This window comes from Coregonus lavaretus (genome assembly GCF_964263955.1).
Source record: "Coregonus lavaretus genome assembly, chromosome: 10".
NCBI lineage: Eukaryota > Metazoa > Chordata > Actinopteri > Salmoniformes > Salmonidae > Coregonus > Coregonus lavaretus.
The window spans coordinates 47,859,279-47,931,195 of NC_139997.1; the positions used below are offsets into that span (position 1 = coordinate 47,859,279).

The 71,917-nt window shown below is 42.5% G+C and overlaps 4 protein-coding genes across 6 annotated transcripts; all 4 read left to right on the forward strand.

Annotated features, from left to right (window-relative positions):
* The first annotated feature begins 1,257 nt into the window (after positions 1-1,257).
* Positions 1,258-4,923, forward strand: LOC311135545 (3'-5' exoribonuclease 1-like). Of its 2 annotated transcripts, none has more exons than XM_084169555.1 (7): positions 1,258-1,503; positions 1,640-1,818; positions 2,230-2,452; positions 2,617-2,700; positions 2,822-2,931; positions 3,047-3,161; positions 3,614-4,923. In XM_084169555.1, the coding sequence occupies exons 1-7, from the start codon at positions 1,426-1,428 to the stop codon at positions 3,854-3,856; spliced, it is 1,032 nt and encodes a 343-aa protein (XP_084025681.1). In that variant the 5' UTR covers positions 1,258-1,425; the 3' UTR covers positions 3,857-4,923. The 2 variants fall into 2 exon arrangements, with proteins under 2 accessions (XP_084025681.1, XP_084025682.1); XM_084169556.1 differs by having other exon boundaries at positions 1,307-1,503; positions 3,510-3,677.
* Positions 4,924-5,744: 821 nt separating this feature from the next.
* On the forward strand, positions 5,745-37,742 carry LOC311135700 (malignant fibrous histiocytoma-amplified sequence 1 homolog). Of its 2 annotated transcripts, XM_084169718.1 has the most exons (3): positions 6,013-9,071; positions 34,067-34,406; positions 35,463-37,742. In XM_084169718.1, the coding sequence occupies exons 1-2, from the start codon at positions 6,179-6,181 to the stop codon at positions 34,195-34,197; spliced, it is 3,024 nt and encodes a 1,007-aa protein (XP_084025844.1). In that variant the 5' UTR covers positions 6,013-6,178; the 3' UTR covers positions 34,198-34,406; positions 35,463-37,742. The 2 variants fall into 2 exon arrangements, with proteins under 2 accessions (XP_084025845.1, XP_084025844.1); XM_084169719.1 differs by lacking the exons at positions 34,067-34,406; positions 35,463-37,742 and adding an exon at positions 9,328-10,137 and having other exon boundaries at positions 5,745-9,071.
* Positions 37,743-43,513: 5,771 nt separating this feature from the next.
* LOC311136594 (large ribosomal subunit protein uL22) lies at positions 43,514-47,152 on the forward strand. Its single transcript, XM_084170783.1, has 6 exons — positions 43,514-44,036; positions 44,463-44,503; positions 44,801-44,935; positions 45,370-45,468; positions 45,914-46,105; positions 46,488-47,152. The coding sequence occupies exons 1-6, from the start codon at positions 43,997-43,999 to the stop codon at positions 46,533-46,535; spliced, it is 555 nt and encodes a 184-aa protein (XP_084026909.1). The 5' UTR covers positions 43,514-43,996; the 3' UTR covers positions 46,536-47,152.
* A 6,574-nt stretch (positions 47,153-53,726) lies between these two features.
* LOC311136130 (homeobox protein Nkx-6.1-like) lies at positions 53,727-55,768 on the forward strand (the record flags this gene model as incomplete). Its single annotated transcript, XM_084170217.1, has 3 exons — positions 53,727-54,273; positions 54,643-54,815; positions 55,523-55,768. 3 exons carry the CDS (start codon positions 53,727-53,729, stop codon positions 55,766-55,768), a joined length of 966 nt encoding a protein of 321 aa, XP_084026343.1.
* Positions 55,769-71,917: the final 16,149 nt, after the last annotated feature.

Genomic DNA, 71,917 nt, shown 5'->3' on the forward strand with positions numbered 1-71,917 from the left:
CCCAACCGTGAAACACGGGGGTGGCAGCATCATGCTGTGGGGGTGCTTTGCTGCAGGACTGGTACAGGACTGGTACACTTCACAAAATAGATGGCATCATGAGGATGGAAAATGATGTGGATATATTGAAGCAACATCTGAAGACATCAGTCAGGAAGTTAAAGCTTGGTCGCAAATGGGTCTTCCAAATGGACAATGACCCCAAGCATACTTCCAAAGTTGTGGCAAAATTGCTTAAGGACAACGAAGTCAAGGTATTGGAGTGGCCATCACAAAGTCCTGACCTCAATCCTATAGAAAATGTGTGGGCAGAACTGAAAAAGCGTGTGCGAGCAAGGAGGCCTACAAACCTGACTCAGTTACACCAGCTCTGTCAGGAGGAATGGGCCAAAATTCACCCAACTTATTGTGGGAAGCTTGTGGAAGGCTACCCGAAACGTTTGACCCAAGTTAAACAATTTAAAGGCAATGCTACCAAATACTAATTGTGTATGTAAACTTCTGACCCACTGGGAATGTGATGAAATAAATAAAAGCTGAAAGAAATAATTATCTCTACTATTATTCTGACATTTCACATTCTTAAAATAAAGTGGGGATCCTAACTGACATAAGACAGGGGATTTTTACTATGATTAAATGTCAGGAATTGTGAAAAACGTATTTAACGAGTTTAAATGTATTTGGTTTAGGTGTATGTAAACTTCCGACTTCAACTGTAGTTAATGGTGAAATGGAGGTGCTCATTCATATAGTTTAGATAGACATGGAATTCCATGAGTCATCCAAATATCTCCGAATTAGGAGAATATTGGAGAGAAAGGGGTTAAGGTCTGGATTCAGCACTACCTGTTGTTCTACCCTTGTGTCTAGATGGAGTAGGCCTACAGCGCCATCTAGTGGTCGCGTCGGGGACAACAGTTGTTGACAACAAGTATTAGCCTAACCCTTTCCCTAACCTTAACCTCATTTTCCGAACCGGCAACGTTAATTCATCTAACCTGCCACGTTAATTATCCTAACCTGCTATGTACACAAACCATCTGTGCCGTCGACAAATCATCATTATCACCACATCGGAACTGCAACCGGAAATGTTTGTTTATTTTTCACACAATATTAAAATGTTGCTTGCTCGTTAGCTATCCAAATATATCTGTAAAAAGGTGTCTTGTTGGAATAAAATTGGAAAAACATGAATAAAAGTGTTTTTTTAATATCATGTAACGTTGATCGGCGACACACTTCGGATATAACATTCAAGCGCGTAGTAGAGCACTGACACGCGGGAAGAAAGCGCGGAAACAGTCAAGAACAGGAGGATTGTCTGCCAACAACACATCCTACCAGTTAGCTAGCAAGTAGCAAGCTAACCTTTCCCCCACCCAGTTTACAGAAAGGATTGATTCAACCAATCTCTGAAGAATGGAGGAATATAAGGAGAATATTCAAGACAAGGGTGGCAATGTGAAATTGTCCTCTAAACCCGAGGAAGATGACAAGGTTAGTAGCTACTGCTAACTAGCTAGCTTGCTGGATTGGAGTAGAAATGGAAGCCAGGGATATTTTAAACTAGCTAGGAAGCTACCTACTGATATGTGACTAACGTTAACTGTATATTCCTTTCTATATGTCAAAGTCTTGCAGCAGAGTCAGAGTTTGTAGTAACATCGATGAACCCGTCCCTCAAGCATCTCCTACTCATGGCGAGTTCAGTGATCCTGTTTACAAAGAGATTGCTCTTGCAAATGGACATATCAATCGCATGAACAAGGATGAGCTTCGGGCCAAACTGGCAGAGTTGAAGCTTGACACAAGGTATGTAGGAACACTTGTTTCAGTAGCTAAGGAATTGTGCTGTATGTAATCACATACCACGTTACAACCCTGTAGCTAGTGTAGTGTTTCAGCAGGAGATGGCTACAATCATAATCCATTGGAGATCAGGGGTGTAATCATTAGTCCAAACTAAATCGAGACTTTCTATTGGACAAATTCAGGTAAGTCCCTCCCCGTTCCGTTTGCTTCCGTTTTAAGAAAAGTTTTGCAACAGAATCGGCTTCATGAATATACCCCAGGATCTCTGTGTTAGGAAATCCCAGAGCTGCTTGACATGCCACTGAAGAAGATCCATTCCACTGAATATGTCCCATGATTCCAATTGTGTGCCTGTCTGTCTGTCTGTCTGTGTCTGTGTGTGTGTGTGTGTGTGTGTGTGTGTGTGTGTAGAGGTGTGAAGGATGTAATGAAGAAGCGGTTGAAGAACTACTACAAGAAACAGAAGCTGTCGCTGATGCAGTCTGTGACAGAGGGTGAAGCCACGGATACCTACTACGACTACATCTGCGTGGTGGACTTTGAGGCAACATGTGAACAGGACAACCCCGCTGACTTCACTCATGAAATCATTGAGTTCCCAATGGTCCTGCTCAACACGCACACTTTAGAGATTGTGAGTGGGCGAGGAGGGGACATTGTTAGAATCAATGCATTTTAAGGCTTGTGTGTACGATCATACAGGTCATAGATGTATGGACCTTTGATTTCACATTAGTTGTTGATGCAAATAATACACACATCTTTTGGTATCATGAATGACACTGGATTTACTTGTAGGAGGACACCTTTCAGGAATATGTCAGACCAGAAGTCAACACACAGCTGTCAGAGTTCTGCATAAAGTTGACAGGGATAACACAGGTGAGACACAGGCATAGACGTTGACTGAACTATCTTGAAGGACTTGAATAGTATGATTCAAAATACTTCACACAATGTAACGTTCATATAAGAGTTTCTAACTGCTTTTTTTTCGGCCCAGAAAATGGTGGATGAAGCAGACACGTTCCCTGATGTCCTTAAGCGGGTGGTGCTTTGGCTTCGGGAGAAAGAGCTTGGCACAAAATACAAATACACCATTCTTACAGACGGGTACGTCAGTGTGCGCAGAGGGTACTAACACTGCTTTGGTATACTAATGATAACGCTAGCAAGATATTAAGTGTTCTCATTAGTATACAACTATGTGCTTTTGTTATATCCACAGATCTTGGGACATGAGCAAGTTCATGAACACCCAGTGCCGTTTAAATCGGCTCAGATATCCACAGTTTGCAAAGAAGTGGATCAACATCAAAAAATTATACGGGAACTTCTATAAGGTTTGTTTTTTTTATGATATGAAATTAGCTGAAATATCTCTCTTAATGTAGAAGCATGTAAGACATTCGTTAGATACAGTATGTTGAGTAGAAAGCAATCGAGAGAGTAGAATAGAATCTTCCCTTTTCCACAGGTCCCTCGCACCCAGACCAAGCTGAGCAGCATTAGAATCTTCCCTTTTCCACAGGTCCCTCGCACCCAGACCAAGCTGAGCAGCATTAGAATCTTCCCTTTTCCACAGGTCCCTCGCACCCAGACCAAGCTGAGCAGCATTAGAATCTTCCCTTTTCCACAGGTCCCTCGCACCCAGACCAAGCTGAGCAGCATTAATCTTCCCTTTTCCACAGGTCCCTCGTACCCAGACCAAGCTGAGCAGCATTAATCTTCCCTTTTCCACAGGTCCCTCGTACCCAGACCAAACTGAGCAGCATTAATCTTCCCTTTTCCACAGGTCCCTCGTACCCAGACCAAGCTGAGCAGCATGCTGGAGAAGCTGGGACTTCAATACGAGGGCCGCCCTCACTCTGGCCTGGATGACTCGCGCAACATCGCCCGCGTTGCGCTGCGCATGCTGCAGGACGGCTGCCAACTGCGCATCAACGAGCGCATGCACGAAGGACATCTGCGGACTGTGCCCAGCTCTGCCCCTTTGGAAGGAGCACCACCCCCACATACCCCCCGCAGCAGAGACTAGCCCTCGGCTCCGCATCCCCTGGCTCTGAGACTTCTGCATTGAGGCCTTCAAGCAGGCATCCCATGTCTGTTTTACCCCCATGGCTTAAAAATCATAGCACTTTTCCCACTCAATCTAAGAGTCCGTTTTTTTTTGTCCCAAATTGTGGGACTGTGTGGATACAGTTGTTTAATTGGACTAGTTGTGCCACTTACCACAATTCTAATTTTGTTGCTGCCTTTTGACAGCCTCTGTAGATTTTTACAGTAGGACTAAGACATTGTCTGCTAAGGATTTTCTTTAACGAATGATTTTTAATTTGGTTCGTCTTTCATATTGTCTGAAAACAAAAACAACCTGCTGCTAACCCTCAGGCTGTGTTTATACAGGCAGCCCACTTTGGATCTTTTGCCACTAATTAACCATTTGACCAATCAGATCAGATCTTTTGCCAATAATTGGGCAAAATATCTGATTTGGGCTGCCTGTGTAAAGCAGCCAAATGTAATTGACTGCCTGTTAGAGGCCTGGCTTGAGTCTTTTATTTATTTTTTTACAGAGCACACAAGGCCTTTAAAACCAGTTCAAGACAATTGAGGATATGTCAGCTTTAAGTTTGGTGTAAGCAATGCATATACTTTGTGATTTACATTTACAGGATACAATTTTGCACAAGTTCACATGCAAACAATGTATGAACTATTTAGCTATTGTCTTAAACCATTTTTTTTAATACTAATAAATATTTCTAAACCCCAGTAATTATACTGCCTTGTTACAAACCATACCAAGTACATTTTTTTTAAACAACTAAAATGTACTTCTATTTTTCTATTAATTTCCTGATACCAGTAATTATGTAAATACCGATTATTATGCTGCTGAACTATTGCCAGTTCTGGTTAATAGGAGTTAGTAGTAGGTGACGTTTATTTTTAAGCCTGCTTTCTTCACTTTCTGGGGGCAGTAGAGTTGAAAGGGCTTGGACAGTCCTAGACATGTATTGTCTGTCCTGTTTTTGTTGTGCTGCAGTTTATAATCCATTTGAACTTGGATGCTGACCGATGAATAAGGACAATTGTAATACACACTAGCGTAACATTTGCATTTAATATTTAAATGTACATATGGTACAACTCCTAACATTTCTAACACGTCTGTGCTTCATGGCGTCAGGTTCAAGAGAAAATATTTTTCCTTTTTGTTATGTACAAAACCAATCAAATTACTACCATAAGCGATAAGTCTATGATTTCAACACACAATACAATATGGTGACGTAATGGTTTTGCCAAACCCTGTGCATTCAAATCATAGCCATTAGATGGAGACAAAGCAGATAACGCGTACAAAGAACACGTACTGTTTCCCATCAAGAGAATACCATGAGAAAGTGGTACGTGTTTTGTTTACACCATCTAAGTTTCAATGTCTGCTACTGAAAATAACCTTTTCGCAGGGGGATCTTTTTATCTTCCGCAATAACATTACATCTGGTGCTTGATCGAAATAGCATTGCTGAAACTAAATTCTATATGCTATTTGGTCTTTATTTCTTATAAAATCATTTTATATCCCATCTGACCAGAATAATTATTGAAAAATGAATGTAATATAGAATAATACATTTTACTTTCTCAACTCATCAATGGGTGGCGAAAATAGCTGTAAAAATCGATTTATCTAATCAAAACAGAAAACACTTCTGTCTCGCTCTAGATAAAACAGACATCATATTCCTTTATTTAATCTTATAAATGTTATTGCCTAGCAATAATAATAGCTTGTCATCATGGGTAGTCAATCGAGAACTAAACCAAGGTGGCTAAAAATCTGACGCAGTGTAATCTAGGCGTTGCTACTGTTTCACTCCCCCTTGAGCAGCAAGGACTGTAGTTTACGAGAGAACACAGGCAGAGAGATGAGCGAGGCACAAGGAGGAGAGACTTTGCCCGCTGTTTGATTTCATTCATTGTTTTTTAGATAATGGGACGCGCTTGGATGCCAACATACTGGAGAATGTGCTGGCGGGGCCAGCCCAACCGCCTGGGTTTTAAAATTGACTTGAAATAGCGGTAGGTTTCACTGTTCCTTGTGCGGTCCGCGGCCGTAGATAAAGATGCGTGAAACACTGCTGGCTAGGTCCAGCCGTCCTGATACGATTGAAAAGCATGATGTTTTGTTGTTCTTGCTCGAAATGGAATTACTGTCGTTTTCTCTGTTTGGATTGTTCATGATAAGAACACTAATCGATTAAACAAGGGCACCCAGACCAACATGTTGCCAGGATAATTGATTATTCCTCCCAATGAAAACAAGGAGGAGGTGTCGGTCTGCAAAACCATGGAGGACAAGGAGAATAATCTCAAAACGGCTAAATTGTGGAGAGATGCTGCTCTCCGCTCTAGGAAGCTGCGAAGCAACCTGCGACAGCTCACCCTCTGCTCCAAAAACAGGGAGAAGATCATTCTACCTGAAAATATAAGCGAGATAGAGGTACTCAATCTGGGCAATAACTCGCTGTATGAGCTACCAGAAGGATTGGGGGCAAGCCTTACAAACCTGCGTAGCCTTATCCTCCGCAGGAACAAATTTATCACAGTTCCTTTTGTGGTGTTTGAACTGGGTCGGCTTGTGGAACTGGACATGAGCCACAACTGCTTGGGCCACTTCTCTGAGGATATAGGCCTGCTGAAGGGGCTGAAAAAACTCTGCATCAGTCACAACAACATCCAGTACCTGCCGTCACAGATTGGGGCACTGCAGTACTTAGAGGAGCTGGACATAAGCTTCAATGACATATGTGATTTCCCCAGGTCCTTCTCACAGCTCAAGAGGCTCCGTACTCTGGATGCCGATCACAACAAGCTGAACCAGTTTCCCCTGGAGATTCTTGCCCTAAGTGACCTGGAGGAGCTCGACTGCTCAGGGAATAAGTTTGCGTGTCTACCAGGGGACATCATTAAGCTGCAGTCCATCAAGATCCTGTGGCTCAGCAGCATTCACATCTCCACGTTACCGGACACGTTCTGTCACCTGCACAACCTAGAGAGCCTGATGCTAGACAGTAACAACCTCGCAGCTCTGCCTCATTCCTTTGGCAACCTGCAGAGACTTAAAATGGTCAATCTATCCTCTAATGAGCTTGAGGAGTTTCCCCAGGTTATCCTAAACATCACAGGACTAGAAGAGCTTTACCTGAGCAGAAATAAACTGTCTTTTGTCCCAGAGGAGATAGGCCAGCTGTGTAGGCTGGCTAACCTCTGGTTAGACAATAATAAGATTACTTATCTGCCCGACTCCATTGTGGAGCTAGATAGATTGGAAGAGCTTGTTTTACAGGGTAACCAAATAGCCATACTTCCAGATAACTTTGGAAAACTCTCCAAGGTAAACATTTGGAAAGTGAAGGATAACCCGCTCATTCAGCCTCCCTATGAGGTCTGTATGAAGGGGATCCCCTACATCGGTGCTTATCAAAAGGAACTCGCACATTCCCAGCTGGCTGTGAAACCCAGGTTAAAACTGGTCCTGATGGGAATGAAAAACGCTGGAAAAACACTGCTCAGGCAGAGTGTGGTGAGTGAGCAGCAGGATGCCAACTCTGCTCAGGGAAACAAAGGGGTTGATGTGACTAACTGGGTAGCGGACGCCGATCGCAGTCTTACATTTTTAGTGTATGACCTGTCAGGGAAGCCAAACTATGACCTCATCAAACCTTTTTTTCTCTCACCCGGTGCTCTGTACATCCTCGTTGTGAATCTGAAAACATACTCACCCAATAACTTTTACGCCCACGTGGGTTACTTCCTCCATCTCCTCAGTGCCAAAGTGCCCCATGCTGTGGTCTGCATGGTGGGCACGCACACAGACCTGTGTGGAGACATAGAGGTGGAGGGGAAGAGCCTGGATATCCACAGACAGATTGCCCTGCAGGAGAAGTGGGACACCCATTGCCTCCGGAGCCTTGCCCAGCAGGTGGACCAGGCCCTGGAGCAGGGCTACAACGTCCGCACCTCCAGCCCTCACATCCTCTTCTACGGCGTCACAGACAAGAACCTGAGACGGAAGAAAGCCCAGCTGCAGTACATGCTAAACCACAGGCTACAGATCCTGTCCCCTGTCCTGTGTGTCAGCTGCATGGAGAGCCAGATAAATATCCAGAGGCTGAAGGAGAAGCTCATGTCAGTGGCTGACCACCGCGACATCTTCCCCAACCTCCACCGCGTGCTGCCCAAGTCCTGGCAGATGCTGGAGGAGCTGCACTTTAAGCCCCAGGACCTGTGGCTCTCGTGGTGGGACTCGGCCCGTTTGGGCCTCCAGGCTGGGCTCACGGAGGACCGCCTGCAGAGTGCCCTGTCGTACCTGCACGAGAGTGGGAAGCTACTCTACTTCGAGGACAGTCTGACACTAAAGGAGTACGTCTTCCACAACCTGCCACGCTTCATCGCCATCCTCAACGTCTTCTTCCAGAGGGATGAGTCCACGTTGCTGGAGAGGCTACTGTCGGACGGTGAGAGGGGGGACAAGAGGAGGGCCAGTGTGGTTATAGATGGGGAGAAGGGAGAAAACCTCAGGGCTACCCATCTACAGCACCATGTGGAGGGCTTCCTCAGCCACGGCCTCCTGCCTTCCAACGTCATCCGGCTGCTCCTGAGACCTCTCATCCAAACCCAGCAGGACCTCCACCTCATCATGGAGCTGCTGGAGAAGATGGGGGTGTGCTACTGCATCAACAAGGCCCGCAGCAAGCCTCTGAACGGGGCCACCGTCTGGTACAAGTTCCCCAGCTATGTCAGCAATGAGGAGCCCCATGCCGAGGCCTGGGTGAACAGCAGCTCAGTGGCTGCTAGTCAGTTCTTCTCTTTAGAGCAGCTGCAGATTGAATACAGCTTCCCCTTTCTCTTCCCTCCTGGACTGTTTGCACGCTACAGTGTGCAGATCAACAGCCATGTGGTTCAGAGGTCAGACGGGAGGCACCAGATCTTTGCCTATCGTGGTAAAGTGCCTGTGGTGGTCAGCTACCGGCCGGCTCGAGGCAGGCTGCAGGCCGAGTCACTGTCCATAGCCAGCCATGCCTCCCTGCCAAATATCTGGACTGCTTGGCAAGCGATAATCCCACTGGTTGAGGAGCTGAATGTCCTTCTGCAGGAGTGGCCCGGACTCTACTACACTGTTCATGTTCTGTGTTCCAAGTGCCTCAAGAGAGGGTCACCCAACCCACACACCTTCCCAGGTAAATATGCTGTCCCTTCTCTTTCCCCGCCACCCCCTCTACCAGTGGTTTAGAATCATCAAGGCATTATGGAAATATCTCATGGAGGGGACATTTTATAGATTTTAATGGCTGAAACTGAATAATTAACCGCTAATAACAACAATAACATGTTCCGTCCTATTATAAATGTCTAAAAACAATCTTTCGAGCTTTAAATGAGAAAGTGAAAACCATACTGTACATTCATGCATTTCCCTTGTTCTATATTCAATAGAAATAGGGGTGTATTGCTGTGGATGAGAAGATGACTCATTAGGTTGAAGATAAGTCAGTCAGTGGGGATGGAGGCTACACAAAGACGACGGTGCGGCTGGTGGTGACATTTGCTCAGCTGAATTGGGGGGGGGGGGGCTCTGTTGGTTCCAAGCCCCACCTCAGAGACACAAATTGGCCTCGTATCTGTCTGTTCTGGGCCTCCTGCTGAGATCATGGACAAGTTCTGACATGGTGGTGTAGACTGAGGGTTGCCATGGCAATGCAACTGCCTTTATTTTCTTTGAATGTGACTAGAGTACAATAGATCATACAGCACGAGCGAGCCCATAGTCAGCTCTTTGTTATGATATAAACAATGCCATCCTGACATCCGTAGGTGTGTGTACGCACATATGGCAAAATCAGTAAAGGTTTCCCTCCTATAGCTCAGTTGGTAGAGCATGGCGCTTGTAACGCCAGGGTTGTGGGTTCGATTCCCACGGGGTGCCAGTATGAAAAATGTATGCACTCACTAACTGTAAGTCGCTCTGGATAAGAGTGTCTGCTAAATGACGTAAATGTAAATGTTTCCCTATTTATGCTTTCACAGGGAACAAGTGTACATTGTCTCATTACTAGTATGAGATAATTTTGCTGTAATGTCATCGTATTACCTTCTCAGTGTGCACTCTTTTGTGTGTGAATAGAGTACCTACTCCTTTACCTGCCCCTATGTTATGACAGAAAGTCTGCCAGACTCTGAGAGAATCTCTTTTTTAAATGTCTTTCCATTTTAAATTGTGTTTTTAAATGGGACTTTTCATGCTGCAGATCTTGTGTTTGTATCTTGTGAGATCTTGTAATTTAGGTGTGGCCCTGAATTGAGCAGGCAAGAGAATGACAGCTGGGTTTCTGCCAGCTGGATGGGTAGCTGTATCTACCCCATTCCCTGGCCCTCGTTTTATTTCTCCCTGTGTCAGCTCCCCACATACTTTTCATGCTCCGCTCCCCTCATCCCCCTCTCGCTCGCTCCCTCTCGTTCTCTCTGACCCAGGGAGTGCTTTGGCGGTCTTGGTGGATTAGTTCACGTCTGCGGTGTTGCTGGTTAGAATCATTAGGCACGAGGCAGTGCTTTTTCAGAGCTCTTCCACTGGCATGCCTGGGCTTCCGGAGCAACCGTCAGTCTGGCTGGCTTGGGAGCCGGGACACAGACCAGCGCCTGCTATACTAATACTCTGGAGCTTAACTAGGCACATACACTGGCCGGTAGATCAAAGTAAGGCAGTTCTCTGGCAGATAGACTAGATGTCATATACTGTAACTAGAAGAGGAGACATGGGAGGAAAATACATACAAACACACTGTGTTGTATGACCTTGTAGTTTGCCACATTTCACAAGTCACAACATATACAAAGTATACAAAACATTAAGAACCCCTGCTCGTTCCATGACATACTGACCAGGTGAATCCAGATGAAAGCTAAGATCCCTTATTGATGTCACCTGTTAAATCCACTTCAATCAGGGGAGGAGACTGGTTAAAGAAGGATTTTTAAGCCTTGACACGGATTGTGTATGTGTGCCAGTCAGAAGGTGAAGGGGCAAGACAAAAGATTTAAGTGCCTTTGAACGGGGTATGGTAGTATATGTTACGTTCCCCAGCAAGAAAACCAAAAATGTCGCTCAAACAGAAGAGGGATCTAACGAAGAGTCACTGACCAACAACCAAAACCAAACAGGTGGGGTTTTAGGAGGGGTTCTCAAAGACACTCATGGGGGTGTCCACTGAAAGTTGACTAGCAACAACAACTGGAACCTAAAAGGCACCCACCATGAGCGCCCACTAAATTTGCCCAAGGAAAGGCAAACAAAAGAAAAACCCACACCAAACTTATAGACAGGAAGCAAACCAAAAAGTTGGAGCAAAATTAAATCAGATAAAGGTTTGTCTAGAAATGAAAATAGGGAGCGCCAACTAAATGTTTTAACCGTCCGTCTCTCAAGACAACTGTAGCACTGGGCCATCACAGGTGAAACACCTTCCCTCTAACCAGATGACTGACTAACGAGGTGACACCAATCGGTGCGCCCCACAACCTGCAAATATAAAATGGAAAAACCAAAGCCGGTAACATAGGTGCCAGGTGCCGGTTTGTGACAAGAACTGCAACGCTGTTTTTCATGCTCAACAGTTTCCTGTGTGTATCAAGAATGGTCCACCACCCAAAGGACATCCAGCTAACTTGACACAACTGTGGGAAGCATTGGAGTCAACATGGGCCAGCATCCCTGTGGAATGCTTTCGACACCTTGTAGAGTCAAAAAGCGGGGGCAACTCAATATTAGGAAGGTGTTCCAAATATTTGATATACTCAGTGTAGACATTAAGTTTAGCAAGGTGATTGTCAACTGTTTTGGTGTACTAAACAGTCGATTTTTAACTGCGTAGTAACTAGATGGTGACGGCTTTGTGCTCATGTAAATGTAGCACATTTCATGGCATGCGTCATTGTAATTTCTGCTAGATAGGAGTGAGTTACTTCACAACAAGCTAGTCTTTCTGCTTGGCTAATGAAGCAAGGCTAGATGTGCTGTCATACGCCGATAGTTTGGCTTGAGATGAAAAGAAAACTGTTTCTTTCGTTTCTGGACCAGAGAAAACAACCCTGCCATTTATTTGGAAGGGTCAAAGCATTTCCTCCTCTTTGTCTGCAACACATTTTTGTGAGGCAGCGATGTAATGGCATCTGATCTCTCATAAAGATGACTGTTTATTCTTGTACAGTACAACTGCAACTTCCCCTACTTCCTATCTGTGTCCACTTCCATCCAGACCAGGGCCTTCTCAGTTTATCATTGCAATTTACTTAGGAACTGTGTCAACTTTCAATCTGGATTCTTGGGAGACTTTGACCCAGTGAATGGGGTGTGAGAAGGAAGGAAGGGAGGTGAATGTTTTGTTGCTGGAGTGGGGGATGTAATGTGTTGCAGGTTAGTGATTGGAATTCAAGGAATGGAACGTTAGCCCTGTGCGCTGTAGCCTACTCCCGACCCTCACCAGCTGTAAGCTTCTTAATTTAGACTAGCCAATATCTGAACTTGGACAACTGGAAGGGTGGACAGAGCTTCAAATATGTGACATTAATTGATTGGAAAAAGGGTATAGATTGTCTTCAAACCTTACAATGTTGGCATTCATTTAGAATGTTGGCATAGGATTCTCATGTCACCCCGCTCCTCCGCACACTCCACTGGCTTCCAGTTGAGGCTCGCATCTACTACAAGACCATGGTGCTTGCCTACGGAGCTGTGAGGGGAACGGCACCTCCTTACCTTCAGGCTCTGATCAGACCCTACACCCAAACGAGGGCACTACGTTCATCCACCTCTGGCCTGCTAGCTCCCCTACCTCTACGGAAGCACAGTTCCTGCTCAGCCCAGTCAAAGCTATTCGCTTCTCTGGCACCCCAATGGTGGAACAAGCTCCCCCACGACGCCAGGACAGCGGAGTCACTGACCACCTTCCGGAGACACTTGAAACCCTACCTGTTTAAGGAATACCTGGAATAGTATAAAGTAAACCTTCTTCCCCCACCCCCCCATTTAAAAAAAAGGGGGGGAAAAAGGTGGTTGTCCCACTGGCTATCATAAGTTGAATGCACCAATTTGTAAATCGCTCTGGATAAGAGCGCCTGCTAAATGATGTAAATGTAAATGTAATCAATGTATCCTGAATGAAGACCGTTCCCTCACGGCTCCTCCCTCGGTTTTACAAGGGAGTTTGTTTTCATTGAGGTCCTAAGCCCTGGTATAGGTGGTAACCATAGAGTTGTCCATTGTAGTATTCTAATTCCTAATTCTATGGTGGTAACATCCTCCTTTGAGTGTTATCCTAGAGCGAGTCAAATGAGGGATTTATCCTGGCCTTGCGTTGCGACAGGATGTGCTCGTCTGTTTGGCAGCTCCTTGAAGCACTTGGAATGCCCCACCCCCACCACCGTTCCCATGGTGTGTGTGTCAAGGCCAGGTTAAGCAGAAGCAAACAGTGACTCAAGTAGTACTTTTGCAGGTGACTGGCTCTCAGCTGCACCTGTCTATCACCATGGACTGTGCCCTGTTTATTGGAGCAACTCAATGGTTGCTGCTATAGATTTCTCTCCTGCATGCTGTCTGGTGATTTCAGTTCCTTTAGAATGTGATGTTTGTCCCTTTGCCCCTGCTTTGTCCCCATAATGAAAATGTACTACCTTTTCCACAACCTGTGTTTGTCCTCCATTTAGCTGCACAGCTTTTCATCTGTCCTAATATAGACATATTTTTGGCTGCTGCTACTTGTTTATTCACTGTTAGGGCTCCTCTCTCTCTGTTTGACTAAACATGGTGGACTCTTGAATACACTCATTCTTCTGTGGGATCTAGAGAGAAGACCTCCATCGCAATAATGTTTTCCTCATATCTGTTTCCTGCTAAAATCTCTGAATCAAACAAAGGCATGCATTCCCATTTCTATTCATGACCTGATCTGCCTCTGTACGGCTGGGAAAATCTGTAAAAAATCTCAGCTATGCAGACCACTTTTCCACCTACACGAAGCAACCTCTCCAACCTTATGGTGTGTGTGTGTCAACATATGTTTGTTGTGTGCCGAGCCGACTAGGTGAAAAATCTGTCGATGTGCCCTTGAGCAAGGCACTTAACCCTAATTGCTCCTGTAAGTCGCTCTGGATAAGAGCGTCTGCTAAATGACTAAAAATGTAAATGTAAATGTAAGCGAGAGAGAGTCTGTTTGTGCTTGTGACTGTGTGAATGCATGTGTTAAATTACAGAATGATGGTCGTGAGTGAGTAGTGGTCTCGTGTAGCTTCGTTGGTAGAGCATGGTGCTTGCAACGCCAGGATTGTGGGTTCGATTCTCACGGGGGACCAGTACGAAAATGTATGCACTCACTACTGTAAGTTGCTCTGGATAAGAGCGTCTGCTAAATGACTTAAATGTAATTAGTAATGTGCTGTTAATTACTTCCACACACATCCAGATTGGTTCATTGCCTTCTGCTGATCTGATAGTTAATGACACTTGGTGTAAACCGAAAGGATGTGATCCTCCACATTCCACAGGGTTTAGTCACAAAGGTTTGTCTTAAACGAGAACTGCCCACTCACTCCTGACCACACAAATATACTTTTCAAATAGCCCTAGTTTTGGTAGAATTGTCATTGACCTCCTCCTAGGGGTTTCCATGGAGGAAAACAGTCCTACTTGTATTCAAAGGTCATTTGGTGAGTTCTTTCAGGTGAGCAACTCCTGTGTAAGACCAGATGTAGATTTGGTCACTGGTGCTATTTATGTTTGTAGGTTATTGGAACAGTGGATATTTAGGTCCCATTGCATACCTTGAGCTCAACACTTTTGCTGTGTTTTGAACTGGGTATCATGTAGGCCTACAGACAGACTGATACGAAAAGGTTCAGCTTCAGACCCAACATTGGGCCAGTTTGTGTATAGGGTCCCCTAGACCTGTTTTGTTAAGTCATCACCCTGTTGCATCATTCAGGGTCATTAATGTGATGCTGGTGTTGAGTACAGAGTCCACATGGGGTTAACCTGAGGACCAGGGTGTCCATTATGAAAATGTGGCGGCTGGACATTTGACCAGCAGCATTTTAATTTACCAGACATTTGAGAAATTTACCGGACCCACATGTGCTGGGTGCGTAACTGATTAGGGCGTCCACCCACGGTGCTCAGAATGACAGAAATCACATTTTAGATTATGGTCATTCATTTTAACAGAACATGCAAGTCGAGGATGCAACAAAGTGCGCCCTTCTTACCGAATTCTGATGCGCACTTTGAAGATGTGAGCATAACTGGCCACATTTACTTTTCCTCAGCCAACAAGACCAGTAATGAACAGCAAAATCACTAGCCTAGGTCAATCTACTATTCCCCCATTGTAGAAAAGTTTACCTATTCTATTGGCCAGCTTGTCGAGAAAGAAATAGCCTATTCCAGACTGACTCTGGGACAGTTGTGGGACGATAGATCCTAAATTCATACAACCAGTAGGCCTAGGCTACATAAAAATAACTTAAAAAGCAATGAGTCTCATGCAACAGATCAGAACGTTTAGCTTAAAATGTTGATAAACTATTAGTTCTTCACATTATAAGCGCAGCAATGCTCACAAGGCCGTAGGCTACGCGCAAAAGTTCGTTTCATAATACAATTAGTAGGAAAACACTGGTGTCAAAGTACATGAGAGAAATAGGTTACTGATGAAGCCTGCCTTTGCATTTGAATGGGAAGCGTGCTTAAGTTATTCTACCGGTTGAGAAATAGGCCTGAAAATAGTAGCTCTTTTTAATCGTGGCCATCAAAACTATGTTTAACACACGATTGCATTTTTAGAATTGTTGCGCAATGATTGGTCTTATAAAAACGCTGTCTGACAGATTTTCCGCTCAAAGGCGCTGTGTCTTTATGCGTGCATGTGTGATAAATAAGATGCATAACGAATATACACGCAGCAATTTAATTCCACTCAATTATGCAAATTAACCCATAGACCGATAAGCAAGACCGGTCAAATGTACGCATTTCCATCAATGAATAGGCAAAAAAAGCATTATTTCGCAATGGGAATTTTTTTATTCTCCCGGACAATTGGCTGGTGGAAGTTTTATTTATCGGCTTTTCAACAACAACAAAATAACGGAAACCCTGCTGAGGACATGCCCTGTGGCTTTGCTGGAGGTACAGTATATGTTTCTGAAAAACCGAGCAGATCAAAGTGTGTGTGTGTGCAGATATCCGAGCTGCCGTCAGTCGACCCTGAGTGGGAGACGTGTGAGAAACCAGAGTCTGATCGCTGGCTGGTCGCCCACGGTCTGCCCTTTTCCAGTACAGTACCACAACCTGCTCACTGCCTGGCCTACTGCTTACTCTGAGAATAGCTGTACAGTAATGGTACAATAAATATATCTGGCCCACCCCCCTATCAGCTTGACAACCTGTGAACTACTTAGCATACATGGTGCAATTACATCCCAAGATTCTAACCAACATAGATGCATTTCATTTGCATACCATGGTGTATTTTCTTACATATCACTTTTGCTTTTCAAAAAAAGGTGCAACTTCAAAGGAGGGTAAGAGGTTGGCCTTTTGGGTAGATCTACTCTTTTTAAATCAGATTTATGTCCATAGAAATACCTTTTTGACTTTTTGGATACCAGGTTGAAGTATAGCCTACAGTTGAGGGGCAGAGATCCAGGGAATCCAGGTGAATCCTTGAGCACTTTCCCTCTCTGGTTGAATCCTCAATCCCAGTTTGACTCACCACCTCTGGGCAAGCCCCCCTAATCCAGTTAGGAGGTCTGATAGGATTAGGCCACTAGTGATAAGGGTCCTGCAGGTGACTGGCCAAGAAGGCAAAGTTGAGATGGTTAGATAATCACAGAAAACACACGCATAGTCACATAGATACAGTCACACACGTACACACACAGAAACAAACACAAAAGCTATTTGATGAATCACCTCATTTACCCTCAAGCTGTTTAGAGTGTACCCTCACAGCCTCCTCCACCCACACCTTTAGAGGTATAATAGTTAGACCGTTTTTCCTGTTTAATTGCAGCACTCTATTGTATTATGAAAGAGATGCGATTGGCTGAAAGACTTGATGCTGCCTGCCCAGTAATGACACTTTCAGTTTAATTTTTTTTTTTTGTTGAAGTAAATATGAAAACTGGAGTCTTTTCACTGTGGAAGAGCTAGCCGTTTTCTGAGTATGAATAGGGCGGAGTCATACATGCCCTTAGGGCTCCCTGCTTGACAGTTATTACAGTCTTAGTCTATCCTCTTCCTTCCATCTAGGAGCATAGATCAGTCATACAATCGTCGTGTATTGTTTTCTCACCACATGGCAGACATTTTAATTGGACTTACAGGTTTCGTACATCCCCTAGGGAATATCCTTTAAAAGTTTAGGCCAACTTAAGATAAGTTGGTGTGCTTTACCCCAGGAGCCAGAGAAGACTGTGGGTGTGTGTTGCCAATATAACCAAAGGCCTCAAAGGGTAACTGAAGAGAAAGTAAGACAAGCCACAACATTTATACCCGTCACAGGAATCACAGAGAAGATATCAGGATCGGCTACGTTTTATTGTTTGTAAATTGAGCAAACCACCTTTAGAAATCTTGAGATGTAGCTGTCAGTACCAGTAGCTTAATTGATTACATGAATTGGCAATACAGAGAGTCTTAATGAGGCAAAAGTTTAAATCCTGTCTGTCAGTCTCTTGCAGCCCTTGAGCTGGGACTTCCCGGCCGGTTATGACGATGAGAGTTTTGCCAATAAAAACATTCTGCTGGTGGAAGTGCTGGGAAATGACACAGCTCAGACACTCTGGCCAAGGACTGATTGCAGGGTCAGAAGGAGACTGAGACTCAAGGCTGGTGATGATTGTTGCCTCACAGTAACTGCCAAGCACAAGGAACTCTGGCAGGATGAGCCAGAATCTCACAACCAAAGTTTAGCTGTTTTCGGGAAAGTTGAATTGACTGGAGATCTGAGAGGCACAGACTAGACTACAAATACACATGAAGTGAAGTGTATTGATTTAATACTAACTTGGTATGGTGCTGAAGGGCCTGCATTACTGTTTAGTGGTAATATCTAACTGTTGAGGCAGGGAGATACAGGTTGCCAAAATAAAGGAAAGGTAAAGGGATACCTAGTCAGTTCTACAACTGAATGCATTCAACTGAAATGTGTCTTCCGCATTTAACCCAACCCCTCTGAATCACCAACATAGTGTCTTTAATAGGGCGTTGGGCCACCACGAGCCAGAACAGCTTCAATGCACCTTGGCATAGATTCTACAAGTGTCTGGAACTCTATTGGAGAGATGCGACACCATTCTTCCACGAGAAATTCCTTCATTTGTTTTTTTGTTGATGATGGTGGAAAACGCTGTCTCAGGCGCCGTTCCAGAATCTCCCATGCGTTCAATTGGGTTGAGATCTGGTAACTGAGAAGGCCATGGCATATGGTTTACATTGTTTTCATGCTCATCAAACTATTCAGGGACCACTCATGCCCTGTGGATGGGGGCATTGTCATCCTATGGGGGCATAGCCATTGTAGCCAAAATAATTGCCAAAATAATGGCCTGCCCAGCATTTTTATACATGACCCTAAGCATGATGGGATGTTAATTGCTTAATTAACTCAGGAACCACACCAGTGTGGAAGCACCTGCTTTCAATATACTTTGTATCCCTCATTTACTTGTGTTTCCATTATTTTGGCAGTTACCTGTAGCCATCATATTAGCGGCAGAAAACCTGGGGGAGGCTCTGTTATAATGGAGAGGTTCAGATGTCTTGAGTTTCCTGGCTCGGGACAAGCCTGGAAGTGAAAATGATAGAGCTCATATTGCCCCTCGTGCTGCTGTGACCTTCTGAGTTGTCTTTGTCTGTTCAGTACAGTTAGTTGTCTTTTTCTCTGTCGTGTTTGTGTATGTCTGTGTGTGACGTGAATGAGCTGTTGACATGAAAGAAGATTAGGCTGTTTTGTTTTGTAGCCATCACATGGGTAATGGTCTTATGGACATCTCGCAGTAAATATGGCCCTCTGATGACCTTACATAGAGTTAAATAAGATGTATAGGTCTACCTACTAAGATTATATCTTCCTGTACAGCTCATGCTGAAATGTTTTTCTTTTCTACCTGTAAAATCTATCTCATTCATGCTATAGCTAGGAGCTAAATATCTGGCTGAGTGCCTGAGGAATTACTCCTGTCCTCTCAACCACACACGAACACTGAATGACACGGCTTAGGTAGATGAGACACCAGTGAGCTAAATTAGTTCTGGGAGTTTGCTGTAGGTCTCTGCGGGCTTTGGATGGTTTGGTCTGCTCTAAATGTTGTTTTTCATATTATCTACTCGTTTTTTTTTTGCTGTATGAAATCTGTCCTCAACGCAGCCTAGTAATCTCTCAAAGAGGATGTCATTCCTGTTATGCTCCCGGTTGGTTGCCCTGGCCTGTAGTTGAGAGCAGTAAGCCTGTCTGCAGCATTATCTCTCAGACGTGACGGAGACAGTGGGGGTGGGATGTGTTCACAGCTTCTATTCTGTCTGTAGGACCATAGAGGCAATGAAGTCAATGGTCACCTGGGAGCCTGACCTCATCACATGGGCAGTACACCAATGGGGTGGGTGGAGACATATGATGTCTGAGGTGAAAGAGGTGAATAAAGGATTCTTCTGAACAAAAGATTGGCATGGACAAAAAAAGGCAATTTTCTATCTACTGTATCAAACTCAATACTGTTGTAAGGATTATACAGTATATTGTAATATTATCTTTCTTTCTATCTTGACTCATGAAATGTTTTGCTATAAAAGTCTAGATTTGTGTTTCTTGACTTAGTCTGTCAAGATTAATTGCTTAAAAAATAAGAATACAAAATAACAACTTAACTTACTTGCTATGTTGCTGTGGTTGCTGAGTATTCCTCCCACTTATGGAATACTCATCTGCTGGGCTGAAAATGGTCTGGAGTGGACTGTTATAGTTTACAGCCAAGAGGTTGGCTGGAGTTGTCAGAACGCTGAGTGTGGATGTGGTGCAGGGAATCAAGCGCAGGCACAAAGGTGTTCGTCAACAGTCTTTAGTAGTCAAAATGAACTCCAAACAGGAGAAATAGCCAACCCAACCGGGAGGCAAGAGCGACTAAACGCACACACACAACAGTGCGTAAAACAAGAAAAGGCGCTCGCAGTGCGGACTCTCAATAAACACAGTATGAGAGAAAAACCCCATCAACATGAAAACAGCTGACAAAACAATCACACATAACACCTGACCCAACATACGAAACTTAAATAGGAAACACAATCAAACACTAACAAGGGACAGGTGTTACAAACAGACAAAACCAAACAAACATGAAACATCGAACGGTGGCAGCTAGTACTCCGGGGACGACGACCGCCGAAGCCTGCCCGAACAAGGAGGAGGGGCAGCCTCGGCCGAAACCGTGACAGGAGTTTGAAACCACGTCTGTACTAAACACTGGCCTTGAACCACAGCGACACCGCTGCTAAATGCTCGTCCTGCCACCGCAGCTACTGAACGCTCGCGTTGTTACCACAGAGGCACTGTCACAGTTTCTAGCTGCTTGTCAATAGATTGTCTAGTGAATCCAGCATTCCTTGCAGAGTTATTTTCATCCACAACCCTGTGCAAAGATAGTGGTGTTGCTGTATTCATAATCTATGGGTTCTGGAAGCCTGGTTGAATTATATCAAATCCGTTTCAACATAGGTTTCCCCCTTTGCCCACTAGCATCAGTCAAAATCCTGAATGTGTTGACTGAATATGAAATGAACAAAGCCTAAAATTTAGCAGGCCATTGTCTACCTTGAAAGGGAAATGGTGTCTGGAAATGAAATTGGGGCACTCCCATTTATAGCTCTGCACGTTCAGGCTTTCCTTCCGTTCAGAGCACACTCGTTTGACGTGGTCAGAGGTCTGGAGCTGATAGCAATAGTGGAAATGGACCGTTGGTCAGACAGTCCCGGATGGAGCATGCGCACTTGACCTGAATTGCTCCTTTTGAATATTATTCAGCTGTATAACTTGTGTTGTTCCTGGTCTGCCAGGCCAATAAGTCAAGTAAAGCAGTGTCACAGTGAAGACTAAAGATTTCAAGATCAGATTGTGTTTTCCTCCATCTTGGCTTGGGTAGGCAGAGCCGCTGAGATCCTCGAGTTTGAGGATGTGGTGTCAAGGATAAGGTTGAGGACGTACAGCTGTAGGGAGGAAGAAGGAGAAGGAAGCTGTACTCAGATCAGTTCCTGGCAGATTGCCTTGCCTGGGGTGCATTTCCCCAAAACGTTCTTCAACATTCTTGAACAGACTTTGAGGTATGTTTGGTGGGTGTGGCTTGAAGCGATGAGTGACATATTTAAAGGGTAGCGGCCATGCTGACAGCGTTCCCTAACCCCTCCCCGTTTTTCAACTGGTCGTTCAGAACAGCACCGTTTCCGTTGAATTGAACGTTCCACTACGTTTTTTTGTACTGAGCGCAGCCCTGCTGTCTATTACTCAGCTCTGCATGAGGAATGATAAATGAATCCACTTTAAACCCAACCAGTGAGTGTACAGTGGGGGAAAAAAGTATTTAGTCAGCCACCAATTGTGCAAGTTCTCCCACTTAAAAAGATGAGAGAGGCCTGTAATTTTCATCATAGGTACACGTCAACTATGACAGACAAAATGAGAAAAAGAAATCCAGAAAATCACATTGTAGGATTTTTTATGAATTTATTTGCAAATTATGGTGGAAAATAAGTATTTGGTCAATAACAAAAGTTTCTCAATACTTTGTTATATACCCTTTGTTGGCAATGACACAGGTCAAACGTTTTCTGTAAGTCTTCACAAGGTTTTCACACACTGTTGCTGGTATTTTGGCCCATTCCTCCATGCAGATCTCCTCTAGAGCAGTGATGTTTTGGGGCTGTCGCTGGGCAACACAGACTTTCAACTCCCTCCAAAGATTTTCTATGGGGTTGAGATCTGGAGACTGGCTAGGCCACTCCAGGACATTGAAATGCTTCTTACGAAGCCACTCCTTCGTTGCCCGGGCGGTGTGTTTGGGATCATTGTCATGCTGAAAGACCCAGCCACGTTTCATCTTCAATGCCTTTGCTGATGGAAGGAGGTTTTCACTCAAAATCTCACGATACATGGCCCCATTCATTCTTTCCTTTACACGGATCAGTCGTCCTGGTCCCTTTGCAGAAAAACAGCCCCAAAGCATGATGTTTCCACCCCCATGCTTCACAGTAGGTATGGTGTTCTTTGGATGCAACTCAGCATTCTTTGTCCTCCAAACACGACGAGTTGAGTTTTTACCAAAAAGTTATATTTTGGTTTCATCTGACCATATGACATTCTCCCAATCCTCTTCTGGATCATCCAAATGCACTCTAGCAAACTTCAGACGGGCCTGGACATGTACTGGCTTAAGCAGGGGGACACGTCTGGCACTGCAGGATTTGAGTCCCTGGCGGCGTAGTGTGTTACTGATGGTAGGCTTTGTTACTTTGGTCCCAGCTCTCTGCAGGTCATTCACTAGATCCCCCTGTGTGGTTCTGGGATTTTTGCTCACCATTCTTGTGATCATTTTGACCCCACGGGGTGAGATCTTGCGTGGAGCCCCAGATCGAGGGAGATTATCAGTGGTCTTGTATGTCTTCCATTTCCTAATAATTGCTCCCACAGTTGATTTCTTCAAACCAAGCTGCTTACCTATTGCAGATTCAGTCTTCCCAGACTGGTGCAGGTCTACAATTTTGTTTCTGGTGTCCTTTGACAGCTCTTTGGTCTTGGCCATAGTGGAGTTTGGAGTGTGACTGTTTGAGGTTGTGGACAGGTGTCTTTTATACTGATAACAAGTTCAAACAGGTTCCATTAATACAGGTAATGAGTGGAGGACAGAGGAGCCTCTTAAAGAAGAAGTTACAGGTCTGTGAGAGCCAGAAATCTTGCTTGTTTGTAGGTGACCAAATACTTATTTTCCACCATAATTTGCAAATAAATTCATAAAAAATCCTACAATGTGATTTTCTGGATTTTTTTTCTCAATTTGTATGTCATAGTTGACGTGTACCTATGATGAAAATTACAGGCCTCTCTCGTCTTTTTAAGTGGGAGAACTTGCACAATTGGTGGCTGACTAAATACTTTTTTTCCCCACTGTATATATTTATAGTATGTGGGTTGTTTATGTGGTAGGGGATGGGCTGCATTGCAGAGATGAGCAGGCTGTCTGTTTTAATGACCATAATAACTTAGCTACTACGGTTAGCTGCTAATTAATACACAGGGCTGTTCAGCAGCATTCCATCCACAGCCTGTTCAAGCCCCCTTCGGACAATGATCCCCTGGAGTGGTAACCCCCCTCCCCCCCCCCCCAAGGAATGGACAGCTATTTTAGGAGCCCTTCTGTTTTATGAGCTCCTCTGTTGTTGGTTCTACTTTGGGTTTATTTTCACAATTGGTGGATATACAGTACATGACCAAAAGTATGTGGACACCTGCTTGTCGAACATCTCATTCCAAAATCATAGGCATTAATATGGAGTTGGTCCCCCCTTTGCTGCTATAACAGCCTCCACTCTTCTGGGAAGGCTTTCCACTAGATGTTGGAACATTGCTGCGGGGACTTGCTTCCATTCAGCCACGAGCATTAGTGAGGTTGGGCGATTAGGCCTGGCTCGCAATCTGCGTTCCAATTCATCCCAAAGGTGTTCGATGGGGTTGAGCTCAGGGCTCTGTGCAGGCCAGTCAAGTTCTTCTACACCGATCTCGACAAACCATTTCTGTATGGACCTCACTTTGTGCACGGGGGCATTGTCATGCTGAAACAGGAAAGGGCCTTTCCCAAACTGTTGGAAGCACAGAATCGTCTAGAATGTCATTGTATGCTGTATTGTTAAGATTTCCCTTCACTGGAACAAAGGGGCCTAGCCCGAACCATGAAAAACAGCCCCAGGCAATTATTCCTCCTCCACCAAACTTTACAGTTGGCACTATGCATTGGGGCAGGTGGCGTTCTCCTGGCATCCGCCAAACCCAGATTCATCTGTCAGAATGTCAGATGGTGAAGCGTGATTCATCACTCTAGAGAACGCGTTTCCACTGCTCCAGAGTCCAATGGTGGCAAGCTTTACACCACTCCAGCCAACGCTTGGCATTGCGCATGGTAATCTTAGGCATGTGTGCAGCTGCTTGGCCATGGAAACCCATTTCATGAAGCTTCCGACGAACAGTTCTTGTGCTGACGTTGCTTCCGGAGTCAGTTTGGAAATCGGTAGTGAGTGTTGCAACCGAGGACAGACCATTTTTACAGACTACGTGTTTCAGCACTTGGCGGTCCCGTTCTGTGAGCTTGTGTGGCCTACCACTTCGCGGCTCAGCCGTTGTTGCTCCTAGACGTTTCCACATCACAATAACAGCACTTACAGTTGACCGGGGCAGCTCTAGCAGGGCAGAAATTTGACGAACTGACTTGTTGGAAAGGGTGGCATCTTATGACGGTGCTACGTTGAAAGTCACTGAGCTCTTCAGTAAGGCCAATCTACTGCCAATGTTTGTCTACGGAGATTGCATGGTTGTGTGCTCGATTTTATACACCTGTCAGCAACGGGTGTGGCTGAAATAGCCGAATCCACTAATTTGAAGGGGTGTCCACATACTTTTGTATATATAGTGTATATATAGTTTCTTTCATGTTTTGCCATATTAACATGTCATTAATGTGTATCCAATGCTCTAGCTGATGTTTTAGAGGATACTGGACTGCGTTCATTTGCAATATTTTGATATAGGCTACATTTGAATGTGAGCATTCATGATATTACCCTGAAGAAGGCACATTGATGCCGAAACGCTGGTGGTTTACTGGGAGCTTATATATAGTGTGCGACTTTATTTTTACAGAGTTTATGCAACACATTTTTAAACACCGGGAAAATGTGCTTTTCTGCTCGAGTGGACAATCATTGCATTAATTTAGGAGAGGGAATCTCTCTCTCTTTCTCTCTCGCTCGTTCTCCCATTTCTCTGGGGCAGACTGAGGCATATTTGATAGTCACGTCACATGGTGTATTTGCCTGCACGATACAGTCACCAGTTGGCAACGTTAAACCCATGTTTAGTCATTTTGTTGTTTGCGGTTCTGACCATGCTACAAGCCGATATACAGCACCCAGTGTTTAAACTGATATCCAAAAGTGCATTACTGTATATTATAAACTGGGTGGTTCGAGCCCTGAATGCTGATTTGGCTGACAGCCGTGGTATATGAGACAGTATACCACAGGTTTGACAAAACATGTATTTTTACTGTTGTAATTACATTGGTAACCAGTTTATAATAGCAATAAGGCACCTTGGGTGTTTGTGGTATATTGGTCATAGGGCTGTATCCAGGCACGCTTTGTGTCGTGCATAAGAACAGCCTTTAGCTGTGGTATATTGGCCACATACTACACCCCCTTGGACCTTATTGCTTAATTAGCATTCCTTTAGAAAAGCCCCAGGATTGTCTCAGTCCAAAATGAACATGATGGTAATTTGGGGGCTTATGTCATCCTTATCAGCCAGACCCATCAGGGTGAGTGGGCTGATTTAATGTGATTGGACAGCTTCAGTGAGAGGAGAGCATTGGGGCTGATCTGCCTGCTGTGCTGCAGCAGGGTGATCATCTCATTATGCAGCAGATGTTAACATCTGGCCCTGCAGCAGATGTGCATGTGTACACGCACCACTGTCCGAGCAGATGAGCAGCAGCTGTCTCTGAGCACATACAAATGCAATGTACAAGGGAAAATATAATGTTCTTCTAGTAGTTCTTCTGTAGCCATCAGATGGATAGAAGAGTGAAGTAGTTCTTTTTTTATTAATTTGATATCAACCCCAGCTCATTGCCTACCCTGGCTATGATAGGAGCCTGTCTGCAACACTCAGTTTCACTGATAGGAGTAAGATTTATGATTTGGTCAATATTGCCTTTCTTTGGACTAAAGAATTAGTAAGTACTGATCTAGACTAGCCTAAGAAGGAAACTCTGTGTAATTCTCCCGCCCACTTTCTGGCGCTGTGCATTGTTCATAAACAAATATAGTCAGTTACCTCATCAGACGAATGATGAGCTCTTTGAGGTGGCGGTCCAATTTGACACAGCAACTAAAACTGGAAATCTTCGGTGTTACGTTTGCCGGCCAAGGAAAGCGAGTCCCAACACCCAAAGCCAATCAGATTGCAGAATTGTTAGCAGAGACAGAGTAGGTCTTGGCTGAGGCTACCCAGACCAACATGTACGCTCCACACCAGACGTTGTGTCACAGACAGGCTAGGAACAGAACAGGGCGTTTAGTGATCTAAAACCCTCATTATACAGTACGTGTAAGGTAATGACCCTGGTGATCAAAATGTGTGTTATGCAAAGTAGAAAGAATAATTAGGGGGCTGTGGTTTTCATTAAGACATTCTGTCTGGGCCTGGTCCTGGACCTTCTCACCAGTACAGTCCAGTACAGCGTGGGCAGAGTGTGTGTTCACTTTTCTCTGGCCATGTGTGTTGATCGTGACTAGTGTGGCCCGGGTGCTTCATGTGACATGCTTGGCCTTACTGATGTTTAACCCACTGTGGTGCTAATCCTCTGACCGAGCTGCTGGCCTCTGGTTGTGATCTCAGAGCATCTGCCTGTGCCCTCTGCCCAATGCATCCCTCTCGCTCACTGCTCACTCACTGCCCACACCAGGCACTGCTGCATGGGTGCTTCCCTGACTGGTGGCAACCCGAGCGCTGTGTCTTCTCTACTGTCCAAGATGTCTGATCTGTTTACTAGAAACTCAAAGGTCACTGTCTCAACAACACTCTAGTATTTAAACATCCTGAGTTCCTGATCTAACTGTACGAGTCACACTATCTACTTTACAGGAATAACCTGAACTGATCTGACTATGTACAGGCAACCTGAGCTCTGCTTTTCCTCACTTCTCTGTGAACGTGTCAAATGGTAGGCTGCTGATGAGGGACATGTGTGGGCCTGTTGAACTGCAGGACAGAGGACACTCCACCTGAAGAAGTGAAAGGGGCTCTTATGAACTGATTTGAGGTTGTTGAGATACAGGCTAGTCTTGTCTGTCCTGATAAATCACCCTGAAAATAACACATTGCTATGTCCCTATTGCGCGATTCTTTAGGCCCTATGCTGTACAACTGGATCCTGGACTTCCTGATGGGCCGCACCCATGTTATTTTTTCCCTCACTTATTGGTATTTTGACCAATCAGATCAGCTCTGAAAAAGCTCTGATGTGAAAAGATCCGATGTGATTGGTCAAAAGACCAATTAGTGGAAAAAAGTCAGAATTGGGCAGCCTTTCTAAACACAGGCTTATATATCTGTAGTTCATATATTTTCAAAAATACACAGGACGTGGAGAATCCCGTATGCATGTCGATTCCCTGTCAGATTATTCAGGCTGTTTTATTCAGGCTGTTTCAACAGAAAACTGCAGTCAGTCCTGTGTGACTATTAATGCACAGGAGCTGGTGTGTGTGTAGATGTGTGAGTGTGCATGCTTATGATGATTGGGCAGTAGGGGTTCTCTCACACACACAGCCCTTCCCATTGTGTGGCTATTGTGTGCTTTGCCAAGTACCTCAACTCCTCCACAGAGTTGAGCGCAGACTAGAGTAAAAAATTTATCCTTCGAGTCGCTATGCGTTGATACTTTAAAAATTATAATTCTTAAATAGCCTTTTTCCTTGTGTGGACCGTCAAAATGTCCCCAGTTGGCCGAATGTTTGGTTTGTTTACTATTTTTGTGGGGACTTCTTGTCCTCACAAGTATAGTTAAACATGTCCCCCCCCACCACACACACACACAGACAGACAGACAGACAGACAGTTGGGAGAGGAGGCTGCAGGCTGTGTAGGCAGGCAGAGGTTGGTAGGGGTGTGTAGTGTGTAATGTGGTTATGTTCTCCTTTGTGTGGACATGCCCTAAGAGCATAATAATTGATCAGTTTACTCTTATGGCATGTACATGTAATGCTGCAGTAGATGGGTGGGGCTGCCTGGGACATGTGTAGATGTGATCACGAGGACCATTATCCATGGGGTTGGGGATTAAACTGTGGAATTGGTTCCTGAAATCCCTTTGCTCTGACCTAAGCAGATTTCAGTATTATAATATTTTGTTCTTCGTCCAATCCCTCCTCTTCTGCCCTGCTTAGGCCTAAAGGTGATTATGAATATGGCTGTGACATGCTCAGTGTGTTTGTTCTCTGTGTGAACTTCTTTTTTATGTAGTTTATTCATCCATGGCTGTTGAGTTAGCTGTAAAAAGTTCTCATCTCTCCCCTCATTCAGATGGAGTGTGGAGTGACAGGGCAGAAGGCAGCTAGCTGGCAGCCCTGTTTGCTTTAGGCCTGACCTGGGTACACTGCCAGCTTTGTCATGGCATTGGCAGTTACTGACAAAGGAACTGCCAATGAACAGCTGACAAGTAATTTCCCTGTGAATAACTTTGTATCGATCTTATCAAGAGCTCCTTTAAATATGTGAGTCTGTTTCAAACCCTAGTGTGATTTTGAGTTCTCAGCTACCATTGTGGAGAGAAGTGCGGCTGTGAAAAGAAGTGTGAAAAGAGGGAGGGAACCCCTCCTTTTTATTGGATAATGATGTAACCTATGGATGAGATGAGTAAGAGGAAATTAGTGTGTAAAAGCAGGCGATGATGATTGAAACTTGGGGAAATGATGATGTTGTGAAGGAATGGAGGAGGTGGGACAAGGCCTGTAAAATCAGTCTGTTGATTGGATGCTGGGGGTCATTCCCTTTGCAGGGATGGGGGCTGACCACAAGTGACACATCTGATCTTCCTACAGAAACAACCTGTACAGAGAACGACGTATGAAAGTGAAAGTAATTCAGCCAGACACCCTCAGAAACAAGGCCCTTTTTTTGTGTGTTCACATGTCCCTCCTCTCCATCCCTCTCTGTGCGTGTATCGTCATCGATCATTGTCAATAGCGTTCTTTGAAATGAGCACTCTCCTACCTCCGACCCCCAACCCCTCTTCGCCCCTCTCCCTCTCCGACCATACTGCCTAAAGTCGGGAAACAAAAGAAGGGGAAGTGGAATGGAAGGGACTGAGGCCTTTGGAGTCCATTGTGAAAGGATCAGACGTAGACGTTCTCGGCTAAACTCCTGTGTTTTTCCAAACATGTTCAGCATCGTACTGGGACTTTCTTGGAGACAGGGAAAGGGCTCTTTTTATAGCAATTCTGGAGAAATATCAGTTTTCCTTTTATGGCGGCAGCGGTAGAGCTCTCTGGAGAATAAAAATAGAGAAAAAGCAGAAATGGAGGGCCTGGCAGATCAAGCCCAGCAGGACAGGAATGTACAGGCTCATTATCCTACCTGCCTGCTGATGATGTTTCAGTGAGGAGGAGGAGTTGGGAGTTGAGATGAATTGCACATTCCTAGTACCTGATGTCAGGGTCAACTGATTCCCCTGTCCCGTCTGCATACTGCGTTACTAGCTTACACCCAGTCAGCAGTGATGAAGGTGAGACTAGTGTTCTCAGTCTGACTCTCTCTGACCCAGATGGAGGGAGAGGCAGAGATAACTGCCTGTGTGATTCAGCATCTGTGCTGCTTCCTGTAACAGACTCCCTCCCCCCTGTTTCCACGCAGAGAGATCTGGTGCCAGCAACATTCTCAGGAAGGAACCACTAATACATCATGTCAGGATGTCCTGAATAGCAAACTGTAATGTTATACATTCTGACTGTATTGCAGTGTACAGCAACACTACAAGCAAAATACTGTAAGAATCACACCTATTTACCAGGACAAGAAATACCATGACAGGCACCGGTTTGAGTGTGTCAAGAACTGCAACGCTGCTGGGTTTTTCGCGCTCAACTGTTTCCTGTGTGTATCAAGAATAGTCCACCACCCAAAGGACATCCAGCCAACTTGACACAACTGTGGGAAGCATTGAAGTCAACATGGGCCAGCATCCCTGTGGAAAGACCCTGTGTAGAGTCCATGCCCCGACGAATTGAGGCTGTTCTGAGGGCAAAAGGGGGTGCACTCAGTGTAAACTATGTTGTTGAGTGTAGGGAATAAAATAAGTGTGAACTCAGTTCTTTCAGGACCAGGACAAATGGAAAAAGACAGAAAAAGAAATGGACACCGCTTGAAATGAATTAGATGTACAAAGACCAGAGCAAATATCAACCATGGTAACTAGCCATATCCTTGGTAACTAACTATCCACATTACCTTTCTGATAGGGTTGCTACGAGGGTTCTAGTTTTACAGCATGGTGACACTCAGACATAGTCACACAGACAGCCGAGGAGACAGTACTGGAGCTACATTCTGTTGATCCAGCAGGTCAGGAGGATATGAGGTTTCAGATAGTGAATCCAGGTCAATCTGTGTCTGTAGCAGATAAGCCCAGATCCTCCTGGTGATGGGTCAATACAATATTAGTGAGCTCTCTAGGCAGATGCCTAACAAATTGGTTTTTAGTACCAATTAGGATTTGCTCAAAACAAGAGGGGTGCAGCAGTATTTAGCCAAGGAAAAGGGTTTAACATCGAGGCCTAATCCATTCCCATAGCTTAACCATAAAAAACATGTGAGCTCTGAACATGGTACAGGGGAGTATAGCTTGCACGGCAAAAGTAGCATGCAATGTTCTGTCTCTCTCTCCCTGTGCTCTGTTTTGTACCCTCTCTCTTTCTCTCTTTCTCTTTCTCTCTCTCTTTCTATAAAATATTGATTGGGTGTACCTTTCCAGCATGCAACAGAGATGTTATAATAAAACCCTTGCATAATGATAGATGTATTGACATAGTATTACTGAAGGGATTTAACTACTGTTGTCTCATTGCCTTCAAAACACTATGTGAGTACATGATCCAGTTGGTTACAGTAGCAGTGTGTGGTCAGAATGTCTGTACAGACAGTGAGTGGCTTTAGTATGTGCTCCATCTGATGGGTGTCGTCAAGTGCTGCACTGCATTACTGTCAGAGGTGGAGGCAGCCAGGCGGGATGAACGTAATGTTATTGAGTGACGGATGATGTAACAACCCATTGTTTCTGCCTGCCTCAATCGGACCAATACCCAGCATCACAAACAAACTCCCGCACAACATCCCATACCCTTTTAGTTGTGGACTGGCTGACAGCATTTGGAGGAACCCTGGCTGTGCCGCTCAGGACTACTTTTAGAACTTGTTTCCTTCCACTAAGGATGCAGCAGAGGATGAAGGAATTGGGATGTTCAGTCATGCTGCACCTGCTCTGGTCCTGCTGTTGTTCTGAAATGGAGGGAAGAGGGCTTTCAGGGTTGCCCTATTGCCTGGGCCAAGTGAACTGAGCAGTCGCGCAAGTTGAGCCTGCTCTGAGATTGCAAAAAAACATAGTGGAAAAAAACACAGTGAAAACAACTAAACTGCAAAGAACTCCAGTAGTCTAAAACTGATCTCTCTGGTTCCTCCCCATTGTTTAAGTGAAAGACGGACAATTTTATGGCATTCATGGCAGTATGGCAAGTTGAGCCTGCTCTAATTTTCTTTACTGATAACAACCAAAATACGAAGAATTCCAGTTCTGATCTTTCTGGTTCCTCCCCTGTGTAGGTGAAAAGCAGGCAATATATGGCACTTCTGTGTGTAAATAGCACATTTATATTTTCGGGCAAGTTATCATAATCTTCGGGCAACCTAAAAATACTCCTAATTTGCCCGATGGGCAAGTGTGCCTATCAGACTTGAATGTCAATCCCTGAGATCCCTCAATTCAAACAAAACTACTTAAGGTATATGTGTAATAATTGTTAGTTATCAAGAAGATTAGTAAATCTAGGTACCAACAACTGAAGCCTGTTTGACATGTTGCTCGTTAGATATGAAGTGGTCCTTGATAGGGAATGAAGGCCAGGCATGTTTTTCTGGACATTCACACAACACGCTGTTTGTAGGGCTACAGCCTGTTAGTGAGACAGACTAGTGTTTTAGTTTTTCCCATAATTGGAAGGCCAGAGCATGTGACTTGCAGTTCCTTCTGAAAGTGTTCACACCCCTTTACTTTTTCCACATTTTGTTTTTACAAAGTGGGATTAAAATGGATTGAATTGTAACTTTTGGTCAACGATCTACACAAAATACTATGTAATGTCAAAGTGGATGACAAATTCTAACATTTTATTTAAAAAATAAATTTAGATAGATAAGGATTCACCTCCCTGAGACAATACATGTTAGAAACACCTTTGGCAGCAATTATAGCTGTGAGTCTTTCTGGGTAAGTCTCTAAGAGCTTTGCACACCTGGATTGTACAATAGTTGCCCATTTAGGCTTTATAAAATTCTTCAAGCTCTGTCAAGTTGGTTGTTGATCATTGCTAGAAAGCAATTTTCAAGTTTTGCCATAGATTTTCAATCCGATTTAATTCAAAACTGTAACTAGGCCACTCAGGAACATTCAATGTCATCTTGGTAAGCAACTTCAGTGTAGATTTGGCCTTGTTTAGGTTGTTATCCTGCTGAAAGGTGAATTTGTCTCCCAGTGTCTGTTGGAAAGCAGACTGAACCAGGTTTTCTTCTGTGCTTAGCTGTATTCCAAGGACAGGGGGGATCTCCCTTGCCGATGATGAGCATACCCATAACATGATGCAGTCACATCTATGCTTAAAAATATGAAGAGTGGTACTCAGTGATGTGTTGTGTTTGCCCCAAACATAATAATTTGTATTCAGGACAAAAGGTACACTTTGCCACACTTTTTGCAGTATTACTTGTTGCAAACAGGATAAAAAATAAAAAATTAAACCAGGATGCATGTTCTGGAAAAATTTTATTCTGTACAAACTTCCTTTTTTTTCACTCAGTCATTTAGGTTAGTATTGTGGAGTAACTACAATGTTGTTGGTCCATTCTAATTTTTCTATTAAAATCAGCGTTGGCCTCATGGTGAAATCCCTGAGCAGTTTCCTTCCTCTCCGGAAACTGAGTTAGGGAGGACGCCGGTATCTTTGTAGTGACTGGGTGTATTGATACACCAGCCAAGGCCTAATTAATAATGTCACCATGCTTTAAGGGATCAGAGTCTGCTTATTATTATTATTATTTAATTTCTTTACACATCTACTGATTTTTTTTTTTTTTTTTTTTTTTTTTTTTGGGGGGGGGGATGGATCAGCTTAATATTGCAGATAGACATCTACTGATCTTTGTGGTTGAATCTGTGCTTGAAATCCACTACTCGATTGAGGGACATTACAGATAATTGTATGTGTGGGGTACAGAGATGGGGTAGTCATTCAAAAATCATGTTAACTACTAGTATTTAACACAGAATGAGTCCATGGAACTTATTATGTGATTTGTAAAGCAAATGTTTTATTCCTGAACTTATTTAGTCTTGCCATAACAAAGGAGTTGAATACTTATTGACTCAAGACATTTCAGCTTTTAATTTTGTATTAATTTGTAAAATGTTTTACAAACAAAATTCCACTTTGACATCATGGGGTATTGTGTGTAGATCAGTGACACAATCTTGATTTTAATAAATAATAAATTCAGGCTGTAACACAACAACATTTGGAAAAAGTAAAGGTGTGAGAATACTTTCTGAAGTAACTCTACTGCTGAGGTGTCTGCCTGTTCTGTGCTGGTAGTCAGGAAACGGTCTTGAGTACAGAAAATTGTATGATTAACACACACATAAGCTCTTTCTCTCACTTACACACACATTCCCCAACAACCTGCCAGTGCCTTGTGATTTTGCTGATGAGGACAAACCCTTTCAATATGAGTCGATCTGTAGTTATTAAGCCTAAAGATGGAGTCCTCCACTCCAGCGGTCTCTAGGGAATTGAGCATAAGGTTACTGTGCTCATTTTGCTCTGTAGCGGCTCTGGGAATCAGTGGTAATGCAGTCAAATCGCCATCTAGGGGACAAATAAAGAACAAAACATTGACTTGGGGTCCTGTACAAAATCCACCATATCCTTATATCATTGGATAAATGATCTCTCAGTCGATTGGAAAATGAAGTATTATATATAAACTAACTCTCACTCCCCTCTCTGCCCCCTCCCCCCTCGCCCTCGCTCTCGCTCTCTCAGGTGAGCTGCTAAGCCAGCCGCGCCCCGAGGGGCTGACTGAGATCATCTGCCCAAAGAACGGTTCGGAGCGGGTCAACGTGGCACTGGTTTACCCCCCTACGCCCACCATGGTCAGCCCCTGTCTCAAATGAGCCCTGCTGCCTGGCCTCTAGTGTCCTGTCCTGTCTGACTGTACCCGCACGCTGCCTTCCTCTCTAGTCAACACCTGAGTCTGAACCCCACACCCCAGCTGTCCCTCTGAATCTCCTCAACCCACCCAGGCAGCAGCCTGACTGGACACATAGCCATGCAAGGTCACAGAGATATGCACTGTCAGCTGGATGGAGCAGAGCAGATAACTGTAAGTATCCTGAAATATTAATGCAGGTTTGGCCCTCTCTAAAGGGTCATAGGTTGGTAACTAGAGGGTTGGATGCTTAGAGGTGTCTATGTACTGTGTAAATGTAATTGAATATACAGTTGAAGTCAGAAGTTTACATACACTTAGGTTGGAGTCATTAAAACTTGTTTTTCAACCACTCCACAAATGTCTTGCCCATAATGACCATCGTTATATTTGGAGTTAAAAGGGGGGTGCTTGCAAGCCGAAGAACACCATCCCAACTGTAAAGAACGGGGGTGGCAGCATCATGCTGTGGGGGTGCTTTGCTGCAGGAGGAACTGGTGCGCTTCACAAAATAGATGGCATCATGAGGAAGGAAAATTATGTGGATATATTGAAGCAACATCTCAAGACATCAGTCAGGAAGTTAAAGCTTGGTCGCAAATGGGTCTTCCAAATGGACAATGACCCCAAGCATACTTCCAAAGTTGTGGCAAAATGGCTTAAGGACAACAAAGTCAAGGTATTTGGCCATCACAAAGCCCTAACCTCAATCCTATAGAAAATTTGTGGGCAGAACTGAAAAAGTGTGTGCGAGCAAGGAGGCCTACAAACCTGACTCAGTTACACCAGCTCTGTCAGGAGGAATGGGCCAAAATTCACCCAACTTATTGTGGGAAGCTTGTGGAAGGCTACCCGAAACGTTTGACCCAAGTTAAACAATTTAAAGGCAATGCTACCAAATACTAATTGAGTGTATGTAAACTTCTGACCCACTGGGAATGTGATGAAATAAATAAAAGCTTAAATAAATCATTCGTTCTACTATTATTCTGACATTTCACATTCTTAAAATAAAGTGGTGATCCTAACTGACCTAAGACAGGGAATTTTTAATAGGATTAAATGTCAGGAATTGTGAAAAACTGAGTTTAAATGTATTTGGCTAATGTGTATGTAAACTTCCGACTTCAACTGTACCTTACAGCTTTGAATGACAGTGTCTGCTAGTGAAGATGTACTACCTATGACAAAGTATCTAATTAGAAGTAAGAGTTTCTAATATTCTCCTAGTTTTTTTATCTTTTATTTTTTAGGTTATCCAGCTGTTCCTACACTGCCTCACCATGGTGACAAAGACGGTATTAAAGGACTTTGGCTGAAAGCAAACCTGGGTTGTTTTTAAGACCCATGCAAGCCATCAACAAGCAGTGTATTTTCCAACTGGCCTACTCTATACTGCCCTCCAGAACTCTGACAAACCTCTGCCTACAACCTGTCTAAGACGAAACACAGGAAATTAACCTATCCATGCTATCAGTGGGCAAAGACTTGGACTGGTTTCTCTCTTTACTACTTAGTGGTGTCATGAAATGTTGGAAACCTCTTGGCTGGACTGCTACCCATTCTAACTTCCTGTAATGCTGCTTATCCTGTTCACATGTCAAGGCTGTGATTGATGAACGTAGGAAAGAGAACTGACTGAACCTCCTACGTTATCATGCTGTTTGTAAACCAAATAATGTCTTGTATATCCAAATACATTAACCACACTCCTGAACACACGTTACCCATGTACAGACCTTATCCTTTGCTTTAGCTTGCAAATGGACAGATCTTACATATTATGACAGACATATACTGAACAAAAATATAAACGCAACATGCACCAATTTCAAAGATTTTACTGAGTTACAGTTCATATAAGGAAATCAGTCAATTGAAATAAATTCATTAGGCCCTAATCTATGGATTTCAAATGACTGGGAATACAGATATGCATCACAGATACCCCCCAAAAAAAGTAAGTGCGTGGATCATAAAACCAGTCAGTATCTGGTGTGACCACCATTTGCCTCATGCAGCATGACATCTCCTTCGCATAGAGTTGATCAGGCTGTTGATTGTGGCCTGTGGAATGTTGTCCCACTCCTCTTCAATGGCTGTGCGAAGTTGCGGGAACTGGAACACTGTCGTACACATCGATTCAGAGCATCCCTCTGTAGCTCAGCTGGTAGAGCACGGCGCTTGTAACGCCAAGGTAGTGGGTTCGATCCCCGGGACCACCCATACACAAAAAATGTATGCACACATGACTGTAAGTCGCTTTGGATAAAAGCGTCTGCTAAATGGCATATTATTATTATTTATTATTATCCCAAGCCTGCTCAATGGGTGACATGTCTGGTGAGTATGCAGGCCATGGAAGAACTGGGACATTTTCAGCTTCTAGGAATTGTGTACAGTACGTTGACATCAACAAACTGCTCGTCCACACAACGCCATATACGTTGTCTGCGGTTGTAAGGCCGGTTGGACAAATTCTCTAAAATGACGTTGGAGGTGGCTTATTTTAGAGAAATTAACATTATTCTCTTGCAACAGCTCTGGTGGACATTCCTGCAGTCAGCATGCCAATTGCACGCTCCCTCAACTTGAGACATCTGTGGCATTGTGTTTTGTGACAAAACTGCACATTTTAGAGTGGCCTTTTATTGTCCCCAGCACAAGATGCACGTGTGTAATTATCATGCTGTTTAATCAGCTTATTGATATGCCACACCTGTCAGGTGGATGGATTATCTTGACAAAGGAGAAATGCTCACTAACAGGGATGTGAACAAATTAGTGCACCAAATTTGAGAGAAATACATTTTTTGTTCATATGGAAAATTTCTGGCATCTTTTATTTCAGCTCATGAAACATTGGACCAACACTTTACATGTTGCATTTTATATTTTTGTTGAGTGTATTATGTAAGATCAGTGGACTGCCTTTATGCCAAGGAAATTCCAGTTCAGCTGGATTTGTAAAGATGTTTAATTTTAACATATCCTGACCAAACCATGGTGTGATGTATAAGTGATATGCCATTTCAACTTCAGTAAGAAAGGTACTCGGTTTCTCTTTAGACTTGTCAAAAAATTATCATTGTATGTAAATAAAAGATAATCATGTTCTCTAAAGGAAACAGAAAAAGAAGATGTCTGCAGGTGTTGAGTTTGAAGTCTTCTTAAGACTATCTGTGGTCATGTTGGAAGAGGAATTTATTTCAAGATGTTTTTTCACTGCTATGGGGAGATACTGCAATAGGACTGCAATAGGTCTGCAATATGTTTAAAATATGGAAGAAAAAAGTTAATACACCTTTTGTATGTAATATCTTTATTTTTGTATGTCGACACAAGTATCACCACCCTCTCTCAACATTATTTACAGTGCAACGTTGTACATGGCACACTTGGCCAATGTGAGAGTGTACATACAATTTTATATGTAGCTGGTCAAACCATCTCCCAACACAACATAAAAAGCACCAAATACAAATAAACAAACTACTGGTTTTAATATTACCATATTGTTGTGTCTTTTTCAATTCTACTACTTATTGATGAGAGTCGAGAGGCCAGTTTCTCTACCTTCTGTCTTTGAATGGAAGCTCTTACCCTGGTTCTGCCAACTACACATTAAATCAAATCAAATTGTATTTGTCACGCGCCGAATACAACAGGTGTAGACCTTAGTGAAATGCTTACTTACAAGCTATTTCCCAATGATGCAGAGTTAAATAAGAAAAGAAACAAAAACATGAGAAACAAAACGCACAAGAATGAAGCTACAGTATATAGGAGTACCAACACCATATCAATGTGCAGGTATATGTGGTAATTGAGGTAGATATGTACATGTAGGCAGTGGTAAAGTGACTAGGCATCAGGATATACACTCAGTGGCAAGTTTATTAGGTACACCCATCTAGTACCGTGTCGGACCCTATGCCTCCAGAACAGCCTGAATTCTTCGGGGGGGTGGGGATTCTACAAGGTGTGGCGTTCAAACGTTGCTCAATTGGTATCATTCCCCACACCATTGCACCACTGCCACCAGCCTGTACTGTTGACACCAGGCAGGATGGGGCCATGGACTCATGCTGCTTACGCCAAATCCTGACTGCCATCAGCATGACACAACAGGAACCGGGATTCGTCGGACTAGGCAATGTTTTTCTGTTTCCAATGTCTGTTGGAAAGCACACTGATCCAGGTTTTCCTCTAGGATTTTGCCTGTGCTTAGCTCTATTCTGTTTCTTTTTATATAAAAAAAATGACCTTGACGATGACAAGCATACCCATAACATGGTGCAGCCACCACCATGCTTGAAAATATGAAGAGTGGTATTCAGTGATGTGTTGTGTTGGATTTTCCCCTAACATAATGCTTTGTATTCAGGACATAAAGTTAATTTCTTTGCCACATGTTTTGCAGTTTTACTTTAGTGCCTTATTGTAAACAGGATGCATGTTTTGGCATATGTTTTACTCTGTACAGGCTTCCTTCTTTTCACTCTGTCATTTAGGTTAGTATTGCAGAGTAACTACAGTGTTGTTGATTCATCCTCAGTTTTCTCCTATCACAGCCATTAAACTCTGTAACTGTTTTAAAGTCACCATTGGCCTCATGGTGAAATCCATGAGTGGTTTCCTTCCTCTCCGGCAACTGAGTTAAGAAGGACGCATGTATCTTTGTAGTGACTGGGTGTATTGATACACCATCCAAAGTATAATTAATAACTGGTCTTTGTGGTTGAATCTGTGTTTGAAATTCACTGCTCGACTGAGGGACCTTACAGATACAGTGCCTTCAGAAAGTATTCAGACCCCTTGACTTTTTCCACATTTTGTTACGTTACAGCCTTATTCTAAAATTGATGAAATAAATACAAATCCCCAGCAATCTACACACAATACCCCATACTGAAAAAGAGAAAACAGTTCTTATTTTATTTTAACAAATGTATTTAAAAAATTTAACAGAAATACCTCACGACGCCAGGACAGCGGAGTCACTCACCACCTTCCGGAGACATTTGAAACCCCACCTCTTTAAGGAATACCTGGGATAGGATAAAGTAATCCTTCTACCCCTCCCTTACCCCAACCCACCCCCCCCCATTTTTTTTTTTTACAAAATATTTAAAAAAAACACATTGTAAAGTGGTTATCCCACTGGCTATAAGGTGAATGCACCAATTTGTAAGTCGCTCTGGATAAGAGCGTCTGCTAAATGACGTAAATGTAAATGTACCTTATTTACATAAGTATTCAGACCCTTTGCTATGAGACTGGAAATTGAGCTCAGGTGCATCCTATTTCCATTGATCGTCCTTCTACAACTTGATTGGAGTCCACCTGTGGTAAATTCAATTGATTGGACATGATTTGGAAAGGCACACACATCTATATAAGGTCCCACAGTTGACAGTGCATGTCAGAGCAAAAAGCAAGCCATGAGGTCGAAGGAATTGTCCGTAGAGCTCTGAGACAGGATTGTGTCGAGGCACAGATCTGGGGAAGGGTACCAAAACATTTCTGCAGCATTGAAGGTCCCCAAGAACACAGTGGCCTCCATCATTCTTAAATGGAAGAAGTTTGGAACCACCAAGACTCTTCCTAGAGCTGGCCGCCCGGCCAATCTGAGCAATCGGGGGAGAAGGGCCTTGGTCACAGAGATTACCAAGAACCCGATGGTCACTCTGATAGAGCTCTAGAGTTCCTCTGTGGAGATGGGAGAAACTTCCAGAAGGACAACCATCTCTGTATCACTCCACCAATCAGGCCTTTATGGTAGAGTGGCCAGATGGAAGCCACTCCTCAGTAAAAGGCACATGACAGCCCGCTTGGAGTTTGCCAAAAGGCACCTAAAGACTCTCAGACCATGAGAAACAAGATTCTCTGGTCTGATGAAACCAAGATTGAACTCTTTGGCCTGAATGCCAAACGTCACGTCTGGAGGAAACCTGGGACCATCCCTATGGTGGAGCATGGTGGTGGCAGCATCATGCTGTGGGGATGTTTTTCAGCGGCAGGGAATGGAGCAAAGTACATAGAGATCCTTGATTTGGCTTCGGGACAAGTCTCTGAATGTCCTTGAGTGGCCCAGCCAGAGCCCGACTTGAACCTGATCGAACATCTCTGGAGAGACCTGAAAATAGCTGTGCAGCAACGCTCCCCATCCAACCTGACAGAACTTGAGAAGATCTGCAGAGAAGAATGGGAGCAACTCCCCAAATACAGGTGTGCAGAGCTTGTAGTGTCATACCCAAGACGACTCGATGCTGTTCTCGCTGCCAAAGGTGCTTCAACAAAGTACTGAGTAAAGGGTCTGAATACTTATGTAAATGTAAACGATTTCGAAAAACCTCTTTTTGCTTTGTCAATTTAATCAATTTTAGAATAAGGCTGTAACGTAACAATGTGGAAAAACTCAAGAGTCTGAATACTTTCCGAAGGCACTGTAATTGTATATGTGGGGTACAGAGATGAGGTAGTCATTCAAAAGTCATGTTAACCACTATTATTGCATACAGTGTGTCCATGCAACTTATTGTGACTTGTTAAGCAAATTTTTATTACTGAACTTATTTAGGCTTGCCATAACAAAGGGGTTGAATACTAATTGACTCAAGACATTTCAGCTTTTCATTTGTAAAAATGTCTAAAAACATAATTCCACTTTGATATTGTGTGCAGGCCAGTGACACCAAATCTAAAATGTAATCAATTATAAATTCAGGCTGTAACACAACAAAATGTTGGGTCAAGGGGTGTGACTAGTTTCTGAAGGCACTGTATATTCTGATGCCGAGTCACCTTACCACTATACTGTACATACAGTATCTACTTCTATCCCTGCACATTGTAAATATGGTATTGGAACTGACCCTGTATAAAGCTTCTTACTGTTTCATGTTCTTATTTCTATTTCTTGTGTGTTTTTGTTCTACTGTATGTTAGTTTTAGTGCTTCATTGATATTGATAGCTGGGTTTGGAGCTTGCAAGAAAGGCATTTCACTGTACTTGTATGCACGTGACATAAAAAAAAGTATGTATATACAGTGGGGAAAAAAAGTATTTAGTCAGCCACCAATTGTGCAAGTTCTCCCACTTAAAAAGATGAGAGAGGCCTGTAATTTTCATCATAGGTACACGTCAACTATGACAGACAAATTGAGATTTTTTTTTACAGAAAATCACATTGTAGGATTTTTTATGAATTTATTTGCAAATTATGGTGGAAAATAAGTATTTGGTCACCTACAAACAAGCAAGATTTCTGGCTCTCACAGACCTGTAACTTCTTCTTTAAAAGGCTCCTCTGTCCTCCACTCATTACCTGTATTAATGGCACCTGTTTGAACTTGCTATCAGTATAAAAGACACCTGTCCACAACCTCAAACAGTCACACTCCAAACTCCACTATGGCCAAGACCAAAGAGCTGTCAAAGGACACCAGAAACAAAATTATAGACCTGCACCAGGCTGGGAAGACTGAATCTGCAATAGGTAAGCAGCTTGGTTTGAAGAAATCAACTGTGGGAGCAATTATTAGGAAATGGAAGACATACAAGACCACTGATAATCTCCCTCGATCTGGGGCTCCACGCAAGATCTCACCCCGTGGGGTCAAAATGATCACAAGAACGGTGAGCAAAAATCCCAGAACCACACGGGGGGACCTAGTGAATGACCTGCAGAGAGCTGGGACCAAAGTAACAAAGCCTACCATCAGTAACACACTACACCGCCAGGGACTCAAATCCTACAGTGCCAGACGTGTCCCCCTGCTTAAGCCAGTACATGTCCAGGCCCGTCTGAAGTTTTCTAGAGTGCATTTGGATGATCCAGAAGAGGATTGGGAGAATGTCATATGGTCAGATGAAACCAAAATATAACTTTTTGGTAAAAACTCAACTCGTCAAGTTTGGAGGACAAAGAATGCTGAGTTGCATCCAAAGAACACCATACCTACTGTGAAGCATGGGGGTGGAAACATCATGCTTTGGGGCTGTTTTTCTGCAAAGGGACCAGGACGACTGATCCGTGTAAAGGAAAGAATGAATGGGGCCATGTATCGTGAGATTTTGAGTGAAAACCTCCTTCCATCAGCAAGGGCATTGAAGATGAAACGTGGCTGGGTCTTTCAGCATGACAATGATCCCAAACACAGCGCCCGCGCAACGAAGGAGTGGCTTCGTAAGAAGCATTTCAAGGTCCTGGAGTGGCCTAGCCAGTCTCCAGATCTCAACCCCATAGAAAATCTTTGGAGGGAGTTGAAAGTTCGTGTTGCCCAGCGACAGCCCCAAAACATCACTGCTCTAGAGGATATCTGCATGGAGGAATGGGCCAAAATACCAGCAACAGTGTGTGAAAACCTTGTGAAGACTTACAGAAAACGTTTGACCTGTGTCATTGCCAACAAAGGGTATATAACAAAGTATTGAGAAACTTTTGTTATTGACCAAATACTTATTTTCCACCATAATATGCAAATAAATTCATTAAAAATCCTACAATGTGATTTTCTGGATTTTTTTTCCTCATTTTGTCTGTCATAGTTGACGTGTACCTATGATGAAAATTACAGGCCTCTCTCATCTTTTTAAGTGGGAGAACTTGCACAATTGGTGGCTGACTAAATACTTTTTTCCCCCACTGTATATATACAGTATATATATTTTTTTTTTACTTGATACAGATATTTGGGTTAAAGAAGTCCTCCAGGGATTTTTGAACTTTTCCTGTTGAAAAGCCATATCCCAAGTATAAATATCAATAACATGCCTCTTCTATATGGAGAACACATACAAGCAATCGACACAGTCCAGAAAAAAAACATGATCATGGATCTACCTGACAATCTGCATTAGTTCTCTGATAACAAGGAGCTATTTTGTAGATCAGTGATGTCACAGCTGGTCCCATGTTGAGTATTTGCCCAGATAACAGCACCTGGAAATGAGAGACTTATAGCTGACAAACATGTGAATGATTAGCCCCTCTAGTGATAAGACCTGCAGCACACCTTATCATTTGTAGTGGAGATGAGTGGTCCCAAAAAAAACTGTACAAACACATAAGGATGTATGATCTTATATGATACATATGAAGGTAGTTACAGAAATGTGTGTGTTCAATCAGTATTAATATTGTTCTTTCCATTGGAATATATGCTTGTCAGAATTTACACAAAAGAACCGTTGAAATTTCATAAAATCTCGCGAGACGACATTCACGACTTCTACTCCCAGAATGCTCTTCTCTACCTCTTCCCTTCCGCGGCCTGAGAAAGTAAGTGAACAGACTAGAAATGGGTCCGAAAATAAATGTAATCTCTTCAATATCTATGGCATCCTGACTCTTTAAATGTTTAACTTACATGTATTCCAACTACTACTAAGAAACGTCGGCCGTTATGCGTGTATCGGTGGATATTTTGACGAAAATATTGTCATATTGGTGATTTTCTTGACCCCATGTAGCACGCCGGTTTCCAGCCATTTTTAGCATTGCTAACAACAAAAAACATGTCCTACGAATTAATATTTATAGAAATGCAGTGTCGTATTGATGTAGTAGTTATGTGATTTACTCGTATTGGGTTGTTACTAAACCATAAACTTCGGTTAACGTGAGCTAACTAACACGTAGCGCATCCTCCAAGATGTCGGACTTATTTTCTCAAACAACCCACTGACGTGTTCGCCGATTAGGGCACCGGTGTGTTACAAACTAACAAACCACTTTATATTTTACAGATCTCTGAAAATGGTCCGCTATTCGCTCGACCCTGAGAACCCGACTAAGTGTGAGTAGCTACCGGGGGGTGATTGTCTCCCTGGCTTCTTTCATTGGCTAGGTCGCTAATGCATGCTAGGTACTATCCTTCTGGCAGCAGGATATTTTAAGTTCTACGTGCCTATATGCAATGGTTGTAATGATGACTTTCTTAGGACACCTTTGGATTACCCATGAAAATAAATATGAATGAGGCTGAGCAACCGCATGTACATTTACTTACATTTTAGTCATTTAGCAGACGTTCTTATCCAGAGCGACTTACAGTTAGTGAGTGCATACATTTTCAAACTGCCCCCCCGTGGGAAACGAACCCACAACCCTGGCGTTGCAAGCGCCATGCTCTACCAACTGAGCTACAGGGGACTTACCATTGTTTAATCACCATACTTTTGTCTTGTGACCTCACTGATTATTGCTGTACTTTTTCCTGCAGCATGCAAGTCGAGGGGCTCTAATCTCCGGGTCCACTTCAAGGTATGGCGTTGTCTTTTCAAACTGAGTGACATGAGAAGTTGATTTCAGTCCTGTTGTCTACTGTAGTTCAATCAATGTGGGAGTTGGTCAATATTGGTAGATATAAATGGGTACAGACTTAAAGGTGTGATGCTTTGCTATGATGACAACATTGGAGACCTTTGGAATCAAATGTGACAATATCTAACAAATAACTGAGCAATTTTGCATCTATGGCTATTGGACCAAACGTTATAACATGTTATTTATATATGTAGCTACTACAATATATTGATGGGTTTGTTGGTTTCCCATCAGAACACCCGTGAGACAGCTCAGGCCATCAAAGGCATGCACATCCGGAAGGCCACCAAGTACCTGAAGGATGTTACCGTCAAGCACCAGTGTGTTCCCTTCCGCCGCTACAATGGGGGTGTCGGCAGGTGTGCCCAGGTGAGCTCCACATCAGTTATAGTTGCCCTAGCATCTATTGAAATGCCTATAGGGGACTCGGCTTGGTATCTTCATGAGAATTTTAACTCTTTCCTATATTTCCCATGTAAAAGTAGTGGAATTTGAAGTTACAAAAAAAGTGTGCTTTGGAGACTGGTACAAAATGGCTTACAATATTTCTGCCATCAGAAATTGTGAAAAGGTATTATCAGACCTTGCACATAGTCATGTTTTTTTAATGTGCCTGAATGAAATGGTTGCAGTGATGACTTTCTTAGGACACCTTTGGATTACCCATGAAAAGAAACATGAACGAGGCTGAGCAACCACACATTTGCACTTGTCTACCTTAATATGTCCCAATGTGGACCAGAAATTGGGGTATTTCTTCTGGCCCAGTCTGGTATGCACAACTGACAACCATTCCTCTGCAGGCCAAGCAGTTTGACTGGACACAGGGACGCTGGCCCAAGAAGAGTGCAGAGTTCCTTCTCCACATGCTGAAGAACGCTGAGAGCAACGCTGAGCTTAAGGTAATGTTGGTTTATTTGCTAGGCCTGTGTTTTATTGTGGCATGCCTGTAGTGGAGAGTAGTGAATTTTTTTATGGCTTTCTCTTGTCCCTCTGCAGCAGACCATATGGTGAGCAATGTGTTTGGACCGTGGAATCTCAATAAAATCAGTATTCAATCTCAATGCATATAGAATCGCAATATACATGTCGTATCGGCACCTAAGTATAGTGATAATATCGTATCGTGAAGTCCCTGGCACTTCCTAACCCTAGTGGAGAGATGGGTGAGAAGTATGATGCTATCAAGCTTGTAGCAAAGACTGCATGTTTGGGATTTATTTTATTTGGGTTCAAGCTGTGTAACGCACACAATTCATGATTGCAATGACCGTTAACCATGAAAATGATCTTGGAACGGAGTCATGATGCTTGCTGACCAGTTTGGTCTTTGCTCTGTTCTGACAGGGTCTGGATGTAGACTCCCTGGTGATCGAGCACATCCAAGTGAACAAGGCCCCCAAGATGCGCAGACGCACATACCGTGCCCACGGTCGCATCAACCCCTACATGAGCTCGCCATGCCACATTGAGATGATCCTCACAGAGAAGGAGCAGATTGTTCCCAAACCAGAGGAGGAGGTCGCCACTAAGAAAAAGGTACACATGTGCCAAAGCCTTTTAAACAGAATCTGCTTAGTGTCTTTCTGATATTTACTCTTCCACATATTTCCCATGTAAAAGCAGCGTGATTTAGAAGGAACAAGAGCTCTGTAGATGGGATCAAAATGGTTTACTGTCCTTCTGGCATCATAAATCGGGAAGTCTAATCAGACCTTACCCTTAAGTTTTTTATACATTCCTGTATGAAATGGTTGCAATGATGACTTTCTTAGGACACCTTTGGATTACCCATGAAAATAAACGTGAATGAGGCTGAGCAACCACACATTTGCACTTATGTCTGTCATTCTGTCCCTATGTGGGTATTATCAGAATTGGTATGGTATATGTTGGTCTGATGACATTCTTTGTCCTGCAGGTTTCTCAGAAGAAGCTGAAGAAGCAGAAACTCATGGCACGGGAGTAAATGTAAATAAAATGGAACCATTCTTACCAAAACTGAAAGTCTCACGGTTCATTACTTCAATTGTATTTGGAAATTCCCTACTGCTCATGTAAAATGTTTTAATCCAATATTCCATATCGAGGAAAAGGGTTCCAAACCAACCCACATAATAAATGGACAGTCATGTAGCTTAGTGGCAATGCTGTTCAAAGTTGCAGGTTGTTACTTACTGAAATGTCACACGCAGACCTGAAAATATTGCAGCCTTAAGAGAGATTAAGCCATTTTTAAAAATCTATTACAATCACAGCATGTATGTACATGGTGAAATCAAGCACTTGGCACTAGTGACTAATGCCGTCTTATTCATAGGAGGGGCAGACGGATATCTAAAAATGGCAGGGATGGAGTCCATAATAGGCATATGTGCCATGTTGTCTGAGGATTTCAGGAACCCCCCCCCAAGCTTTTGACCAGGGCCATGCACATGAACAGACAATTAATTGGACTTGGAAATATCTCCACTTGGTGGTGCCAATGTCCAGATTTGAGCCCTACACAGGATGTAGGCCTCTACAGGATTATCATGGCAACATTTTAGTACTCCTATTCGAATAAAGTCACCTGAGTAACATGAATGCATTTGGTCTCAAATTAGTTTTCAATGCAGGGCCCCGTGTAGCTCAGTTGGTAGAGCATGGTGCTTGCAACGCCAGGGTTGTGGATTCGATTCCCACGGGGGGCCAGTATGAAAATATATGCACTCACTAACTGTAAATCGCTCTGGATAAGAGCATCTGCTAAATGACTAAAATGTAAATGTCCACTAATCTGTAATGGGTAGTTGAATGCTAGTTACAAATTGCCTAGTCAAGGCGCCAACAGAGGGCAGGGGTAGCCTACTTTTTATATATATATTGGTCATTTTAGCAGACGCTCTTATCCAGAGCGACTTACATACATTTGAGTGCATACATTTTCATACTGGCCTCTGAAATCTGAGCACGGAGTTCTGGTCTGCTTCCAGTACGAAAAAACATTGTGCGACGTTCAATTAAACGGAAACGATGCTGTTCTGAACGACCAGTTGAAAAACGGGAAGGGGTTGTTGGTTGGGGACGGTGCCTGTCAGCGTCTTCATGACCGCTGCCCTTTAAATACGTCATTAATTGATTCAAGCCACACCCACCAAACGGCGCAACTGTACCTCAGTATGGGCTGTAGACCTAATTATTAGTCCAAACGTATCGTTTTGCAAATTATTGGACAAATTCAAGTAAGTCCCTCCCTGTTTCGTTCGCTTCCGCTTAAGAAGCTTTTTCCAACAGAATCGGCGGAATGAATATACCCCTGTCCAATAACGAATATTTTAGGGGAACGTGTCATACAGTACAAACCGTTACGCTGCGCAACGTGCAAATGGAGCAGTTTATCCTCCCCTATATCCCAGATTATAATTAAACATGAAGTGGATAGCTAATAACATGCCTACAGTTTACCCTCACTTGTTGGGACAGATCACCAGCCTTAGATATGCAGTTTCAGGAACTTTTCTTCGTCCTGTAAACATTTGATGGCAACACAGGAATTTTTACAGCGCACAGGGCTGCCGGCCTGAATGTTGTGGGTTCGCAGACCACGGTGGACAAGAGTAGGGGTGGAAAGAACTCCTTTATAGTAAAAGCATTGCATGAAGCTATCATGGTGTTTGCAGGTCCGATAAAAAAATAGCCTTTTTTTAATAATGTCATGCAATTCTACGTAATTTAACATATTAGCAGAATATTTTTTTATACCACACAAATTACCGAAATTACAGGATAATTATCATATTGTTCATCTTATCATATTTCTCTAATGCCAAATCAGTGTGTCTTGTTTGCAACGAAACTGTCCCTGTTTGCAAATAATTAAATCTGAGACTTCATTAGGAATCTGAGCATTGTAGGCTACTTTCAAAAGTTAGGCATACATTTCCACCCCATACAGAGTAGGACTATGGACGCAAAAATCTGTTGCTTAACCCCACAAGAGAAGGTCACAAGTGTTTCCCCAAAAGCTGTCTGACTTTAAACATCTATTGTACAGAAAGTGAATTGCTTAATCAATTGATAGTCAAAAAATTCTACAGCTGCACCATCGAGAGCATCCTGACTGGTTGCATCACCGCCTGGTATGGCAACTGCTTGGCCTCCGACCGCAAGGCACTACAGAGGGTAGTGCGTACGGCCCATTACATCACTGGGGCCAAGCTTCCTGCCATCCAGGACCTCTATAGGAAGGCCCTCAAAATTGTCAAAGACTCCAGCCACCCTAGTCATAGACTGTTCTCTCTGCTACCGCACGCAAGCGGTACCGGAGTGCCAAGTCTAGGTCCAAAAGACTTCTCAACAGCTTCTACCCCCAAGCCATAAGACTCCTGAACAGCTAATCATGGCTACCCGGACTATTTGCACTGCCCCCCCACCCCATCCTTTTTACGCTGCTGCTACTCTGTTAATTATTTATGCATAGTCACTTTAACTCTACCCACATGTACATATTACCTCAACTAGCCGGTGCCCCCGCACATTGACTCTGCAACGGTACCCCCCTGTATATATAGCCTCCCTACTGTCACTTTATTTTACTTCTGCTCTTTTTTTCTCAACACTTTTTTTGTTGTTGTTTTATTTTTACTTTTTTTGTAAAAAATAAATGCACTGTTGGTTAAGGGCTGTAAGTAAGCATTTCACTGTAATGTCTGCACCTGTTGTATTCGGTGCATGTGACCAATAAAATTTGATTTGATTTGATTTGACATAATTAGATTAATTCCCAAGCAAAATCCATTTTTGGTCTCCTAAACTATATAAGGTTGTAGCTCAGCCTCTGAATGTCAAAGAAACAAAACAATATACAGTGCATTTGGAGAGTATTCAGACCCCTTGACTTTTTCCTCATTGTTACTTTACAGCCTTATTCTAAACTGGATTAAATTGTTTTTATTCCCTCATCAATCTACACACACAACCCCATAATGATAAAGTTTTTTTAGACATTTCTGAAAGTATTCAGACCCTTTACTCAGTACTTTGTTGAAGCACCTTTTGCAGCGATTACAGCCTGGAGTCTTCTTGGGTATGACCCTACAAGCTTGTCACACCTGTATTTGGGGAGTTTCTCCCATTCTTCTCTGCGGATCCTCTCAAGATCTTTTAGGTTGGATGGGGAGTGTCGCTGCACAGCTATTTTCAGGTCTCTTCAGAGATGTTCGATCGGGTTCAAGTCCGGGCTCTGGCTGGGCCACTCAAGGACATTCAGAGACTTGTCCCGAAGCCACTCCTGTGTTGTATTGGCTGTGTGCTTAGGGTCGTTGTCCTGTTGGAAGGTGAACCTTTGCCCCAGTTTGAGGTCTTAAGCGCTCTGGAGCAGGTTTTCATCAAGGATCTCTCTGTACTTTGCTCCGTTCATCTTTCTCTCGAACCTGACTAGTCTCCCAGTTCCTGCCGCTGAAAAACATCCAGGTTTCCTCCAGACGTGACGCTTGGCATTCAGGCCAAATAGTTCAATCTTGGTTTCATCAGACCAGAGAATCTTGTTTATCATGGTCTAAGAGTCTTTTATGTGCCTTTTGGCAAACTCCAAGAGGGCTGTCATGTGCCTTTTACTGAGGAGTGGCTTCTGTCTGGCCACTACCATAAAGGCCTGTTGGTGGAGTGCTGCAGAGATGGTTGTCCTTCTGGAAGGTTCTACCATCTCTACAGAGGAGCTCTGTCAGAGTTCTTGGTCATCTCCCTGACCAAGGCCCTTCTCCCCCGATTGCTCAGCTTGGCCAGGCGGCCAGCTCTAGGAAGAGTCTTGGTTGGTTCCAAACTTCTTCCATTTAAGAATGATGGAGGCCACTGTGTTCTTGGGGACCTTCAATGCTGCAGACATTTTTTGGTACCCTTTTTCAGATCTGTACCTCAACACAATCCTGTCTTGGAGCCCTACGGACAATTCCTTCGACCTCATGGCTTGCTTTTTGCTCTGACATGCACTGTCAACTGTGGGACCTTATATAGATGTGTGTGCCTTTCCAAATCATATGTCCAATCAATTGAATTTACCACAGGTAGACTCCAATCAAGTTGTAGAAGGATGATCAATATAAATAGGATGCACCTGAGCTCAATTTCCAGTCTCATAGCAAAGGCTCTGAATACTTAGGTAAATAAGGTATTTCTGTTTTTTTATTTGTAATACATTTGCTAAAATTTCTAAAAACCTGTTTTCACTTTGTAATTATTACATTTTTTTTACATTTATGGGGAATTGTGTGTAGATTGATGAGGGGAAAAAATGTAATTTATTTAATTTTAGAATAAGGCTGTAACTTAACAAAATGTGGAGAAGGGAAGGGGTCTGAATACTTTCCGAATGCACTGTATATTCATCGGAGTCACGTCTTTCCCGGGTATTTTACAGCAAGCATAAAGCATTGCGGACATGTTATAGATCACTTTATATATTTTTGCCATTTCCTTTAATAATAGGTAGGGCTATGGCATACAAACCCTTTCATACCCCCTCAATTCGATTGTTGGATATAACCTAATAGCCCTTCACTGACTCGGAGGGTGGAGAAATTGACTGACAAATCTATGCATATAGCCGCCTATAGTCTTAACTTCGTCTTTCAAACAGGTAGGCCTACCTCTTATTTCTTAAATAGGAAGAAATCGGCTCCAACACAAAGCCCTCTTGTTGTTAGTAAAGTCTAATTAAAATGAAGACTGTTTAAATGAATTATGCCTATTCAAATGTACCTAATTTCAGCACCATGAGCTGTCAATCTCCGATTGATTGTGCCGAGGCTGCTGCTTCAAGTTTCAGAACCACAATGTAAGTTACTCGAATCTGGCTTACTGTGAGGTCAATAACTCTGATAAATACATCATGGGCAAGACACATATTATTTTTTATCAAATTAATTATAGTAGCAAACTATCAAAGTTGACCGCCGGTCCTCCTTCCCATCTTCGCGCTCTCCTTCTCAAACTGAACTGAACATAGGCTATAGCAGGGGTATTTAACTCTAAGGTCCGGAACCTGCAGGTTTTCTGTTCTACCTGATAATTAATTGCAACCACCTAAATCTGTCCCTGATTAGAGGGGAACAATGGAAAAACGCAGTGGAACTGGCTTCGATGTTCAGAGTTGAGTTTGAAGGGGCTATCTGCCAGCGCACCGTTTTCGGAAGAAGCCTTTACTTTACTCCTGAACTGTCACGGTATGCCTACACAGCACAGCCGTTGGTTAGGCAACGTTTTTGATCAGCAAGAACAGAGCAGTCTGGGGCTCAGGGTTGGAATATCCATTGCAGTGTGTAATGCAGCCTAGTTTTATTTACACCATCCCAGCAGCTATTTTACAAATATTACTTTGCTCTGTGCTTCTCCGAGCATGCACTTTGTAGCCTATATAGGCTATGGATGATTTGATTGAGATCACATCGCTATATATAGCCTAATAAGCGACTAATTCAAAAAATTAGAAATATTGAAATGTCATCAAGTACAAATTACATGACTCTCCACTGGACTAGATAAAAAAAATATTAAACCCTCCCCTTGACTGAAATTGAAAAAGCATGACCCACCCCCATTTTCCTCCAGGTAACCATTCTGTACATTTCGATCCATCCCTAAGAAGAAACAAATATGTATAATCAGTAGAGGTCTAGATTTGAGAAAATGTAATGTAATTGCTAGAAAATATTGGTGAAATGCAGCGTTACATTAACTGCAGTATTAGAGTCTACCACAGGGTGTCACTGGTGTCTTGCAATCCTTGAGTCGTTCTAGTTTAGGAATAGCGTGCAATGTAGCCTAGACCTACTGAAACAGTGATGATACATATAACTTTTTTTCCGATGCAGAAGAATATTGACATCCGTTGTTAAAGACTTAAGTCTTCAATAGCCAATTTATTTAACGATTTTGTCACTCAATTGATAGGTATAGGCTGTCTGGGCATAGGCTATGCTGGAATTAAAATCAATACCAGACCGTTACCAATAAGCATTTGATGATTATATTGCTTTTGAAAAAATATCCCAATAAAGAAATGTACAATTCTGTTGAGGATGTGATACAGAGACAAAAATAACTCATATGTATGTATATTCGAATAGTGAAAGTCTTGTGTTCTCAATATTGATCTAATTATGCTACAAAATCACACACGTGCGCGCTACATTTTCATCCAGGAGGACATAAACGACAACGTCAGGCCTACTATTTGGCCTTGTTGAACGGATAATAGATCATGGAGTATTAGCCATATTTAGGTCTATCTATGGCTTAATGCTGTGCCATATATTTAGATACATGGCTAAATGCATATCTCAATCAGCTAGCTATACAGCCTCTTTAGCCTACAATTCATATGAATGGATATGGATAGATAAGCTATATTTGGATCTAGTAGCCTATGTCACATGATGAGCACATGCAGATGTCCCTTTATCTAAAAAAATAGATTTTGGATTGATTCGGTTCCTTTTGTGTTTAATAGCGGGTCGCATTGCAACTATTTTAATGTGCAAATCAAAGCTATGATGGAGAGCCAATGAGGACACACTCCTAAATCCTGTTGGCTCTTTCACTTGACACACTGGCTACGTCATCGTCGGATTACCCAATCGCAACAGAAACACCATCTACTTTCTGTTTACTCTCAAAGTTTTTACTTTTGCGCAAAAGACATCGGAAAGTGATGATAATGTTTTATTATCTCAAAGATCGTCTTATGCATCGGAAAGGAAGGGTGGCTTTTTATCAATAGATTTCAAACATTCAACAATATCAACTTCTCTAAAGCAGTCTGCCCAAGTCAGCGAGGCAACTTCGGAAATTCATCCTATTTGAACGACTTTATCCTCAAGATTTGCAAGGTTGAAGAAGCGGAGTAATCCCTGTAATAATGGCTTTTGAATCCCGGCGAAATTAATCTGGGATTTCATTTTTCCATGGTTTCGTTTTAAAAGAGGACATTTTCATTTTAGACAGACAATTTTTCAGGCGTGCACATTTTGAAGAGTTGGGCTAATATTGGCCTACCCCAAAGGAAACGTGTATTGTTTTGCCTGTTTGTCTATGAGCAAAACTTTGCATTATTAGGCGACTTGAGACTGTGAGCATTGAGGATATTTTTTGACAAAACCATCACATTTACCTATTCTCGGTTATGTTAGCCGTGGGGCAGATGGACGGGTCCCGACAGAGCGCTTTCCTCCTAAGCACCGCACCTTTAGCGGCTCTGCATAGCATGACGGAGATGAAGACCCCACTCTACCCAGCCTACCCTTTATCTTCCACGGGTCCGGACTCTTCTACCTCACCTATTGCCACCTCTCCAAACCCCGGTGGCATCCCGATGTCCTCACCGGGGATCAAAACATCCTCCGGAATGTCATCTCTCGGATCGCTCCATCAATGCAGTGCGCTAGGCACACCTCATGGAATAAACGACATCCTCAGTCGTCCTTCGGTCCTTGCCCCAGGAGCTGCTGCTGCCGTTGCTGCGTCCTCTTCTGCCGGCATCTTGTCCGGACTGCCCCGCTTCAGTAGCTTGAGCCCCCCGCAACCCTCTGGACTCTACTTCAGCCCCAGTGCTGTGGCAGTGGCTCGCTACCCCAAGCCCTTGACAGACCTTCCAGGCAGGACCCCGATATTCTGGCCAGGAGTCATGCAAAGCCCACATTGGAGAGACGCCAGATTCGCATGTTCACCACGTAAGTAACTAGTCCACGTTTTTGAGCTATCTGAACTTCAATTTAACGTATTTTGATGCATGATGTAGGCCTATAGGCTGAAGGGGTTATTAATAATTCCACAGTAGCCTATGATATTTCATTCTATAAACTGAAACAGATCTGACTTGAATGTCTAGCTGCAATGTGCATTGTAATGGACTAACAAAGGCTTATTTTATAACAGCTCAAATTAAGTTGATTGTGATATTATTTGAGAATAGCCTAACAGTAGGCCCATCCCAACATCAAATAAATGTTAATAGCCTAATATTGGCATATTCTATCAATACATAACAATAGGCTACATTTCGTTTAATGGATTAGAAGCTTTATGTTTTACATTTTCAGATCAAAATTCTATACTGCTCGACAAAGACGGAAAAAGAAAGCATACACGTCCCACCTTCTCTGGACAGCAAATATTTGCCCTAGAAAAGACTTTCGAACAAACGAAATATCTGGCTGGACCAGAGCGAGCACGACTGGCCTACTCGTTGGGAATGACAGAGAGCCAAGTGAAGGTAAGACATATTCTGAAATAATCTTTATAAAGTCCAATAAGATGCATAATCTTGTTTAATAAGTAGCATAGCCTCTTCTACTCAATTAGACATTTTCTCACGTTTTCCATTAAAGTGCCTCATGCATTTTAGACTAATGTTTTGTCTTTCGTTTCAATATTTATAAATTGATAGATATAGCCTACACTTTGAGTCGAATAACAGTGGTCAAACTAATCTAAATTACTGTCTATTGCATTTAATAATACATATTTAAAGATCATTCCCAAAAAAATTGTTGTCCTATTCACAACTATAAATATTTCTAAAATATTAGTATGTATATCTAATAAATTAATAATACATTACACTATAATTTAACCAAACAATTTGTTAATTAATGTAATGTAAATGTGGAAATAATGGTAGCAACGTTTTGCACAGCAGCATATTCGCCAACAACATGGAAGGATGAAAATTAAACCTATATTTTCTCTTTAGAAAAATCAATTTTTCTGAATGTATGATTAGAATGAAATATAACCTATTATTATGTGTTGACTTCACGTTACCTATGCGTATGCCCTTTTAATCTGGCATATTAGCAGTGTTTGTAGGCCAAGGCTACATAAATAATGTCTGGTTGTTAATCAATATCTTTGCAATAGAGTAATGAGTAATCATATTATTTGTTGATTGCTTGTAATCAACGAATATTAACCTTTTAGGTGTGGTTTCAAAACCGAAGAACAAAATGGAGAAAACGCCACGCGGCTGAGATGGCTTCGGCAAAGAAGAAGCAGGATTCGGAGACCGAGAGGCTGAACGGGGCCTCGGAGAATGAAGACGATGATGATGATTATAACAAGCCGTTGGACCCTAACTCAGACGACGAGAAAATAACACAATTACTGAAAAAACACAAACCAAACTTCTCACTCCTTATTAATACATCAGAAAATGACAGTTCGTAGACAGACACGGTGAAAAAATACTTTTGATGCAACATTTCATCGTGGAACTGGTGCAGGTTATGTCCCTTTTTTCATCCCAAATTTTAAATGAATAAGTTTGCAAGAGGACGGAGGACGCGTCAGATCAAAGGAATAGACGCAATTGTGAAGTCTGGAACAGTGGCCAAAACATGGACGCAATTTATAGAAGTTTGATCATTAAGATGTTACTTACATGTAAATAGAAACTTGAGTTGTATTCAACAGGAATGCTATTACTGTGAATATTTATGTGTAAAAAACTTGTTTTGTATAGAAAGCACTGCTGAGTCTCTTCCTCTTAGTTGTTCTGACGTCTGACATCGTTACAGCTTTGTCAATTGCAAAAAGCATAGCCTATATTTTCATGTTTGGTTTAGTTTTTGAAACTTGACATATACATTGCATTTCATAGTGAAGTAATAAGATTCACCTGTTTATAGGGCCCAATTTTCAATCATTATGGCCTCCAAAAAAATATCAGAACAAGCTTAACAGGCAACCCTATTGGGTCTGTGGACTATAATAATCTTTTTTTTTTGTATATAAATTGAAATGAAATTAGCCACATATTTTAAGTGTAAATAATACTGGTTGTGACGCAATTGAAGTACATCTGTAAAATAAATGCATATTGTGTGTTTCTCTAATGGTAAAATGGTTTCCCCTCACACTTTACTTAATTTATATAATGTTTAAAGTTTGTAACAGTGATTGAATCCTGCAAAAATGTGTATCGCGGGTTTATATGTAATGCACTTTTATTTAATAAAAGGTAAAATTAACGTTGCTTTACTCTGGATATACATAAAACAATTAAATGGCAGGAATCACCTAATGGAGCACATAAAGGAAGAAGCATAGGGGGAGGCTCAAGTATTGAATTTCGTTTTATTTTATCTACCTATCAATTTCTATTTGTGTACATTAACGAAAGACATCTGAATGTATAATATTAATATATAAATATATTATATTTGGAGATATTATGGTTATTATTAATCTTAATTTAGGGGTTATCTTTCTTAGCAAGGCGACGTAAAGTGGTTTTCTATTTGTTTATGTAAACATTTCATATGTATGAATTGTGATTATGATGATGATGATAATTATGATTATTATTGATGATGATTACCTTATGCCACTATTCCTTCCAAGACATGCGACGATATAGGAACATCTATTGTTGCCTGTAACCAAGCAATGATAATAATAATAATAATAATGATTATTATTTATAATGATTATTATTTATAATAAAACAATAATAGTATCCACTCGCCAGTGCTTTTATAAAAAATATTCTGCCCTCTTTCCCTAGATTACTGAATCACAAAATAGATTTTTGATATTTCGAATCGAATAAGTAAGCCTTGCCCACAGAGGGTCTGACTAGTAGCCTATTGACTTGCATTCACAGCATCGCATGACGTCGATATTAATGAATTATAATTGTGTATCTGGCTGAAATTGTTTCTTGTGCGATGGGGTGAAGATATAGTCGATGGGCAGAATATGTTTCAACAGTCACCGATAAAACATGGCTTGAAAAGTTCATAATTAATTTATCTGGCAAGGAATCTAGAAAATTCACTCTGCGGTGTCTGTGCGTCTACAGATTCGCATGATTACATCACCATGTTCTTTTAAAATTGGAAATCGCTCAACCGATCTACACCCAGTTCTAGTAAATATTTAATTGATCAGATGTGGATCGAAGATGCAGCATTCACCAAGAATGGGAGACTCACTGTTGGTAAATGCTGGATTTAAGACTTTATTGAGCAGAGTCTGTGAATAGTGTCATCAAAATGTAGTCTTTATGATAGGTCTAGAGACAAATGCTAATTTCTAAATGTAATCTCAATTGTATTGTACATTTGTAATATAGTAGGCCTAATAGCAGGCCTACATATATACAATGACAATTTTGAGAGAAAAAATGTCAGTTCAGGAAACTGAAAGAATACAACGATCTCTCAGTTAGTTAGATATGATTTCGAATGCATAAATTGTTAGTTGCTCCGATGTAATATCTGCTACCAGACAGAAGGACCTGTATCTTATGGATGAAACACTACTGAGGGCAGTCACGCAGTAAAAGGTTTGTAGACTTGAAAGGTAGGCCTATGCGCGTCAGTAGAGGCTGCTATTTGTGTAATCTCTTGGTATTCCTAATAGGCTACTTGAAGCAAAATGGCAGATCAAAATTAATGTATTGAAATCCTGCAGTTAGTTGTGCTACATCTTCAAGAGAAAGTGGACAGAGTGACAACTTGGTAAGCCAAACTACACTGTCACCACATTTGTAACACTATGTTGATTGATACAAGTAGTGTGCAGTGATGAAAAACAAAAGCCGACAAACGAGAAATATGATTGTGGCATATTTTAGAACATATTTTAGAATTGAACTCCTGTGTATATTTGATGCCATTTATAAACAGCACTAGGGCATAACAGGAATGCAGTAGTTCCAACCCTCATGTTGCAGTGTCACGCATGCGCCTCTTCTTCAGGCGCATGCGTACATTTATATATACACTACCATTCAAAAGTTTGGGGTCACTTAGAAATTTCCTTGTTTTCGAAAGAAAAGCAATTTTTTTGTCAGTTACAATAACATCAAATTGATCAGAAATACAGTGTAGACATTGTTAATGTTGTAAGTGGCTATTGTAGCTGGAAACGGCTGATTTTTAATGTAATATCTACATAGGCGTACAGAGGCCCATTATCAGCAACCATCAGTCCTGTGTTCCAATGGCATGTTGTGTTTGCTAATCCAAGTTTATCATTTTAAAAGGCTAATTGATCATTAGAAAACCCTTTTGCAATTATGTTAGCACAGCTGAAAACTGTTGTGCTGATTAAAGAATCAATAAAACTGGCCTTCTTGAGACTAGTTGAGTATCTGGAGCATCAGCAATTGTGGGTTCGATTACAGGCTCAAAATGGCCAGAAACAAATAACTTTCTTCTGCAACTCGTCAGTCTATTCTTGTTCTGAGAAATGAAGGCTATTCCATGCGAGAAATTGCCAAGAAACTGAAGATCTCGTACAACGCTGTGTACTACTCCCTTCACAGAACAACGCAAACTGGCTCTAACCAGAATAGAAAGAGGAGTGGGAGGCCCCGGTGCACAACTGAGCCAGAGGACAAATACATTAGCGTGTCTAGTTTGAGAAACAGATGCCTCACAGGTCCTCAACTGGCAGCTTCATTAAATAGTACCCGCAAAACACCAGTCTCAACGTCAACAGTGAAGAGGCGACTCTGGGATGCTGACCTTCTAGACAGAGTTGCAAAGAAAAAGCCATATCTCAGACTGGCCAATAAAAAGAAAAGATTAAGATGGGCAAAAGAACACAGACACTGGACAGAGGAAGATTGGAAGAAAGTGTTATGGACAGACGAATCGAAGTTTGAAGTGTTCGGATCACAAAGAAGAACATTTGTGAGACGCAGACCAAATGAAAAGATGCTGGAGGAGTGCTTGATGCCATCTATCAACCATGGTGGAGGCAATGTGATGGTCTGGGGGTGCTTTGGTGGTGGTAAAGTGGGAGATTTGTACAGGGTAAAAGGGATCTTGAAGAAGGAAGGCTATCACTCCATTTTGCAATGCCATGCCATAACCTGTGGACAGCGCTTGATTGGAGCCAATTTCCTCCTACAACAGGACAATGACCCAAAGCACAGCTCCAAACTATGCAAGAACTATTTAGGGAAGAAGCAGTCAGCTGGTATTCTGTCTATAATGGAGTGGCCAGCACAGTCACCGGATCTCAACCCTATTGAGCTGTTGTGGGAGCAGCTTGACCATATGATACGTAAGAAGTGCCCATCAAGCCAATCCAACTTGTGGGAGGTGCTTCAGGAAGCATGGGGTGAAATCTCTTCAGATTACCTCAACAAATTGACAACTAGAATGCCAAAGGTCTGCAAGGCTGTAATTGCTGCAAATGGAGGATTCTTTGACGAAAGCGAAGTTTGAAGGACACAATTATTATTTCAATTAAAAATCATTATTTCTAACCTTGTCAATGACTACATTTCCTATGCATTTTGCTGTATTTCCTATTCAAACTCATTTCATGTATGTTTTCATGGAAAACAAGGACATTTCTAAGTGACCCCAAACTTTTGAACGGTAGTGTATATATAACGAATTTTGACTTTTGTGACTGTGCTATTTAGAGGAAACCCTGTTCAAGTGAGAGGCCTTAACATTTGGCAATTTTTAAAGATTTGGCCAATAGTCCTACTACTGATCTTCATGTTTGTAGCCTATCCCTATATAAATGGTATGCATTTTCTATATGTACTGGAGTAAAATACAGACCATATAAAACTTTTTTTGTTTGCAAAAGCCAATGTTGGACTTTTATCCTTTTTACTCAATTCCTCCCATTGCTCCCATCACTGTGCTCTTATTCACTTATTCTGTTCATACTGGCAGTGAAAATGAATTTTTCTAGCACAAAACTGTGAGTTCCTTAAAGGCATCCTATTAGGGGAAACTACCTCCAACCCAAAGTGTGATGCACGAGGACCATGCAACCTGAGATTGAGCTCATGAGACCAGCAAGCTGGTGACCAGAGTGAATAGTGGTTAAGATGACTAGCTACTCCATTATTATTAAATTGAGTAGCAAGGCCTTCTGCAGTGGCCACACTCAATGGAAGTATTTTAGATGGGGGATGTGGTATGGCAATGTCATGTCATTGCATTGGGGAGATAGCTCCTCTATATACCTGGCATCTCACACTGCCACATGGGTCAGTGCAGTGTGTGCTACTTGTCATTCTTAGCTGCTGCTGCTTTTCAATTACTTTTTGTTGCCTGTGCTATAATATCAGTCAGCACAAAAAGCACTCAAAATGGGCTTTGTCCTGTCCACCTCCTCAAATGGATTTTTAATGAGAAATGAAATGCAGACTAAAGAGTGCATGTTTGATTACAAACATTTAGTTACGCTGAAAAGCAGCAACCAAAGTGGTTATCACTGGACATGATTTTTATTTTGGCACGATGAGGCCTCAACTTAATGTCTCCATAAAACTGGCGGAAGAATAAGTGTTTCTCCACAATATTCTGACATTGGTGATTTTATTATTGTGAGATTTTTACAAGATGTGATTTCTAGCACATTTATCTGGGGGAAAATATGAGTTGTTGATGCACCAGAGAACACTGGTTCTGTGGGTTCCAGGTGTGGAGAACACTCATTCTGTGGGTTCCAGGTTGGAGAACACTGCTTCTGTGGATTCCAGGTGTGGTGAACACTGCTTCAGTGGGTTCAATGTATGGAGAACACTGGTTCTGTGGGTTCCAGGTGTGGTGAACATAAGTCATTTTCCCCAGGGACTGGCAGCAGCATCTGCCGACTTACTGCTCTGCCAGCCTGCCTGCCAGCCTGCTCTCTGACAACACTCACCTACACCACTCTGCCAACCACGGCTGTCCTGCTACAGCTGCCAGATGCTACTGGGTCTCCAGCTTCCCCCATCAAACACATCCTGGAGGAGAGGTTCATTAGTAGAGAAATAAATGCCCTGCTTCTAAACAAGGCATTTGTACAGGCTCACCTATACAGTCTCACTATGCCTCAGCCCTTGCCTCAATGTACATTGTTAAATACAGTAGTATTATTGTTATATCAGACAGTGAATTTGTGGGATTTTGTCCTCAAAACATTTAGCTTGGAGCGATGTAATGGCAGGATGACTAACTGCATGGTTCTGGGAAGCTGTCATTGAGGTAAAAAAAAAAAATGGATTCATCATAATACCCAAAATATACAACACAGTTTATGGTTTTAACTCTGTTTTCATATCCCTGTCTGTTGAATCCCCATTAAATAATATGCTGTTTAGTGGTGCGACTAATGTGTTAGCCTTACCCGGCTATCTTGACCATGTTCTACAAGAGATTGCACACAAGGACATGTGTCACAGGAGGCTGTGGATCCCACTCAACTCAGCCTTATCTCTCCTCTCCCGTTTGGAGGCTTGTGATAAGGAGCGTCTTGGGAGCCCCCATTATACAAATCTATCCGGCCACATAGTAACCGACTGTCAGAGAGGACCAAAACAGGGGCTTTTCACAGTGTTCACATTAGAGACACATTCTCCTCTTTATGTTATCATCTCTCCCCCGTTTCTTTACATTTATGCTTGAATAAAACCATTGTGTGGCCTAGAGCCCTGATTGCACCTCGTTCCATAAGAATGTAGCTTATTCATTCTTGCAGTGTTACACTGCTCAGTGAGCGTAGTAATCAGTGGCCCATAGAGCCTGGAAATAAAGTCAATGTTAATTGCTCTGTCTGCTTGAGCAAATAAATGGCAACTTATGTTGATGATTAACTCAATCCCATGGTAGATGAGGGTTTATGCAGGTGGCAGGTGCCTTCACCTGGTGTGTGTGTGGTGTGTGTGTGTATGTATATTTGATCGATCAGATAACATCTACAGTCCTTAGCCTTTGTGGCCTTTGTAGTGTTGTGTCCATGTCCCCTGACTGTCCCCTGACTCTGTGTCTGAGGAAGACACCCTGGGTGGGATGTTTTCTCAAGTATTTATTCTGAGATAATCTCCTCTTATGATGTCTCACCTCTCTTCTCCTGTCAATGCCACCGCTCTTATACTGGCCTATGAACAGATGTAGTTGCACAAATAGAGATTTGTAAGTAAACATGATAACCGTGCTTAAAGCTAGGATCCTTAATTGAAACAATAACAAAGCGGACACCCCGACTCAGTTTTGGTAAAAAGCTGAGGGATGGGCCTGGAGAAATGTAAACACTCTCAAATTCATAGACAGAGCTATGGAGGCAAAGACTGACCATCCATGATATCAAAATGATAGTTTTAACCATGTTTTGAGACTATATATATATATATATATATAAATTTACATTGTTTACAAACATTAGAGCAAAACAAGCTTATATTTTGGGTTCTGATAGGGCAAGACAGTTGAACTGAGCTAATAAGGCATTTCTAATCAAATAAAATTGTATTTGCCACATGCGCCAAATACAACAGTTGTAGACTTTACTGCTTACTTACGAGCCCTTTCCCAACAATGCAGAGTTAAAAAGTAAGACAGATTAGCAAAAAATAAAACAGTAAAACAATAAAATAACAATAAGGAGACTAACGGTACCGAGTCAATGTGCAGGGGTACAAGAATCAATGGGTATATATAATTAATTTATAAGTCCAAAAATGGATGTAGCAAGCAACTAAGGATTCTAGCTTTAAAGCTAATCCTTACTCAGTCAGATGACAACACAGTGTGTAGGTGTACTAGTAATAACTCATTCTCAGACTGTTCTGTCCCTGAGCTTATGTTTTTTCCCACTGTTCTTATCAATGTTTTTTCTTGTTAAAAAAAGGGACATAAACTGTTGTGATTGATGAGGAGGCTATAGTTGGTTATGGCCTTGTTCAAAGAGCTCTGCGAAGAAGCTCGCTGCTTGGTAAAAAGACTTTGTGTCATTTCTCCTGCTTTGGAATAGGGGAATGAGGGCAGGGGTAAAGCTGGGCTAAGTAATGACAAAATGAACACCTTCAGTAGACTCTGGCTGCGAAAAAAACCTGCCCTCATCACCCGAGTCTTTTGTTCTGAATTTTATTAGCACTAGCCGGGCTAAAATAACCTGTTAACACTTATCATAGTCCAGCAATAATAACCTCCTCAATCATATTTTAAAAGTCACGTCAAGCCAGCCCAGTGTAATTCATCTCTATGCAAATACATCAGTGCCCGCCCATTAGTGTATTGCTAAGGGGTTTTATTAAAATGCATTCTTCCCCTCTTCGTTTTTTACTCAGGACCAATAAAACACTAGCCCCTATTGCTCAAGAATTATAGCAACTATTAGAGGAACATATGGACAGCATGCACTCTGAAAATAAAAAACAGCAGATAAAGTGGCAGGGTCATGGTGGGGTGCAAACACTTAGGAAAATGGCGGTGAATTAATAGATTGTGCCGTGGCTGTCTGAGGAGGCCTTAGCCGAGTCTGCCATAGAAATCAAAGCCTGATTATACATTCATTTGGGGCTGGATCCCCGACGTTGGATGCATAGCCCTCACTCACCAAGGTGGAGTTATTGCCACCACAAAGTGTAATGGGATAATTAATTAAGGAGGCAGCAAAAAGGTGATAAAGTGCATTCAGAATGTGTTATGCCCTTAATTAATGGAATTAAAGCAGCAGTGTGGTGCTGGATACCTTTCATGTACTGATGGGCTTATGGAGTGTATAGTATCTAGGTGTAGAGAGGGAAGGAAGGGAGTGAAAGTGTCCACTGGTTGGTGTAGGTTGAATCAGTGAAATGCTTATGTGTAGAGTTCCCAGTTTGGAGTTATTAATCGGAGGTGTTATAGGAGTATTAGCTAAGTTGTTACATCTGTTGGAGGAGCCCAGGTGGGGGAACTTTTACCTTCTGGCTTTCTGTTGTAATGGTCACACAATGCTGTTAAAAGACTGCTCTTGTTTCATGTACATAATGATTGATGCTCAGTTAAACTATGAAATGGCATGACCCAGCCCAGTAACTGTGCTCCAATTGGTGATAGAGTTTCAGTGATTTAATATGTTATTCTTAGAGGCGATGCGTCACGTGGGGCAGGTAAGGCATAGCCACACCAATATCCAGGAGATTTGCATGCAACTCTGTTATCTCATGTCACAACAATATATCATATCAGTTTAGCAAACGATTACATTTTATTTAAGAAATCAGCTATTTCAGCCTTGCTTGGTGTTTTCTTTGGAGGAGGAGCAGACAGAGAAATTGCAGAGCATAGGCATTGTTGATCTTCTCTGGTTGCGCGTGATTGGCTCAGGGTGCTGTCACTCATGGGGACACGACGTCACCGCAGCACCTGCTGGGAGAGCTAGCCAGCAAAAGCCCATCTTAAGTGTTCTATTGATTTACAGTAGAAGTGCCCGCCAAGAAGGCTCATTGTCATTGGCCACAGATAAATCAATGTCTTATGCCCGGTAACTTTGATTGGACTGATGTATCAACTTCATAGCTAGCTAGTTGTTTACCATGCACTGTTACCAAGTCTTCAAACTAGGTAGCTTAGCTAGATGAAACATGTCGACTAGCTTAGCTATCTCCTAGCAAATCATTTTCAAACTTAGCAGTATGAAGGAAATGTAGAGATAAAACGTCTCAGTGCTCATTAGCCACCTACACTTTAAAACATGGCCAACCATTAACATAAAGCAAGCTGGAAAAGAAGATTCAAGTTGAGTGGTTCATGGAGCAGTGGCTAACATCTGTTTTGAGGTAGGCTAGCTATAATATCCAGGCTAGCTGTTATTTCCAGGCTAGCTATAATATCCTATAGGTTACATGTATTATTGTTGTTTGATGGCAAAGTGTAATACCCATGGAACCACATATAGAAGAAGGGTTAGTTATAAATATGTTTTATGGAACTGTAACTGTGTAATAGTTTAAGCGAGGAAATAGCGTTACAAACGTTGCATATTGTTAACCGGGCCCTTTGTAACAGGCAGGCAGACTCACGCAGTGTCGCAATATTGTACATTTACACTTTAGTCATTTAGCAGACGCTCTTATCCAGAGCGACTTACAGTTAGTGAGTGCATACATTTTCATACTGGCCCCCGTGGGAAACGAACCCACAACCCTGGCGTTGCAAGCGCCATGCTCTACCAACAGAGCTACATAGACCGAATACTAGCTAGTTTACTCTATACAAGTATGCTCGACTACCGTGGTCTTCTGTGCAATAAGAGCTAAAGATATGGAAAATAGCCATAAACTGATCATAACCGAAATGTTATAATGTTTGTGTGTGTGGCTCAAAACTAATTTCTGGGATTGGTTATTAGTGCATTAAATGTGCTGCCTGTTTTGATGCATATCATGACCCTTGTTGATTGAGTTTGCCCCACCAATATTTTCATGTTAAAATCGCCACTGGTTATTCTAAGATCATTGTATGTAACCCAGAACAGCTTCCCAGTGCATGTGATCTCTGATTTATAGAGACATAAGCAAGTTTCTCATTCAATATCCAGAATTTTGACTTTAATAGTACATTTATCTTGGGGGGTGTTGGTGGGCGGGATTATCTGATTATCTGTCATTTAACGGTTGATCAAAGTCACAAGATCCTGTCATAGCTGTGTGAGTGGTGGATTTGTATTTTTTATGGAGTCATTAATTTAATGCGGATCATTAGCTTCTATACAGATCTTGTGTTTTGACAAATGCAGCATGTGAATTATAATAATGTGCCTCCCTCCCGGCCGTGGCACCGCCGTCGTCAGCCTCCTTTCCCATCCCGGCGAATGCATCACATGATAAACAGGGAACTGCCCCGCCATATTACCTAAATGTGTTTCAGGGGGTGTCTCTGCTCAGGCCCGTCACTCCATTAATGTAGACGGCTCACTCAATAGCGACCGCGGTGTCACTGTGACACGTGGCCAATGACAGCGTTTTCATTGTGACTGTCGGTGTGTTTGGGGGAAACAGCATTAAATATTAGGCCCGGAAGAAAAATGAAGAAACGGTGAACATCCCCTGTAGCCGCAGAAATATTATTCTCACATCTGATGCTGCTTTACGGTGTGCAGTGATGTTTTGGGGGGAATAAGAGATTCCCATTCAAGATGCATTTGGTTGGTTTTAAAGGATGGCTCATTTTAGTAATTTGTATGTAGTCCCAAGGTTGCCGCTTCTGCATGGATAACTGCATTTTGAAAATAGTGATTTAAAAACAAATTTTCTACAATTCTCTCTGTCCCCAAAGTATTATTGGTCCAACATCTTTAAAGCGGCAATCAGCAGTAGAACCAATAACAACGTGACTCCCAGCCCCTGTTTCGGTAAAACGTTGAGGGATGGGGCTGGAGAAATGTAACCACTCTCAAATTCATAGACAGAGCTATGGATGCAAGGACTGACCATCCATGATTTAAAAATTATGGTTTTAACCATAATTTGAGGCTATATAGTGTTTGTTTACATTTACTTAGTTTATAAACATTGGAGTAAAACAAGCTTATATTTTGGGTTCTGATGGGGTACAACAGTTGAACTAAGATCATAAGGCATTTATACACTGATTATACCAAACATTAGCAACACCTTCCTAAAATTGAGTTGTCTCCCTCCTTTTGCCCTCAGAACAGCCTTAATAAGTCGGGGCATGGACTCTACAAGGTGTCGAAAACGTTCCACAGGTATGCTGGCCATGTTGACTCCAATGCTTCCCACAGTTGTGTCAAGTTGGCTGGATGTCCTTTGGGTGGTGGACCATTCTTGATACACACAGGAAACTGTTGAGTGTGAAAAACCCAGCAGCGTTGCAGTTCTTGACACAAACCGGTGAGCCTGGCACCTACTACCATACCCCATTCAAAGGCACTTACTGTAAATCTTTTGTCTTTCCCATTCACCACCTGAATGGCACACATACACAATCCATGTCCCAATTGTCCCAAGGCTTAAAACTCTGTCTTTAACCTTTTACTACAGTGGGCTAAATCAGGGTCACACAAAGTGATTCTTGGTAGTCTTAAACAAATCTACTTTGAAACAGAAGTATACATCTCACACACAAGGTTATGGGCTTACAAAATGGAGGGGAAAAAGGAGACTTCTGAGTTTGCATCCCAATATTACACTTTATATACATCACAGAAGACTGAAATAAAAGTGTTTGACATAGAAACACCGGATTTTGATCGTTTACAATTATTATTATTTGTATTAATTATGAAATTATGAAAAATATTAATAGCATTCGACCCATGATGCCAAAGAGGGTGCTTTTGGTCATTTACTGCAGGAAAGGGCTACCCTGTCTCCTCCCCTTCATCTACACTAATTTAAGTGGATTTAACAAGTGACATCAATAAGGGATCATAGCTTAATGTTTTTGTATACTCAGTGTAAATTACAGATGTAGGATCTTAATTTGAGCCAGTTTGCTACAGTAGGAAAATAATCCTGCACAACAGGAAATGTGAATTATTATGTTGGTTATAATGAATGGGCATTTTTTGTAGGGGTTGATCAAGTTTTCATTAGGGCATATTAAGTCTGAAAGTGACAAACTTTAGAAGCCTTTTTAAAACTCAAATACACTAAGTTTGCATTTCCTGCTGTGTAAGACAATTCTCAGCAACAAAATAGTGCTCAAATGAAGATCTTACATCTGTATATTCCTCAAGAATCAATGGGTACACTACATATCATTAATTTATAAATCGAAAATGGAAGTAGCAACTGCTGAGTGCCCCTTTAAGAGTCCCTTTTACTGTGAATAAGTCATACCGACAAGTACTGGTATTTTCAGGGTGAAAATGGAATTGAAACCATTGCCTCTACACACCGCCACGATGTTATTGAACCAGGGGTGGAGACGATTTTCCTAATGTTATATTTTTTGGCGACTTATTGTAAATGTGGATGATTCACCAATTTTTTCCCAGAGTTTATTGCTCTGGTGAGAGCTTAAGTGAGAGGCAGGAGCATGAACTCCAGACAGCCTCACTTTGTCAAGCGCTAATATCTAAAATGCTTCTTATGACCTACTTATGAAGTCAATCTGGGAGAATCTATTGATCTGAATGCCAAATCATAGGATGTCTGTCCATGCCAAATCAGGCCGGACCAAGGAGAGAGGGGAACTTAAGTACATGGTCCTGACCTCCTGGCTCTCCTCCCTGCGACTCCCCTCATGACCACTGCTCCAGACACTCCCCAGTGTCAAAGGGCAAAGGTCAAACAACCCGCCCCAAGGTCACCCGACATGAACATTTCTGAGGAGGTCATTACATTTTCAAGACAACATAGTATATACACAAAAATGAAATCCTTATTTCAGTGGTGATTTCGTGCGGTGACGGGGAGAGTCTAATCGAATAAAACTCTAATTTAACTTCCAAAGTATTTTCTCTGTTGCATTTAATCAATACTTAAGACTCATAATACCCCAGGTCACCGGGAGAGACATTTCCATAATCAATGATAAGAGGTTCTCAAGTTCAGCAGGTTATTGTGCTCTCCCTCCCTCCTCATTTTTCATAGAGTTATTTATTGTCAGGCTGCCTGTCAGAGAAAGACCGCTGAGGAACCAAGGAGGTATCTCAGAGGACACTCAGCTGTGCCAGTTGCCTGGGAAACCAACCACTCTCTCTCACTCTCTCTGTGTGTGTGGCCCTCTCACTCAGAGGTCAGGGTGAGATCACTGGTGCTGTGGACCTTGGATCTGGCCTGACGTAGTAAAGGCTCTTTCTGTGAGGACTTGTGATGACCTCATCTGACACTGAGCTTCTATGACCCCTCACTGTGGTCGCAGTGGCAGTTTTCTCTCAAACCAATGAATGGACAAAGTGGTTTGTGGCCAGAGGGTTCATGGTACCCAGGTAAAGCCACTCCTCTGTTAGGCACTTGAATTGTTTCAGTATACATTGTAGTCATTTAGCAGACGCTCTTATCCAGAGCGACTTACAGGAGCAATTAGGGTTAAGTGCCTTGCTCAAGGGCACATCAGCAGATTTTTCACCTAGTCGTCTTGGGGATTCGAACCAGCAACCTTTCGGTTACTGGCTCGATGCTCTTAACCACTAGGCTACCTGCCTGTAGTGCGCCTTTATATAAATGGAGTAATGTGTAAAACATGTAAATGTTTTGTAAGATGGTAATGGTGTCAAGTGAATATTCAATTGTTACACAAGCATCATCCACTACTATGTTGTTTAAGGTATGGATTGTAGATACAGTCAGAATTGACTGTATATCAACAGCAGCTATGTATTCCTGTTGTATATCATCACCTACTGTAAGCCCCATGGCTTCTCTGTATGTTTGTTGTCATGGGCCATTCTCCTGACTGTTGTTCTTTAGATTTGATTTAATTTTGTTTTATTTTACGAGAGCCAATAAAACACACATTGATGCCCCAAACTGTTAAACTCTAAAGAGCTTCAACAAAACACCTCAGTCATTGGCCTGCCAAAAAAAATGAAAACCCATTTAACCCAGCGGAGGTGCAGCCTTGTGTCTGGGGTCAGTCAATAAACCAAACTAGTCGGAGTGCAGGTCGGACCAAGCTGCACATGACTCCGTGGAGATGGCGAGGTCAGGGACGAGAGAGATCGTAACCAAAGCTTCAACAGACAACAAAGAACAATCAGATTATAATATCGATACGTTTCCTTTTCTGTGTGGTCCTAGTTGTATCTGTAAGGAGAGTGATCAGAGAAAGTTGGAAAAGTCATGTTTCTCTTGCAGTTACAGAAGCTTACATTGTAGAGGAAACAATTGACATTTTTACGCATATACATTTAGTGTATGGTGTGTGTGTGTGTGTTTGTTTGTGTGTCTATGTGTGGGCGGGTAGGCCAGTAAAGAGATCATTGAACTTGTTCCGGCTTAGCATTTTCGAAAATCAACTGCAAGCCGAAATGACTTCATTAATAAAGGCCAATAGCAACAGTTTCTCTGTATATACAGAGAGAGAAACAAAGTACTAGACTTGGCTGTGGTTTTTAGCATACTCTCTGGGGTATCTAGGTTAATGGAGCCGGCAGCTTTTACCTCATCGTGTGTGAGAGGAATGAGGATCTACTGATTTATATTTTCTAGTCTTTACACTATCTCTGGAATCATTGATTACAAAACCATAACAGATGATCTTTAGCAAGATGTGGTCACTTGTCCTGCACTGTAACTAGAAACTAAGCCTCCACGATGCTGTATGATTTCATTACAGAATGATCTTCTCTGTTTGAGAGAGAAATTGAGTTGAAGTTAGAGTTGCAGCCAGCCAGAGATACTTTGGCTTCTGTATGGAACCCAGTGGTAAGCAGAGCCAGAGCAGACACAGAGCAAAGACAGAGACACAGATGCCTCTTTTCTGCTGCCTGCACCTCCTCAGCTGCTTGGGGTGACATAACTAAAGAGGCATTAACACCCAGTTGCGACATCGCTAAACAAACGCCAGGGCCTTGGCAAGCATGGGAAAATGTCATTATAGCCTGCCGGGAGTGAATTGACCAGGAAAACAAGGCACAATTTGAGCCTTGTCCTGTAGAGCTTATCCCCCAGCCTATCTACGTGGACCTGACAACTTTCTATCATGTGTACTAACTTTCCCAGGCAGGATCTGGTCCATAAAAGGCACTGTTCCTGTGTGTGAGGTGATAAATCAAGCTGGCAGGGTCTTGCCTCTCTTAGCAGACACAACAAGTGAACAGACACAGCTCCTGTCTGTTCTCCGGCATGCACGGCCCTGCAGGTCTCTCAAGGCTGTGGCAGAAAGTAGGCCACTGTTTCAATCCTGGGGTGTAATCATTACTCCAAACAGTTGCAAAACGTTCTGTTTTGTGATTACACCCATGCTCTGTTGACCTACTCACTCACTAACCTTACAGTACAGTACAAAGGATATATTTTTTTGATATTTATACTCAATATCTAGACTCGAATTTACAGGTGCTTGTTCATTTATCGAATTCATTAATTCAAAAAGGCCAAAACCAGTGAAAAATGTCAATGCTAGCTTAACTACTTCCTCTAAATCTTTATGGCAACATTGAAATAATTGTACTACTCCAGTTAATATCTTAAGAATATATATTTCTAACATAAGGCTATTACCAGAATTACTTTACCACGTCAGGTTGACAGGGATCACAGGTTGTCAGTTGTCCTGAGGTGTCTCCATATGGCCTGGCCTGGCCTGGTAGGGAGGGGACAGGGGACCCTGACAGCGGTTGGCAGCTAATTCCCTGAGCCTCTTTGTTCATTAACGGCCTGTGTCTCCCTCCCTGCTGCTGCTGTCTCTGGCCTATGGAGACGCCCGTCAGGGACCCCTTTGTAATCCTATAAAGTGGAAAAATATCAGTTTGTCGCAATTTGTCTCACAGCGGTGTAAGATGTTAAAGAGGGGTTTGATCACTGCTCTCTGCCCACCACCAGCCACAGGCCCCTAGAACACAGACTCAACAGCTGACTGCCCCCCACTCCTACTACAGATCTATACTGTCTGGGAAAGTCATTGGAAGGGTTATGTATGGCACAACTTGTATTGTATTGTGTACTGCCAAGGAAAG

What these genes read in the sequence shown, in the direction of transcription:
- LOC311136594 (XM_084170783.1), top strand. Translation starts at nt 43,997, where the DNA reads ATGGTCCGCTATTCGCTCGACCCTGAGAACCCGACTAAGT. An exon ending in ATCTCCGGGTCCACTTCAAG is followed by an intron (nt 44,504 to 44,800) that starts GTATGGCGTTGT and finishes GTTTCCCATCAG; the next exon opens with AACACCCGTGAGACAGCTCA. An exon ending in AGGTCGCCACTAAGAAAAAG is followed by an intron (nt 46,106 to 46,487) that starts GTACACATGTGC and finishes TTTGTCCTGCAG; the next exon opens with GTTTCTCAGAAGAAGCTGAA.
- LOC311135545 (XM_084169555.1), top strand. Translation starts at nt 1,426, where the DNA reads ATGGAGGAATATAAGGAGAATATTCAAGACAAGGGTGGCAATGTGAAA. An exon ending in ACACGCACACTTTAGAGATT is followed by an intron (nt 2,453 to 2,616) that starts GTGAGTGGGCGA and finishes ATTTACTTGTAG; the next exon opens with GAGGACACCTTTCAGGAATA. An exon ending in TACACCATTCTTACAGACGG is followed by an intron (nt 2,932 to 3,046) that starts GTACGTCAGTGT and finishes TTATATCCACAG; the next exon opens with ATCTTGGGACATGAGCAAGT.
- LOC311135700 (XM_084169718.1), top strand. Translation starts at nt 6,179, where the DNA reads ATGGAGGACAAGGAGAATAATCTCAAAACGGCTAAATTGTGGAGAGAT. An exon ending in CAACCCACACACCTTCCCAG is followed by an intron (nt 9,072 to 34,066) that starts GTAAATATGCTG and finishes TCGCTCTCTCAG; the next exon opens with GTGAGCTGCTAAGCCAGCCG.